Source organism: Filicampus tigris, chromosome 22 (assembly GCF_054856515.1).
Source record: "Filicampus tigris isolate MCC_2025a chromosome 22, RoL_Ftig_1.0, whole genome shotgun sequence".
Lineage (NCBI taxonomy): Eukaryota > Metazoa > Chordata > Actinopteri > Syngnathiformes > Syngnathidae > Filicampus > Filicampus tigris.
In genome coordinates, this window is record NC_141238.1 from 9,677,429 (window position 1) to 9,749,517 (window position 72,089).

Sequence of the window (72,089 nt, forward strand, 5' to 3'; positions counted from 1 at the left end):
CCACCCTTACTCATAATTTTTTTGAAGAAATACCTGGTACATTTTTCTCATTCCTCTATTTCCTTTTCTTTTCTCCTTAATATTACACTTCTACTTTTGATATCTGCTAGAAGTCTTAGTTCATTTTTTACCCTTTTTATTTCCTCATTAAAATTTATGCCCTTTTGTGATAAATTAAAATACCTTTGTAGTCTCGTTTGCAGGCCCAGCATATGTTTCATTTCCTTCCTTCTTTTTTCCTTACCTGCTTTTTTAAAGAAGCTCTGAGATCTTAGCATTATCATTTCCCACCACTGTGCCCTCGATTCGTACAAATCTTGAAGTGTCTGCCAGTCCTTGTACTGCTCCCTGTATTTAGCAACCAAGGTCTCGTCCTCCAGCAGGGAGCGGTTCAGGTTCAACAGTCCTCCTCCAATAGTGACGCCAGAAGGCATTGAACGAGTACAGGACAGTACTAGGTGGTCTGAGAAAAAAACAGGCGTCAATCTAGCATCCGTTGGTGGCCAATCACGTGTAAATATGTAGTCTATGCGAGAGGCTCTGGTGCTATCACTACTGAACCACGTGAAGCCCTCCTCTCTTGGATGCATGGTTTTAAAACAATCGTCTAATTTAAAAACCTGAAACATGTCTTTTAGTGAAACAGATGTTTTGTCCACTTTAAAATCCCCCCCAGCTCCCTTTCTATCCCTTACATTTAAAAGACAATTAAAATCCCCTCCCATAATTAATGGTACACGACCTAGCATGTGGGGCTGCTGGTTTTCTAAAAGCTCATACCTATCATGTTTATCATTAGACCCATAAATATTTAAAAGGTTAAAATCCTGTCCTATAAATGTTAGATGTGCTAACAGTGCTCGTCCACCACCATGCTCCCTTTAACCTCAATTTGGGAATCGTTTATTAAAATGGCCACCCTGTCATTCCGATTTTCATTTGAGCCACTCCATAAAGGTTGGGAGTGGCCACATTTCCTCCCACTGTTTGTAATTTCTTAAAAAAGGTAGACCACATTCTTGGATTAAAAACACATCAGACTTAATAGTTTTTAAAAAGGACAAGAAGTTCTGGGCTCCCATCCTTGATTTCACACTTCTAACATTTATAGTTGAGAATGTGAGAGTCACAGGTACAATTTAAGGTTAAAACACAAAAGGGAGTATCAAAACCATTTGCTAAATTATTTCTTGAGATTGCAGTTCCTCCTTCATCTGTACAGCAGAAAGAGAGTTAGGTTGTTGATCATTTCTCTGAGAAACTTTTGGTGATGGTTTCTCACGCAACCTTAAATTCATGGTATTGCGACTTTTGGACGTTGATTGCAATCTAATATTTAAAAAGGAGAGCTCATTTGGTGAGCTGCAAGGGAAAACTCTGGGCTCCTCCACCTCACTGTCTGAGCTCCAAAGCTTTCCCCTATTCTCTAAAGTCAAAGGGGACTCAGAAGACCTTTCAGATGCAAGCCTTTTGGATTATTTGCACAAGGGATCTGGGTGTCTTCACTGTCAATCTGCTGTGACCTGGCTTCACTTGACTCGCTTGTGGGCAGTTCTTGCAACATGCCACTTTCTTCTGAGCTCCTTGTTGGTGGGTCCGGTATATGCCCCTCCCTTTCCCCTCCTCACCTGTTTCCTCTCCACCAATGACGGGTTTTGGAGGGAGATTTGAATTTTTCTGTAGGCTTTCAATTTGTTTGTTGCCTTCATTTCCGTTAATCTGTCCCATTTCTTTTCCGGCCTTCAATTTGTTGGCAAATGATTTTGGACAATTTCTGTAGAGGTGGTTTGATTCCCCACGGAGATTGCACTTTCTGCCATTGTTACATTCTTCAAACGTATGCCAAATTACTCAACATTTCCCACAAATTATTTTTTCGCATGCCTCTGCCAGGTGCCCGTGCTCACCACACTTGCGGCAGAGCTTGGGTTGACCCTGATAGTGTATGTAGCCTCGATTTTCACCCAAGATTATCATGGATGGGAGATGTTTCAGGCCCTGGAAGCCCTGGGGGTCCTGCCATTGCTGGATGGGTACCCGCCAAGGGCAATTCCAAATGGCGTCCGCATCCCTCACCTTCACAGCCGGACCTTTTACCGTGCAATATCTGCCCAGCCAAAAACAAATGTCATCTGCGTTAACTGAATTGAACATTCTGACAATAACTGTTTTAGCAGCATTATCAGTCAGTTTCTCAACGTTGAACACAGAAAACTGGGGTTTTACATTCTCATACCGGGACCAAAATTCTTGGAGGTTTATAGCGGAATTAAAGCTGACATCAAAACCTTTACTAGATGGTAATGTTATAATGCAGTTTAGCTGATCAGCTTTAAATTTTAAGGTCTGCTGGATGAGCTGCCTGAAGAAGTCCAACCGCGATATCCGCAGGGGTTCTCCATCCATCTCCTTAAAGGTAAAGCACACGCTGTGGTGCCTCCGCATGCCAGCATAAATAGCAGACATGGTGGGAGGACCACATAATACAAGACAACAATATTCTACTTATTTTAGCACTACCACTAATATAAAGACCGTTATTATCAACACAATCATTTGCAAATATATCCCCCTGTGAGCTAGCTCTCTGCTACTACAGACAGTGGAATTCAAAGCCAAAGGGGGTGATAACATTTGTAGACAAAAGGCCAAGAAGCGATAACTTCTGCTTGGTACAGGGGACTACTTCATTCCCGATGGGACGAGCTTCAGTGATGGTGACAAACGTCAAATAGCCATAACAAAAACATTTCCAGTCCAAACAAAAACTACACGCATTTTAGATAATGACGAGGCCAACTGTGTTGTTTGCCAGCCTGCAAATGAAACAAAAGCTGAGCAATTGCTGGGTACTGTGGGTCATGTGGCCCAAAGTGGTCCAATAGGATAGCAGCAATAAATGTAGAGCGGACATGTCTAGTGGACACTAATTTGTTTTTCGCTGAACCCAATAATATGTTTAGGGCTGTACAATAAATTGAAATGTTGACCTAGCGCAATAATGTAATTGTAAGACAGTGCCGTTTTATATATTTTTCTTCTAGGGATAAGGAATCTGTTAATATCAAAATCACGTCAACACCAAATCCAAACCTCAGGGGTTGTGTGCCCCCCCTGTGGCCTCTGCAATGGCAAATACGTTCTTTCCAAGCCACTGGTAATCACGTTGCTTCTGACCAAATATTGTGTGTGCGAAAAGAACATTCAGTTGTTTTTTTATGTCTGGCTGTTCAGAATGCCAAGGGGGAAGTACTGTGAGTAACTTGAAATGTCTTAATGTTTAATCGGTTTCCATGGTCGAAAAAATGAACTTTTTCATGAGTTTTTTCTGTATACATTTTCTGTATATTTTTCATCACTTTCAAATTATTTCTGCCACCACAGCAGGATTTTCTTTACAGAACAATGCCAACATTTTGTCAACGTCTGTCGATAGATGGACGTTTTTGTCATGATGGTGTGACAACATCGGTCACGTTTTCGGGATGGTAGAGGACCCAAATGCAGGGTGGCAGGAGAAGCAAGGGTTACTGAAGAAAATATTTACTAACAAAAACGAGCACAAACAAATCTTGAAAAGTCCAGAACTCTAAGTAGCAAAGAAAACACTAGAAAACCAAAACACAACTCCAGGAGACACAAAATAACATGACAGAGACAATGACCCAACAAGGACAGAATGAAAACTAGGAACTTAAATACAAGCATACTGACGAGACAACGAGAAACACCTGGAAGAGACACACAAGGTAGGAGGGAGCTGATTGGCCAACACTAGGGTGTGGAATGCACACAGGTGGACACAATCATTGACAAAAAAAGTATACAATACCGCTTTCGTCAAACTTTTTTGACAGGTTTGTAGACCGGAAGTAAACACCGCGACGTCATTTTGTAGTCCATAAGCCCCGCTCCTTTTATGACATCATATCCGTTTTAAATCCTGCCCCTTTGCTGTTGCCATGTTGCAGTCCATAAGCCCCACCTCTAACCACGCCCTTTTGTAGTCCATAAGTCCCACACCTAACCATGCGCTTTGATGACGTCATGTTGTAGTCCATAAGCCCCTCCCTAGCCCCGCTTCATTTCCTGTCAGCCATTTTGGCATTTCCTAGTCCAAGCCCCTTTAACACGTCATTTATGATTAACACCCCCTTCCGGTATGCCCAAATATGGACATTATGCTTCCGCCACGTTCAAGACATACAAGGCATGTTTTGAACAATGATGTCACCCCGGGCAAGTCCAGGCCTGTCCTGGCTGCCGCTATCTTTTCCGGCATGCCCAAATATGGATGAAAGAGATCATAATTCCGCCTCAACCAATGTAACAGAGGCACATGTACAGACATGTCCTGGCAGTCGCCATCTTTTCCGGTATGCCCAAATATGGGCATTATGCTTCCGCCTCATTCAAGGCATGTACAGACATGTTTTAAGGCAGCTGCCATCTTTTCCGGCATGCCCAAATATGGGCATTTGATGACCTCATACTTCCGCTTCATTCAAGGCATGTACAGACATGTCCTGGCTGCCGCCATCTTTTCCGTTATGCCCAAATATGGGTATCGTCTAACATCATACTTCTGCCTCGTTCAAGACATGTACAGACATGTTTTGGCTGTCGCCATCTTTTCCGGTATGCCCAAATATGGGTATGGATGACATACACACTTCCGCCTGTAACATGAAACAGGCTGTGGATCAAACACTCATCATCAAGGATTTATTTGGAAAGAAGACAACAGCCACCCACTGAATCATTGGAGTAATACCACGTCATCTTCACATTTGACTATGAAACAATTGAACTACACCTGTACAACATTGTGAATGATTCTTTGTTTTTTTTTAATGATTGAGAATAGCAACCCTTATTGTTCTAATACAGCTTGTTAGGGCATCTTCCATACAATTAAGACAACATAATTCTGAAAAGTCTGAGTGCAAAATACCATGTCATCTACAAATGTACCTATGAAACACCTGAACTACACCTGTACAACATTGTGAATGATTCTTTGTTTTTTTTTAAATTGACTGAGAATCGCAACCCTTAGTGTTCTACGACACTTTGTTAGGACGTTTCCCATACAATTATGAAGTGCCCACTTGATTGAATTCATCTTAGCGCAATACCACGTCATCTACACATGTGCCTATGAAACACCTGAACTACACCTGTACACCATTTAGCATGCTTGGTTCTGTTTTTTTAATGAGAATAGCAACCCTTATTGTTCTAATACAACATGTTAGGACGTTTCCCATACAATCGTGAAGTGCAAACCTGATTGAATTCATCTTAGCGTAATACCACGTCATCTACACATGTACCTATGAAACACCTGAACTACACTTGTACACCATTGTGCATGCTTGGTTATGTTTTTTAATGACTGAGAATAGCAACCCTTATTCTAATACAGCTTGTTAGGGCATCTTTCATACAATCATCAGGTTAGTGTACAATTAATCACATAATTGTGAAAAGTCTAAGCGCAGGCCATTTTCTGGTGTCAGCACAAAACTGTTGCCCCCCACCTGTGCTCGGAGCCTGCATGCCTTTTTAAAATACAGACAGATAGGCCTCACTCAGGTGTCTATGGGCTCCCCAGAATTGTGTGTGCGTATGATAAGTCTTACAACAAGGTGCTTTGTTCATCAGTGGTTATGCTTTTGCTTTCACGTTCTTAATTAGGAAGTTAGCCTTGGAAAATTGTGGGGGTGTAGGCCTATACAGATATTATCTCGTCAGGATGGGTGAGAAAACCAAATATTCCAAATAATAAGAATAAGAATAAGAATAAGAATGCCTTTATTGATCCCACAGTGGGGAAATTTTCATTGTTACAGTAGCAAAGATATAGGTCACACAGGGGCGGCGGCATAATGTGGCCATTAATGTATAACATTGACGGCAAACATTTAGAATCAAACCTATGTAGATATACGCAGTAACATGTGTATATACACATGTGTATACACACCAACCTACATCTACATAAAATATATGAGGAACACTCATTTCGGCCTGTACATAGTACAGAGGAAAAAATACTCTAAGTGACAGTGCTGCAGTGCTGTAGTGAAATGTAAGGAACAGCATTGGATAAAAATAAAACTAGACTAACAGTAGTGGGGAATGTTGAGTATTGCACGGTATTACAGTAGTGGGGAATATTGGGTATTGCACGATACGAGCTCAGGTGCAGGACTGCACAATTGCACTAATGACCGCCAGTTTGTAGAGACTACACAATGTTCTTGTTAAAGAGTCTGACAGCAGCAGGCAAGAAGGAACGGCGGAATCTCTCCTTTGCACAGCGAGGGTGTAACAGTCTGTCACTGAAGGTGCTGTGGAGTGCTGTTAGGGTGCCCTGGAGGGGGTGGTCCGGGTTGCCCAGCATTGATGACAGCTTGGCCAACATCCTCCTGTCCCCCACCGAGTCCACAGAGTCCAGGGAGCAGCCCAGGACAGAGCCGGCCCTCTTGACCAGTTTGTCCAGCCGCTTCTTGTCCCGGGCCGAGACGCCGCCTGCCCAGGTGACCGCTCCCTGGAAGATGACCGATGCAACCACCGAGTCATAAAAGTTCCTGAGGAGTGTCCCCTGAACCCCAAAAGACCTCAGTCTCCTGAGTAGGAAGAGTCTGCTCTGACTCTTCCTATAGAGGGCGTCTGTGTTGTCGCACCAGTCCAGTTTATTGTTCAGATGAACACCCAGGTACTTGTAAGTTGAGACTCTCTCAACATCTGTTCCCCGGATGTTCACTGGTGCAGGTGAAGAGTGCTGGCGCCTACCGAAATCCACCACCATTTCTTTGGATTTCCCCGCATTGATCAGGAGGCGGTTCTGCTGGCACCAGTCCACAAAACCCTGAGTAAGTTCTCTGTACTCCCGATCATCTCCGCCTGTGATGAGGCCGACAATCGCAGAGTCTTCAGAGAACTTCTGCAGGTGACAGGTAGGGGTGTTGTAGTTGAAGTCCGAGGTGTAGAGGGTGAACAGGAAGGGAGCCAAGACAGTTCCCTGTGGGGCCCCCGTGCTGCAGAGGAGCACGTCAGACACACAGTCCTGTGTCCTCACATACTGTGGCCGGTTTGTGAGGTAGTCCTGGATCCATGTGGTGAGGTGGTGCGCCACCCCCGCCCGCTCCAGCTTGTCTCCCAGTAGGGTGGGCTGGATGGTGTTGAAAGCACTGGAGAAATCAAAGAACATGATCCTCACAGTGCTCCCCGCCTTCTCCAGGCGGGAGAGTGAAGTGTGGAGGAGGTAGATGATGGCATCATCCACACTGATGCCAGGCTGGTATGCGAACTGGAGTGGGTCCATTGAGGAGCTCACCAGGGGGCGCAGGTGGACAAGGACCAGTCTCTCCAGGGTCTTCATCAGGTGAGACGTCAGCGCCACCGGTCTGAAGCTGTTGAGCTCCTTCGGGTGGGGGGTCTTTGGCACCGGGACCAGGCAGGATGTTTTCCATAGCTGGGGGACCCTGCCCAGCTTCAGGCTCAGGTTGAACATGTGCTGGACAATTCCACACAGCTGGTCTGCGCAGGATTTGAGGAGCTGGGGGCTGATGCCATCTGGACCCGCTGCCTTCCTCGCCTTCATCTTCTTCAGCTGGTTCCTCACCTGAGATGTTGTGAAGGCCAAGGCTGGACAGGAAGGAGTGGTGGCTATCTGGTGTAGCTGGGAGCTGGAGACTGTGGAGAAAAGAGGGGAGGGGGTGACACGCCCAGCAGGAGGAGTAGGTGGAGACTGCAGCAGGAGAGACGGAGTGGAGGCAGGCATCTGATCGAACCTATTGAAAAAGAGATTTAGCTCATTTGCCCACTGCAGGTCCCCCCCAGTCCGGGTCTTGGGTTGTCCGTGGCCTGAGATGATCTTCAGGCCCCTCCAGACTCCCCTGGCGTTATTCTGCAGCAGCTGCTCCTCCATCCTCTTCCTGTAGGACCTTTTCCCCTCTCTGATCCTCTTCCTCAGCTGGCGCTGCACAGTCCTCCGCTCCTCTATGTTGCCTGACGCAAAAGCCCTCCTCTTCTCCTTCAGGAGAGCTTTTATGTCTGGTGTGATCCAGGGTTTGTTGTTGGAGAAACACCTTACTGTCCTGGTGGGTATGGTGTTCTCCATGCAGAAATTTATATAGTCTGTAACAGTGTCCGTTAGACTACTAATGTCTTCCCCGTGAGCATCGCTGAATACTTCCCACACAGTTGTGCTGAAGCAGTCCTTTAAGGCCTCCTCGGCCTCTCCAGACCATCTCTGAACCGTGCGGGTCACAGCTGGCTGCCTGCGGACCAGAGGTTTGTACACAGACTGGAGAGCCACCAGGTTGTGATCAGCTTTGCCCAGCGGGGGGAGGGGCAGTGATGTGTATGCCTCCTTGGTGTTGGCATAGAAAAGGTCCAGTGTTTTATTGTCTCTGGTGTGGCAGGTGACATACTGTGTGAATGAAGGCAGAGAGGAGGAAGGGGAGGCATGATTGAAGTCACCAGAGATGAGTACCAGGGCATTTGGGTGCTGTGTTTGTAGCCTGCTCACTGCTGCAGTCAAGACATCACAGGCTGTGTCGCTGCTGGCAGCTGGTGGGACGTAGACAGTCACCGCGATCACGTGACTAACCCATGACCTTTCAAATAGTAAATTAAGAGTCAAATGCAGAGAGGTATGAACGATATGAACGGAGCGGCACGAGAAGAAGAAGAATCTCAGTGGAGCACCATCTCAAAGAAACTCAGAGACAAACAGACCATAAAAAATGGACAGTAAGTACATACTTTAAAATACTTCTCCTAGTTTCATGACTAACACAAGTTTATGTCATCTAAATGTGATCTTGTTTTACATTTAACTGAACGCACATGAAAAAAAAAATTCGGAAACCTCTACACATTAATTAATAAATTAATCTGTCGGTGACTTAATGAAAGTGCTCCACACACGATTCACCGCCTCCAGCCAATTTCCAGCAGCCAATCATATTGCTGCTGGGCGTTTCCTGCATGACCTCCACCTCGGGTCTACTCCTGTAACAAAACATTTTCCGCTAAGGCCTTATCTACACGTAGCCGGGTTTTTTTAACAACCGTATCTCCCCCCGCCTGCGTTGGAATACACATGAAAAAAACGCATCCATGCGTAACCGCAGAAGTGCGTTTTCAAACGCACGCCAAGCCTCTGGGTGGCAGTAGTTAGCGAAATACCGTCCATTCAGAAGGAACATCTGTCCTTTGACGTCACTTCTGCGAAACCAAAACACGGCATCAAACTCGTTCGGGAGAACCGACAAGAGGTCAGAATTGTTTTTAAACCTTTCACTGAGAAGCAGTGGTTGGTTGCGGACAAATAAGTAAGCAAAAAGCGCATCGAGAATGGCTACAACTAACGCAGCGTCGTGAGAATCCATGTTGACCCTAAAGAAAACACAAGTCGCGCAAGTGACGTCGGAGCAATTTGTCTCACCGTGACGACGTGAATCTCCGGCTATACCCGTCCAGACGAAAACGCCGATCAGGAGATATCCGGAGATATCTGAAAATCTCCACTGCGGCCGGCGTTTTGCGTTTTCACTGAAAAAACTCCGGGGACGTATGGATGACAGGGCTAACTGCAGACCTATATCCGGCGTTTTCAAAAAACCCGACAACGTGTAGACAGGGCCTTAATCATTCCTTCCTATTTGTGCTAAACGGTCCACAGCCTCCACACGGGACGCCCATGCCTACTAAGGACAACGACATTATTTATTAAGTCTTTGTGTCCCGATTATTTCGTATCGGCACGCGTTGATGCTTCGCGGCCTTGTTATCTTATTTTACCTTAGCTTAGCTTCGCTCGCTAGCCGCTAACAAAGAGAAGCACACGACTCACCGTCAAACAGCGATCAAGAAGTGCGCATTCGTTGCGATTGTCGTGTGGAGATGAGTGCAATGACGACAACAAAGTACGAGGAGGAACTTTGTGGAATAAAAGAAGAGAACGAGCAACACCTTCAACTGTTGGGCGCAGTTTGCACGCAGCCTAGTGTTGTGCTACACGGAGCAGGTTTGTACACTTCACTTCACGTCTTTCTTTCGTTAAAAATATGCAAGTCACATGTGTCTGTATTTCAATGTAATCTTCTTTACCAGTGTATGGTAATGATGGTCAGGTGACGTTGTTAGGGGAAATGCGTACAGGGTTTTTGTTTCTTTATTTTTATTCATTGCCTTTGGCTATCACCTGTACAGCTCTTCTGTACTCAAAGCGCTTCACACAGTTGCCTCATTTACCTACTGATGACGCATCATCAGAAGCAACCGGGATTCAGTATCGAAACCCCCCAGTATAAAATATACAGTTTTTTGGTCACGATGGTGTGACAACATCTTTTTGTTACGGTTATTAGTCATAAATATGCATTCCCCCAACCTGACTTAGTGCCCCACGTGTTGAGAGCAACTATCCATGTTTCCCTTAACTATGGCCGTTTGTATCAACAAAGCTCAGTCACAGCACTGACAAACGGGCCGTTTCAGCAGCCTGCAATTATGTACGTCACTAACCACACACTAATCCGTCCCTTTTTGGTAGTAGTCCCTCACTCAGCGCGAACTCCGCCCTCAGCCGGCATACAATTGAGTCGCTTACAGGACACCATGGAAGCCAGAAAAGCCCGTCGGAGCTGCTCTGTACAAGAGTGCACAAAGGACAACAAACACTTTTTTCTTCTCCCTCCATCCAAGCCACAGAAAGGCTTGTGGTTGAGGTTTATTTCTAAATCGAATTGTGTCCAAAGACCTCCTAAAACGTGTGTTAGTTTGTGGCAAACATTTTGCTGATGACTGTTTCAGCAATTTGGGACAATACAAATGTTGATTCGCTGGACATATTTGGCTTTACCCGGGATCAATACCAACTCTCTCTGTAACTGGAAGTAATCCTGTCCAAGTAAATCTATTTTCGGAGCAATTTCCTTCAGATGTGATATATTGTGGACTTGTTTGAGTCGTTAGCTTCGCGGCTAACAGCCCAACATCGATGCTATCTCGAAGCGCGTGAATATATCACGTGTTGTGAAAGTCTTTACAGTTATAAATGAATGAATGCTATTTGTAATTTAGCTTCATCAATGTCTCTTTCCAATCCTTGACTTGAGCCTTATTTGCTAATGTATTTCCGAATCTCGTGCTGCTGTCGACATTGTTTTTGTCTGTAATCAAAAACTAAGTTGGCATGCTAAAATGTTTAATTACTGACTTTTCCTCCCAGCAATGTATATATTGTAGCAAGTCAATGAAGACAGTTGAGTGATCAACACAGTTTTTATGCTTTTTATATTTGTAGTTCATCTGTTTTATTTGTTTTACTAAATGTGTTGGTAACAGGCCAGCACAACTCAGTCAGTCCAATCATTTGCTCAGCAGTCCCCCATTCAAGTAGCAGTGGTTCAACAGGCCATTGTTCACCCCCTCTCAAGGAGTGTTGCCTGCCAGACGGACATATTATTATAACATTACTTGTGTGGTTGTTAGTAGAGCTGTCCCGACTAGTCGGCATAGTTGATGTGGCTGATGACGTAAATACGTTGGGACGCACAACATACCGTAGACGTCAAGCGTCGATGACGTAAAATACGTCGGCGCGTACGTACGCTCGAGTGTCGATGACGTAAATGCGTCAACGCGTGCATTGTATCGGTTGTAAATATAGCGGGCACAGTAGAAATGGCGGAGGCGCCGGATACCGCTAAAAAAGCGGACAAAAACGTCCAAAGTATGGACATACTTCAAAGAAAGGTTGAGCGAGTTGGTCGTCTGCACCCTCTGTAAAGCTGAGTTGGCGTACCACAGCAGCACATCAGCCATGAACGAACACCTTAAGCAACGTCACTCAGGAGTACTACTGAAAGACGAGAGAAAGCAGAAAGATGGAGTATCCTAAGTCCAGCTAACTAACTAATATCCCTCGGTTTTACTGAAATTGTTGTTGTGTCCGACGTATTAAGGTGCATTGTCAAGTTTGATTTCTCGAAGCAGCAAGTGGCAGTCAAAGTTACGCCGTGTTGTGTTTCAACTTTGTGCATTATGTAGCTAACGTTCGTGGAGCTATTTCACTCCAGTCAAATTGGGTTGGTGCTTGTAGGTAATGTTATATTGGCTCCGCTGCTCTATGTACGTATAAACAGTAACACGCCACATCAGTTATCTGCTCCGGAAAGCTCTCTGTGCACAGGGCGCAGCACAGCATGCAGATCGTATATTATATATAGGATGATGTCCTCCTCCCGCTGCTAAAAAAAAAAAAAAAAAACCTAGAGGAAACACTGGCCTGCTAACCATAGTCCGTGACTGTACTAATGTATAATGTGTGCTTTTTCATTGTTATAATACTTAAGTATGCACTGCTTTATCTGTTTCAGGTTTAAGCAAACTGATGTTATTTATTTTTTAGTCATTTATTTTTGTTAGTTCTTTTACTTGGGCTGTTCACACATGCACGCACACATTTTTTTATCGTTATTAATAGATGAATACCTCATTCATGTTCACACATCATGATGCCTTCCTAAAAGAGATGTCACTGTTCATTCAATTTCAAAAGTTTTTTTTTTTTACTTTAATAAACAAAGAATTTAAATAAGATTTCAGAAGTGTTTTTTGGAATTAATAATCGTCATGGTCTGTAAGTATATAGTTTATGAGGATTGCACCATGCAGCTTTTCAATAAATGTCCAGTCTGCACTAAGAAATGTGATGTGAGGACCCAGCGGCTTGGAACGTATCTATCGGTGAAGCAGTCCTGCCCACATTGCACATTTTGCAGACAGTGGAATAGCCAACCTGTCCTGGGGAGCACGCCGGCTGGGAACATACACTTGTCTCCAGCTGTGTACCTTCATTCAATTTGAAAAGGTAATTTTTTTCCAAAATAAACATATACTTTTAAAGCACTCATAGAGCGCAGACTTCTGCTTAGCAAAACAATCATATTCTTGACTGATTTTCTAGTTTTACTCTCCACAAACAAACACAACCAGCAGCATAACCTCTTTGGTGGACATAATAAAAATGTGAGTGGATTATTTTTACATCAATTTAAATGTATTTTATTTCTTTTCCACACCAACAGGTCTTCAAAGCAATGAACCTCCAGATTATTAAGTATGAAACATTTTGCCGGCATTCCAGATCTTTTATTGAATCGGCAGTTGTTAATCACTGGAAAGTCCAGCAAGATGAGATTCTGCAGCGGCTGTGAGAAGAAGGGAAAGTTATGCTTGGCGGTGACATGAGGGCTGACTCCCCAGGTATTATGTTACTGGAATATTGCAAATATATGAAGACTGGAGACCGACGTTAAAAAGTGCACACTGATTTCAATATTTGAACAAACTATTTTAACAGGTCACTCAGCAAAGTATGGGAGTTATTCCATGATGGATCTTAAGACAAACAGTTGTGGACTTGCAACTGGTCCAGGTGAGATTTTGAAATGTGTTAACCTTGTCGAGTGGATTGACCATTGAAAATCAAAGTCCATTTTGTGTTTTCTCAATTTGTTTTTTCTATGTTGCCAGAGTGATGAGGTTGGTGATAGCTACCATAAGGAGAAAGAGGGCCTTAAGAGTAGCCTGGCACTGATGGAGTCGCGTGGCATCACCATTGACTGCATTGTCACAGATCGTCATCCACAAGTGCAAACGTTTCTAAGGGAGCAAAAGACAACACACTACTATGATGTCTGGCACATGGCAAAAGGTGTTTATATTTTCTGTCTGTTGATAACACCTCATGTTTCCCCTCCTCACAGGTTAAGGGTGTGGGTATCATCCTTGACAGCACTTTATAATTCAAATAAGACATCAATAACGCCACTCACTCAGCCCACTTCCACATTTGCAACATGAACCGTTTCAACAATTATCCCACATCAAACACCACCTAATTCCTTGTGACCAGACATGTCATCTGCCACGTGGATAGATGCAACTCAAATCTCCTTTTTTTCTCTGCCACCGATATCATTACCCAAACTCCATCCTACATGGTAGTGCAAAAAATGGCTTGTTATATTACTAAATGGATTGTCTGTTTTCCTCACTGTAGGAATTGCAGAGAAACTGATCAGCAAGACGAAGGGCTGCGAAAAACTCAAAAAGTGGATGAAGAGCATCAACAACCACATCTACTGGACTGCAGCTTCCTGTACATCTGGTCCGGAGAGAATTTCAAGGTGGAATGCGATTCTGAACCACGTGTGAAACATCCACACACACGAGGATCCTCTTTACCCAATTTGTGAGCATGAAATCCGCTAGACAACGGACAAAAACAAATGGCTCCAAGCAGGTATATTACCAATGCAGACAACTACACAGCTACAGTGAATTCCACCTGAGATCAAATTGTACTATAAAATATATTATTTTCTAAAATGATGTTTCCATGTCGTTCACAGAATAACCAGCTTTTGACAAGTTGGCAAGGTTGCTTTAAAAAAAACAACAAAAAAAACGAACGCTGAAGGATGTTGTAAAACTAAGCCCTCACCTACAAACTTCATCTTTGGAATCTTTTCATTCCTTCATCCTTCGTTTTGCCCCCCAAAATGTTGTCTTTCCCTTCATTGGAATGCTATGCAGGTGAAAAAAAAATTGTATTATAATTTGACACATATAATTCCAATTGTATTCATTATTACTATTATTCACACATTTTCCGAATGCTTCAGGCTATATCTGGCTGCAATGCATTACAATGAAAATGCTGAGCGACCACATGTAGAGACAGTATGAGAGGCCCGATAAGGAAAGGGTTGTTGCCAGCTATGTGTCTAGGTTCAGACGAGGGCACGTTTGAATCCGGTGTACAGGCTGTCGTCCTCTGGAAATTCAGAGCCGATGTGAAGGACCACACATGCTGGAATAACCACCCGAATTGTGCGCCCAAGGAGTCCCCAGCACCAGCTCACAAAAGAACGATATGCCAGATACCTGAAAAGACTACAATAAATTCCTTTTTTCAGTGTGGTCATCGCATTATTAATTTTAATTTCACTAATTTCTGTTACTAATGTCAGATTTTTTTTTTCTCACAATTTTGTTTTTTATTCATAAGACTGTAAATTAAATCCTTCTCAAAACATATCTTACCGGTAAATTGTTCTGTAGTGCAGTGGCCCGTAATCTGCTCTGTAAATCTGCATAGCATTTTGCAACGAGTACACGTTCAGGCAGACAGCCCCCAATCCTGGATGGTCAGCCATACACTGCAATTCTCCTTCAACTTCACAAAGTCTTCTTCTGGTATATAGTAAGTATAATATTGAGGTGTGATACAAATAACAAATTTAATCGTAGTGGAATGATACCATGGAAATTTCCCGACAGCAAATATTTTCTGCTTCTGTTGGCATAGTGGCACACTTCCCAAAGAGGCACCTATCAAAAAGCACAAGGCAGATGAGATGAGAATACCCAGTACTGAATAAGCCACATGGATAAGGCCCAGTGAAATAAGAATAAGAAGGCCTTTATTGATCCCACAGTGGGGAAATTTTCAGTGTTACAGCAGCAAAGATATAGGTCACACAGGGGTGGCGGCATAATGTAGCCATTAATGTATAACATTCACGGCAAACATTCAGGATCAAATCTATGTAAATATACGCAGTAACTATGTGTATATACACACCAACATACATCTACATAAAAAGTATGAGGAACACTCATTTAGCCTGTACATGGTACAGAGGAAAAATACTCTTAAGTGACAGTGCTGCAGTAAAATGTAAGGAACAGCATTGGATAAAAATAAAACTAGACTAACAGTTGTGGGGAATGTTGAGTATTGCGCGATATAAACTCAGGTGCAGGACTGCTCAAATGCACCAATGTCCGCCAGTTTGTAGAGACTTCACAATGTTCTTGTTAAAGAGTCATGATGATGCATTTAAAGAAGCATGAGATAGGGTGAGGGAAAAGTGAGTACATATTGGTTCATGGTCTCCTTGTCTCCATTCTGCAGCTTCATCTGTCAATTTTGCCAAGCAGCCACAAGCCAAAGGTCACATGATGTGCAGAAAAGGGATGCCAGTTTCTCCGCTGCCCCATTTGTCCTACTTAGGAAGTTATTCGAAAGTGGCGACACATTTACAGTCGCAAGGAAAAGTGGTGGTGTAGAACATTTGTTATGAGGATATGAAGAAGACGAGGCCCATAACATTTGTCAGTAAGGATATGTGTTTAGACCACATATGGTAAATGGGCTGTCACTTATATAGCGCTTTTCTACCTTGGGTACTCAAAGCGCTTTACACTGTACCTCATCTACCTAATGATGACGCAGCATCAGGAGCAACTGGGGGTTCAGTATCTTGCTCAAGGATACTTCGACATGGTCACAATGGCCGGGGATCGATCCCACAACCTCCGGATTGGGAAATGATCACTCTACCACTGAGCCATATCGCCCCATGAGCCATGCTGCCCCACATGTGTGTCAAAGTCTGAGTCAAGGCCCGCGAGAAGGTTTTCTATGGCCCCTGCAATGATATTGATTTATCATTAGAACCGGCCCGCAGACCGCAGCAAGCTTGTGTGAGTAGCAGATGTGATCGGGTCATTCTCGCCTGCCGATAACGTCACGCTTTAAAATATATTGTAGCGTCTTGCAAGAACACAGACGTAGTTTAATTATCACATTCTTATTAGTCCAACCGGCTACTTTGGGCAGCAGCCGACGCCAATACAGTACGACAACCGTTCAGTCAAAAAAGAGCAACGGCTCTCCTCTTCATCCTCCGCACGATGCATTCATTAACCTCAGAAACAACACAACTTGGCAAGACACAAATTCACAGATAACCAAATTCGTTACACGGTTTCTGTAATATATTTCTTTGCATCAATGTTTGCCACCCCTGGCTGTTGTTATAACGAAAATTTCCGCTACTTTTGCGAGGATCGTCCTTTGGCCGTCTACGGGCCGACTGAAGACTTCACGTCACTTTTCGTGGCTTTCAGAATCGGATTGTGGTGAAAAGTTATTCGGAGTAAAACACGCTTCATTAAGAAATACTTCATGTGATTGATAAATTTATTGAGTTTCGGTGTAGTGCTGAGATGTCCCACACTGTGAGCAGGCATTGAACACTCCTCGAGAGCTAAGTGTTGATAGCGAGAGACATGGTTTCTTTTGTTTTTCCTCCTTCGACACAGCTAGCTAGTAGTTTGTTCGTGCCAGCAAACTCATTAGTTGCAGATTGCCCGTGTTTCACCACATTTTGTTGTTGTGTGTAAATGTTAAAAGGTGAGTTTAATCATCTAGGTTCGTGTCAGGTAACTGCTGTACATAATAGCCTGGATATGTTCTCGTGAGTGATGTCACGTTTATTAACATTAGTGAGTTATTTCGGCTAGTATGCTTACTATTCTAGTGATGAAACGTGTAAATGTGCATTTTATGTATTGTTTGGCTGTTAAATTTCTTAATACAGTGAATTGTAATGTTTAGGCATATTGTTAACTAATGGATATGCATTGGATAATGTTGCTAGGTTATTCTTTGTCTGTGTTGTTGCAGACCACAATAAATAGATCAAGTGTAATACGGGCCTGTGTTTTCTGACAGGAGCACCCACATTTAAACCTTGCCACTCTAAAATAGTCAGCTGGAAACATCATACCAATCAGATGATCCTCTTCGTTTTATTTCACATTATGTACAGTTCATACAATCTTGCAGCCCGAGTCAACCAGAAAATTGTTTCCAGTTTGGCATGAGAAACGCAAACGTTCCACTGAAGCGGAAGTGACATACGAGCTGCCTCGCAAAAGTAGCAGTAATGTACTGTGTTTTATTTTTTATTTAGTAATTCCGAACATAAAAACACAACATCCAGGGGGGTGACAAACATAGAGGCAAAGAAATATATTACAGAAATATAAAGCGTGACATCATCAGCAGGCGCGAAGGACCCGATCCAATCTGGACATTTTAAAACATTTCAATGAACATCAGTCCGGCCCTCAGCTTGTCGCGTTCTTTTTTAATTGGCCCTCCGTCCATTTGACTTTGACACCCCCGGTTTAGACCATTTGTTAAAGCCTGTATCTATTTTTTCTTTCAGGATTTGTGATGTATGTTTGCAAACATGGGTGCAGAAAGCACTGCCACTACCACTGCTGTGCATGAAGGAAAGCACAGCTGGTTTCACACCTCAGCACCTGCTACACTCGGCTACACTGCAAAAAACACTATCTAAATTTAATAAATAAGTACTTGCCCTTTTTTAATAGTATGGCATATCACTGTATACTTTGCATGTGGTTTGTGTGAGTGGATTATTGATGTTTCTTTATGTTGACTGCTGGCTGTAAAATAAATTGCCCCTTGCGGATAATAAAATTCACCTTGACTTTGTCTTGAGAGTATCCAGACTAAAAACAAGTGAAATTATCTGCCAGTGCAGTAAGATAATTACATTTAGTAAGATTTTTTGAAATAAGAAAATGAAAGAATTTTAGGCTCTACAAACCAAGTAAGAAATAAAAGACAAATCTTAAAACAATATTTATAATTTTACAAGTTCTGCTCTTGCATAGCATATTATTCTCAAAACAAGATCCAAAAGACTTTTCGGCTTGATATTAGATTCTAAGTCTAGGTTAGGTAGCTGATTTTTGCAGTGAGGCCCCATCCACCCTCACCCAGCAGAAGGCCCAGCACCCTTTTACACCTCAAGCCATAATGAACCATCTGACCCCTCTCGAGGCCACACTACAAACCAGAGCTGGGCATACTGCCTATGTGACGGACCGGTCCACCTATCTGCCCATGATGGACGCCCATTTTGCAGGTGATGAATGATAGACTGGAAACTTAAAGAATAGTTGGACTAAGCATAGACGGAAGCCCATTTTTCCCCCCCATCTATGTACCGTATTTTTCGGACTATAAGCCGCGACTTTTTTCCTAGATTTTGAGCCCTGCGGCTTATTGTCCGGTGCGGCTATTCTGTGGATTTTTCTTCCACCGCTCGGGGCGCTCTAACCGGAATGACAGCACAATTCAATACAATACATTTCCGATTGACTGGATGTGACTGCAGGTGGAGGAGTTCAACAGGCGAGGCCGCCTTGGACTAGGTTATTGGTGCTGTAATGCTTTGATTCTATGTTTTCCTAGAGGTCCGTGAAGTGCACATGAATGCGATTGGCTGATGTTACGTCTGTTCTGTTGTTTTGTTGTGAAATGCTATTGTTGATTTAGCACGTCTGATTGAGCACAATGTGTGTTAGATTGGCTGACTTTATTAACATAAAACAAGAAAGGTGCATATGTAGAATGTAGTAGAACAATAGATGGTGGAGTCTGGTGGACATTAGCTGACAAACTGGAACGACAGTCAGCAGTGAAATGAAGATAAGTACTGTTTATTTTCTCTTGGTTCTTCTGTTTTAATCAGCAACGTTTCTGCAGTGTTAAGAGGCACTGTGAGGAAAGAATCTGCTCATGTACATACATGTACATTTACAGTTCATAATCGTTCTATAAATGCAGTAAATATAACCTGGTGGCTCTCCAGTCTGTGCACAAACCTCTGGTCCGCAGGCAGCCAGCTGTGACCCGCAAGGTTCAGAGTTGGTCTGGAGAGGCCGAGGAGGCCTTAAAAGACTGCTTCAGCACAACTGTGTGGGAAGTATTCAGCGATGCTCATGGGGAAGACATTAGTAGTCTAACGGACACTGTTACAGACTATATAAATTTCTGCATGGAGAACACCATACCCACCAGGACAGTAAAGTGTTTCTCCAACAACAAACCCTGGATCACACCAGACATAAAAGCTCTCCTGAAGGAGAAGAGGAGGGCTTTTGCGTCAGGCAACATAGAGGAGCGGAAGACTGTGCAGCGCCAGCTGAGGAGGAGGATCAGAGAGGGGAAAAGGTCCTACAGGAAGAGGATGGAGGAGCAGCTGCTGCAGAATAACGCCAGGGGAGTCTGGAGGGGCCTGAAGATCATCTCAGGCCACGGACAACCCAAGACCCGGACTGGGGGGGACCTGCAGTGGGCAAATGAGCTGAATCTCTTTTTCAATAGGTTCGATCAGATGCCTGCCTCCACTCAGTCTCTCCTGCTGCAGCCTCCACCTACTCCTCCTGCTGGGCGTGTCACCCCCTCCCCCCTTTTCTCCACAGTCTCCAGCTCCCAGCTACACCAGATAGCCACCACTCCCTCCTGCCCAGCCTTGGCCTTCACAACATCTCAGGTGAGGAACCAGCTGAAGAAGATGAAGGCGAGGAAGGCAGCGGGTCCAGATGGCATCAGCCCCCAGCTCCTCAAATCATGCGCAGACCAGCTGTGTGGAATTGTCCAGCACATGTTCAACCTGAGCCTGAAGCTGGGCTGGGTCCCCCAGCTATGGAAAACATCCTGCCTGGTCCCGGTGCCAAAGACCCCCCACCCGAAGGAGCTCAACAGCTTCAGACCAGTGGCGCTGACGTCTCACCTGATGAAGACCCTGGAGAGACTGGTCCTTGTCCACCTGCGCCCCCTGTAGAGCTCCTCAATGGACCCACTCCAGTTCGCATATCAGCCTGGCATCAGTGTGGATGATGCCATCATCTACCTCCTCCACACTTCACTCTCCCACCTGGAGAAGGTGGGGAGCACTGTGAGGATCATGTTCTTTGATTTCTCCAGTGCTTTCAACACCATCCAGCCCACCCTACTAGGAGACAAGCTGGAGCAGGCGGGGGTGGCCCACCACCTCACCACATGGATCCAGGACTACCTCACAAACCGGCCACAGTATGTGAGGACACAGGACTGTGTGTCTGACGTGCTCCTCTGCAGCACGGGGGCCCCACAGGGAACTGTCTTGGCTCCCTTCCTGTTCACCCTCTACACCTCAGACTTCAACTGCAGCACCCCTACCTGTCACCTGCAGAAGTTCTCTGACGACTCTGCGATTGTCGGCCTCATCACAGGCGGAGATGATCGGGAGTACAGAGAACTTACTCAGGGTTTTGTGGACTGGTGCCAGCAGAACCGCCTCCTGATCAATGCAGGGAAATCTAAAGAAATGGTGTTGGATTTCGGTAGGCGCCAGCACTCTTCACCTGCACCAGTGAATATCCGGGGAACAGATGTTGAGAGAGTCTCAACTTACAAGTACCTGGGTGTTCATCTGAACAAGAAACTGGACTGGTGCGACAACACAGACGCCCTCTATAGGAAGAGTCAGAGCAGACTCTTCTTACTCAGGAGAGTGAGGTCTTTTGGGGTTCAGGGGACACTCCTCAGGAACTTTTATGACTCGGTGGTTGCATCGGTCATCTTCCAGGGAGTGGTCACCTGGGCAGGCGGCGTCTCGGCCCGGGACAAGAAGCGGCTGGACAAACTGGTCAGGAGGACGGCTCTGTCCTGGGCGTCTCCCTGGACTCTGTGGACTCTGTGGGGGACAGGAGGATGTTGGCCAAACTGTCATCAATGCTGGCCCACCCCCTCCAGGGCACCCTAACAGCACTCCACAGCACCTTCAATGACAGACTGTTACACCCTCGCTGTGCAAAGGAAAGATTCCGCCGTTCCTTCTTGCCTGCTGCTGTTAAACTCTTTAACAAGAACATTGTGTAGTCTCTACAAACTGGCGGACATTAGTGCAATTGTGCAGTCCTGCACCTGAGCTCACATCGTGCAATACCCAATATTCCCCACTACTGTAATACCGTGCAATACTCAACATTCCCCACTACTGTTAGTCTAGTTTTATTTTTATCCAATGCTGTTCCTTACATTTCACTACAGCACTGCAGCACTGTCACTTTACGAGTATTTTTTCCTCTGTACTATGTACAGGCCAAAATGAGTGTTCCTCATACTTTTTATGTAGATGTATGTTGGTGTGTATATACATGTGTATATACACATGTTACTGCTTATATTTACATATGTTTGATCCCGAATGTTTGCCGTCAATGTTATACATCAATGGCTACATTATGCCGCCGTCCCTGTGTGACCTATATCTTTGCTGCTGTAACAATGAAAATTTCCCCACTGTGGGATCAATAAAGGCATTCTTATCTTATCTTATAAAAGTTTTCAACATAGATAGGTGCGGCTTATATAAATGTGCGGCTTATTTAAGTTTTTCCCCAAAATGTTCTAAAAAATAGAGTGGGTGCGGCTTGTAGCCCCGAAAATACGGTAATTGGCTATTTTTGACATTACAGCTGACCGTCACCTATGTGATTGAAGATGTCTACCTGAAATGGTAAAATGTTCTGTTTTTATTATGTAATCCCTTTTTCATGTTAAATGACTAGTTGTATTGCCCTGTTCACATAGTGTCACTATAGTGTGTGTTCTTGTCTTGTTCCCACAGTGTTCAAAAGTAAATTGTTTGAGAAAGTACTGTATGTCTTCATTGGAAACAAGAATGTGAAACCTTGGCGTCAAATAGCCTTGTGTAGCGCTGTCATAAAGTGTCCAGTAACTGGATTATAACTGCACAATGTCCTATTCATTATTTAAATCAAACATTAAAAAAAAAGACATTCTCTTGCTCAGGAATGCAGTGTTATCCAATTCACACTTAGTTGACTGTAAACCACGTTCCAAATTAAATGTTTGGAGGACATGGGCGGGCATTATTTAGCCTGGGTCCAAATGACAACATGCCTCCTTTTTATTATACACACTAAACATTTTTTAAAGTTGCTTTTCTGAAACGCTTTGGTCATCATATGGTGAAGCTAAAACGTTCACTCTGTTACTAACTCTCAACACGTGGGCTGTATCTAAAAAACTTAGGCGTTTTGGAAACTTCCTGCGTCTTCCTGCCAGAGTGACGTCGCCTTTGAGGTGAGGGGGTGTTCCCGTTCTTAGAATGGGGCGTTTCCGTCAAAAACGGGAACGCCAATTTGTGGCTGCAGCTGGACCATATTGTACTGCATTACAGTCGATGTCACACGAATGGCTCTATACACCTCTGTATATCGAGATGGCAAGGAGGAGGGGTCTAACGTAGGTATGAGAGTTGGAAGGGCTAAATGAAAAACATGCACTAACACAAAAGACAACGATTGCAAACAAAAAAAACAAACAAGGACTGACCAACACTAACACAATACAAGGACTGGCCACGTCACTCGCAGCCAGCCCCGACCACCAGCATCCCAGTCTCTCTTAAACTGATTGCTTGGCGCCACACCTGAAAGTACAGTAATTGACTAAATTGGTTAGGGTGGCTGTACCGGTGACCAAGGCCACCAATCAGGGCAGAGCAGGGGAGAGCACCCACACACACAACTTAAACGGCCCAAAACACAATGTGGGCCGTAACAGACGTTTAAAGCAATAAATATTTGATGGTTAGTAGGTGAGGGCAGCCCTGCCTGCAAGGGCTTCAAAATAAGGCTTTGATGTTCATTTATTATTTAGAAGGCGTTTGCGCCTTGACGGTTCAGAACGGATGGATGGGTGACGTATTCTTGGAAGCTTTCATATTAACTTTTGCTTTTGCAGTGCTTAAATTTGAGTGAGGTTTGTACACCGTCATAGATGCAGTCATCATCTTAAAGGGGCTCGTGTATATACGAGGCCAGTTCCGCTTTTGACGGGGTCACCGCTCAGAAAGGTACGTCAGACCGTGTGCAAGTCTTTCCACAAATAACCAACAAAAATTCATCAGGAAGTGAATTTGCAAATGCCAAACAGTATGTCGTAATCTTAACTTATCTGGCTCTCATAATAAACCATTCTAAATATGAACTATAATAATACCATGTGCATGTGCTTCTTGTCTTGCAGACATCAGTGAATATGTTTATCCTCACATTAAAGAGGAAGAGGAGGACGAAGAGATCCCCCACTTTAAAGAGGAAGAGCAGCAGTCTCCTTTTGTTAAACAGGAGGATGAGCGAACGCGCTCCTGCATAAAAGAGGAAGGAGAAGAGTCCCCCTACATCAAAGACGAGGAGGACCAGGATATCTGCAAGTCGACTCATGTATCTTTGAAGAGTAAAGATGAAGGTCAAAGTGAGGTGAGCAGAGGGGTGGAGCCTCCAAGCAACAGCTCATGTCAACACGTGACAACAGACGGTGATGGGGACCACTGGGGAGGATCACAAGGAGACGGCCTCCGACCTCCACCATCAGAAAGTGATGAGTCGTCATCAAATGGTGATGATGATGAAGAATGTGAAGGTGATATGACATGTAACAATGACAACAAATGCTGTAAATGTTCTAAGTGTGGGGAAACTTCTGCTTTCAAGAGACGCTTAAAACACATGAGAATGCACTCTTTAGAAAAACCTTTCGCCTGCTCAGTTTGTGGCCAAATATTCTCTCAGAAGGGAAGCTTAATAAGTCACACCAGAACACACACTGGTGAGAAACCTTTTACCTGCTCAGTTTGTGGCCAAAGATTCTCTCAGAAGTCAAACTTAAAACAACACATAAGAACACACACTGGTGAGAAACCCTTTGCCTGCTCAGTTTGTGGCCAACGATTCTCTCAGAAGGGACACTTAAAATGTCACACCAGAACACACACTAATGAGAAACCTTTTGCCTGCTCAGTTTGTGGCCAAAGATTCTCTCAGAAGGGGAGCTTAATAAGTCACACCAGAACACACACTGGTGAGAAACCTTTTGCATGCTGGGTTTGTGGCCAAAAATTCTCTCTTAAGTCATTCTTAAAACTACACCTAAGAACCCACACTGGTGAGAAACCTTTTGCATGCTCAGTTTGTGGCCAACGATTCTCCCAGAAGGGACACTTAAGACGTCACACCAGAACACACACTGGTGAGAAACCTTTTGCCTGTTCAGTGTGTGGTCAAACATTCTCTCGGAAGTCAAACTTAAAACAACACATAAGAACACACACCGGTGAGAAACCTTTTGCATGTTCACATTGTGGACAAATGTTCTCTCATAAATTAAGCTTAAAAATACACACAATAACACACACTGGTGAGAAACCTTTTTCCTGCTCAGTTTGTGGCCAACGCTTCTCACGGAAGGTTTCTGTCAAGAAACACAAGTGTGCTGGCGACAACTGCAATAATCAAGAAGTCTTAAATGAAAATGTGAATGTTTAACAGCTAAAGTATGTAACGTGATAATTATTTTCAAAATCTGCATTGTGTTATTCAATGTAGGGATGTTCGATTTTGCCTAACAAGAAAATCCCGATTATTTTCTCTCAAACCCGATTTTCCTATTACGATTACAATTTCTTTGTCAAATAAAAATAATGAAAAATGAAGTACTTTGAATGTCTTTTATTTAAACTTATTTTTTCTTTCTTTGAACTAAAAATGCCAGTTAATTTAATTTAATACACAGAACACTGCTTTGGGATTAACAGCATTTTACTTAAACAATAGATTTCAGATCTGTTCTTAATCAAACCAATAATGAAAGAAGAAAGTGCATATACCATCTGAAACGAAATCATCAACACATGAGAAGGTAGACAGTAGGGATGTGCGCGACTATTCATTTAATCGTTTAACCGTCTACGATTTATTAAACGTTTAGTATTTTACTAGTCGGTTAAACGTTGCATTAAGAATCACGCATCTTGTTCCTCACGCCTCAGTCTCTGTGAACAAGCTGAGCGCCAAGAGAAAGAGAATTGTTTAACCCCAAACCACCCTGCCCGCCCGCACGCACACATAGTAGGGGGCAGGGACACTAGGTTTGAGGAAGAACAGTAAATTCTGAAGATGTCGAAGCTACCACGAAAAACAACGGCACCGTTTGGCAGTATTTTGATGCAGCAGATGACAACAAGGTCGTCTGTAGGCTTTGTAAGCATAAACTAGCTTACAACCACTCTCCCGGAGCGCCGAGAAACCACATCCAAAGCAGGTCGATGGCGGCGGGGCCAGGCAGACGAGCATGAGTGCGTTTGCTCCTGCCAGGCGCTGCGATGCTCACCGCACAGCAAAGATTACCCAACTAATTTGTAAAATGACGCGATATGCTGCCGCTTTCTTTTGTTGAGGGCAAACGGTTCGAAACATTAATGCTGTATATCGAGTCTGAGTACGTGGTGCCAAGTCGCAATACAATAACGCCCCAACTCGAGAGTAGCCATAACCAAATGAAAGAGGAGATGCTACGAGCGTTTGAGCGGGTCAGCTATGTGGCCAATGCCTTTACTACAGATGGATGGACGTCCATAGCCACCAAATCTTACATGACTATAACGTGTATAACGTATGTGGACGAAGGACATTTCCGCAATTGTGTGCGTCAGTCATGTGCCTTGGAGGAAAGACACACAGCTGAAAACTTGGCTGCTCTCCTGCGGAGTGTGATGGGTACGTGGGCACTAGAAAATAAAGTCGTCGCCTGTGTGCATGATAATGCACCTAACATAGCGAATGAGACCCTGCTGGACTGGGAGTCAGTACCATTACTCATTACATTATTCATAATAAATGCCATGCATTGCATTGGCAAATGTATCAGAAATGTATTTCTCTTTCAATTCTTCACTTTTAGTCAGTTGTTGTTACATCAATAGAATTTAAATTAACAAACTGTCCTTAATATTTGGGCTGAAATAGCTCCTACTGTAAACACACAAAACATTTGCATTTTAAACTTTGAATTCAATATGTATTAAATTTCAAGTTTTCTTGCTTATAAACTATTCGCAAATAAAATTTGCGACTAGTCAGCGGGCAAATTAGTCGAAACTCCCACCCCAGATATATATATATATATATATATATATATATATATATATATATATATATATATATATATATATATATATACCCTTTTTCGATATCTTGCACTGCATTGATATTTTCACTTTAACTTTGTTGTACAACAATTAGTAATGATTTAATAACAATTACTATGATTAATAATAGTAATACATGAGGCAGCGGTCGTGGTATAAGCGGAAGTGACGCAACCGCTGCCGCAAATCGCGCTTGCTCTTAAAAAAAATCGCGCTTTCTTGCTCTTTTTTATTTTTTACCTGAGCACACGCGGCACTGCATCTTCCTGAATTTGTATCAAATGTACTCAAAAGACCCAACACAGACGCCTATCGCTACTTTTGTTGACTTAATATCTTATGTTAAATCTCCGTCTACGCTGTAAATCGTCTCAGGGCCTGGCCTGGCCTGGCCTAGCATATCTTAGCTTGGCTTAGCTTGCAATCCGCTAACAAAGAGGACGTGTTTGGAATCCACACATCGCTCAGCAGAAATCCAGCGTGAGCTTGAAGTGCAGTGATTGTTGAGTGAAAATGTGCTCAAGAACGACAGCAGAATACGAGGAAGAACTTTGTGGAGCAAAAGAGGACAACGACTCTGTTTTCAAGATGTCCCCTGTTGGCTCACGCAGAGCAGGTTTGTTCACTTCAAGTTCTAACTCTCGATTGTGAAGAGTCGCCCACGCAAAGACGGTCGGCCATCTTAGATCGCGGTTAAAATATGTTTGTAATGTCTACACACAGCGGCACGGTGGTCAACTGGTTAGCACATCCGCCTCACGGTTCAGAGGTCGTGGGTTCGATCCCGGCTCTGGCCTCCCTGTGTGGAGTTTGCATGTTCTCCCCGTGCCTGCGTGGGTTTTCTCCGGGTACTCCGGTTTCCTCCCACATTCCAAAAACATGCATGGCAGGTTGATTGATCACTCTAAATTGCCCCTAGGTGTGATTGTGAGTGCGGATGTTTGTTTGTCTCTGTGTGCCCTGCGATTGGCTGGCAACCAATTCAGGGTGTCCCCCGCCTACTGCCCAAAGACAGCTGGGATAGGCTCCAGCACGCCCGCGACCCTTGTGAGGATAAGCGGTATCGATAATGGATGGATGGATGGATGTCTACACACAATCTGTTCTATCTTTGTAATGATTTTCTGGCACAAACTTCAGAGCAAACTTAATGTCTGTGTGCGTGTGTGTGTTTTAGTCGAATAAAACGGTGTTTTTCAAATTGTGTGCCGCGGCACAGCAGTGTAGCGGCGACATGAAGACACGGACTCATCTTCACCTCCACACGCTGGGTGAACAGTAAGGAGCTAATGTTGTTGTGCTAGCACCTTTTGTTTTAACGGCCTGAAGCTAGTTGTTGCTAAACTTCCGGTGTCCCAATCCTACCTTTAGCCGGTGAGGGAAGCGGGGGTCTCCAATCTGCCTGCTGCTGCAAGCCGCCGTCTCTCTCCCTCCTGAGACTCGAGTTTAGCGTCGCTAAATGTCCGAAATACAACCAGTCGGGGTTCGTGTGCGCATTCATGTAGGATTTATCACAATTGTCTCTCATGTCATTATCAATTTGAGGGGTGAGAACCTGAATTTGATCTAGAGAAACTATCAGCAGCTTCTTCAGAAAATGCTGAGTTACATAAGTTCGGGTAGAACATACTTATTTATTTGGCTATTAAAATTGGATCGGTTGCATTCTTCCTTGTTTATCAATAAACATCTGATAAGATAAGATAAGAAGGCCTTTATTGATCCCACAGTGGGGAAATTTTCAGTGTTACAGCAGCAAAGATATAGATCACACAGGGACGGCTGCATAATGTAGCCATTAATGTATAACATTCACGGCAAACATTCAGGATCAAACCTATGTAAATATACGCAGTAACCATGTGTATATACACATGTATATACACACCAACATACATCTACATAAAAAGTATGAGGAACACTCATTTTGGCCTGTACATAGTACAGAGGAAAAAATACTCTAAGTGACAGTGCTGCAGTGCTGCAGTGAAATGTAAGGAACAGCATTGGATAAAAATGAAACTAGACTAACAGTAGTGGGGAATGTTGAGTATTGCACGATTTAAGCTCAGGTGCAGGACTGCACAATTGCACTAATGTCCGCCATTTTGTAGAGACTACACAATGTTCTTGTTAAAGAGTCTGACAGCAGCAGGCAAGAAGGAGCGGCGGAATCTCTCCTTTGCACAGCGAGGGTGTAACAATCTGTCACTGAAGGAGCTGTGGAGTGCTGTTAGGGTGCCCTGGAGGAGGTGGTCCGGGTTGTCCAGCATTGATGACAGCTTGGCCAACATCCTCCTGTCTCCCACCGAGTCCACAGAGTCCAGGGAGCAGCCCAGGAATTGCAATTGCAAGGTGGAATGCGATTCTGAACCACGTGCGAAACATCCACACACACGAGGATCCTCTTTACCCAATTTGTGAGCATGAAACCCGCAAGACAACGGACAAAAACAAATGGCTCCAAGCAGGTATATTACCAATGCAGACAACTACACAGCTACAGTGAATTCCACCTGAGATCAAATTGTACTATAAAATATATTATTTTCTAAAATGATGTTTCTATGTCGTTCACAGAATCACCAGCTTTTGACAAGTTGGCAAGGTTGCTTAAAAAAAACAAAAAAAACCCGAACATTTTAGGATGTTGTAAAATTAGGCCCTCACCTTCAAACTTCATCTTTGGAATCTTTTAATTCCGTCATCCTTCGTTTTGCCCCCTAAACTGTTGTCTTTCCCTTCATTGTAATGCTATGCAGGTAAAAAAAAATGTGTATCATAATTTGACACTTATTGTATTACAATTGTATGAATGCATTACAATGAAAATGCTGAGCGATCACAGGTAGAGACAGTATGAGAGGCCCGACAAGGAGAAGGTTGTTGCCATCTATATGTCCAGGTTCAGACGAGGGCCCGTTTGAATCCGGTGAACAGGCTGTCGTCCTCTGGAAATTCAGAGCCGATGTGAAGTACCACACATGCTGGAATAACCACCCTGATTGTGCGCCCAAGGAGTCCCCAGCACCAGCTCACAAAAGAACGATATGCCAGATACCTGAAAAGACTACAATAAATTCCTTTTTTCAGTGTGGTCATCGCATTATTAATTTTAATTTCACTAATTTCTGTTACTAATGTCAGATTTTTTTTCTCACAATTTTGTTGTTTATTCATAAGACTGTAAATGAAATCCTTCTCAAAACATATTTTACTGGTAAATTGTTCTGTAGTGCAGTGGCCTGTAATCTGCTCTGTAAATCTGCATAGCATTTTGCAATGAGTATACATTCAGGCAGACAGGGTCCAATCCTGGATGGTCAACCATACACTGCAACTCTCCTTCAACTTCACAAAGTCTTCTTCTGGTATTTTTGAATACTAAGTATAATATTGAGGTGTGATACAAATAACAAATTTAATCGTAGTGGAATGATACCATGGAAATTTCCCGACAGCAAATATTCTGTGCTTCTGTTGGCATAGTGGCACACTTCCCACAGAGGCACCTATCAAAAAGCACAAAGCAGATGAGATGAGATTACCCGGTATTGAATAGGCCACATGGATAAGACCCAGTGAAATTTGCCATTTTCATAAGAATAAGAATAAGAAGGCCTTTATTGATCCCACCGTGGGGAAATTTTCAGTGTTACAGCAGCAAAGATATAGGTCACACGGGGACGGCGGCATAATGTAGACAATGTGTAACATTCACGGCAAACATTCAGGATCAAACCTATGTAAATATACGCAGTAACTATGTGAAAATACACCTGTATATTTTTTGAACTAACAACTCAACAGCCTACAATTGGCCACCTTTCTTTTGTAAATGCACCCATTACCTGCCAGATTAGCAGTACTCAGACACACCGTCCCCAGCTAGCTCCCTACCATTTTACAACTCAATAGAGTATTCATGAGGGATTTGCCACTGAAACATATGTTGCCCAGGAGAAGCCTCGGTACAGTGCAAGTCTGCACACCAAACATAGGGTGATGTTATAAACAGCATAAGTAAGTTGAGAATTATTTTTCAAAAAATAATGGCGAAACAGTCAACAGGCCTCACCTGTCTTTTTTTCTTAATAGTCTGCAGGTTAGGCCTAACAGAAAATGTGAAGGGATACCCACACAGTTTTATAACACAGAATGCCTATTCTCATGTACTGTCAGGCAATTGTAAAACTCTGTGATATGATGTGAAATCCTATTTCTTCTGTAGTCAATATTCAAGTGGCCTTGTGCCAAACATTCCCAAGAGACTCAGATTTTGCCCCAAACAAACAACAAAAATAGTCACTGCCATTTTTTAGTTTAGTTTATAGTTAAAAAAAAAAAATTGAAAATATTTTAAATTTTCATTATGGTTTTATTTTTTATTTATTTTAAATTGTTTTATTGGTTAACAAAATGGAATACAAAAAACATATAAAGATAGCTGGAGTATGTAAAAGTGCGGTATAGTGTGTGTGTCAGGGGTGGAGTTATGGGTGGGCTTGGGAGTGCGCAGGCCCGCTCAGATTGACAGACTGTCCACACAGTGAGATTCATGAAAAAAAATATGCTTTTAAATTTTTTGTAAATTATTATTTAATTTTTTTTAAATTTGCGTTTCGTTGTTTTTTATTGTATTGAATATTAAGAATGGCATAATCGTGGTTGTCTAAGGAATATCTGAACTTCATATTATTCAGTTTGTCATTTTATTTGAATATACGATGTGTTGGGACAGGAAGATTGTGCTCAGTGCGGGAAATATTCAGGCCCAGCCTGATTTTTCCATATATATATATATATATATATATATATATATATATATATATATATATATATATATATATATATATATATATATATATATATATATACAATTTCCTGTAAAATGTACATACAGCAGTTGCTTGCTTTACATCAAATCCCATTCAATTTCACTGAATAACATCAGATGAAAGGAATTAAATAATACAACCCTCCTTATCCGTGTTGGCATTAACAGCATTTAGGTGAACAGCGTTAACTCACAACATTAACTTTAGATTAACAGGCATGTCACTTAACGATGTAACACACTTACGATTACTAAAGACGTTCAGTTTCGCTTCGTCCTTAAAACTTCGCCAGAAGATTACAAAGGCTTTGCCTTTACACCAAAAAGGTTACATAACAATGGCAGGGACCATTGTTTGTTGTGCGGTCCTCAGTCATGGTTTCAAAAGTACAATGCATACATGTCCAGAATTTTGCCCAGCACATTCATGGTGGAAGTGGGAACAAACCTAAATTAAAAAGTAGTGTTTAGAATTGTGGAAAATTAATATATTTTTGTGTCATCGTGCTTTTTAGATATGAATTGAATGAATAATACACCAACAGCAGTCTGCAAAGTGGTGTCAGTGACAATCACTCTGATTGGCTGCCAGCCAAGAAACGCAAATCAGTGCATGAGATATACAAATTTGTAAAATGGTATACAATTTATTTCCGTTCTTTTGACCAAGCAATATTGTATTTTTAACTGTATTGCATTCGTTCAAGTATAACAATATTTCACTGTTTAAAATACAGTAATATATCAATTGTACAAGGAAATATGGTCCTATTCACATATATTGTGGCAGTTAACTCTCCAACTTAAAGATATTGTTGATCTCGTTTGTGCACAAAGAATTTCTCTGGCACAGGTAACCTATCTTGACATTATAATCCAAGAATATTTGGAATCAAGGAAGTGTTTGTTCCCGGAGTGTAAATTAAAACCAAAGCATCACTATTTGCGACACTATCCGACACTGATTTTGAAGTTTGGCCCCCTGATACGACTGTGGACGATGCGCTTCGAAAGTAAGCACAGCTACTTTAAGAGATGTGCTAGGCATCTGAAAAACTTTAAAAATGTCTGCCTCACTTTGTCTGAGAGACATCAGATGTTTCAGGCTTATGTTTCAGTGGGGTCTGGAAGCAGTCAGCCTTTGCATGTCAAAGACAGCTGTACATTTTACCCCAACCTTTACAGCGAGACAATTAAACAAGCGTTGAGCGAGTTTAGCTTCTCAGAGAAAAACACTAGTGTTTCTACAGAAATAATTTCTGGTAAAAGTCAAACAAAAACTCACGGCAGTTTAAATGTAATCAAGTATAAAAGCTGTCTACTTTTTATCTGTGTCCCATTCATTTTTCTTTTGGTGGTTTTAGTTTTAACAGTAAACATTACAGATGAAAATCTTGGTTTGACATTGTCAGTTTGACTGTGTATGTCCATATTTACCAGTAATACTCATTTAATGAAGACTTTCGTCAAATAATTCAATGATAGTAAGTAGATGTTTATTTCACAACAAAACATCGTAAAAAAATACTACAAATTATATTGCATGAAACAGAACATTTTAATAAAATAAGCAGAATAATTCAGTAAAATCACTGACTTTCAATGAGGCTTTTACTGTTTAATAATGTATTGCGTCTGTTTTTTTCATTGAAATTGAACTGGGATTAGATGTATATAAGCAACTGCTGCATGTAAATTATACGGGGAAAATGGCTTGAATAAAAGGCATAGTTGTGTTAATTTAGCTGCAAAATTGTGTTGAATTTACCAGTTTATCATGTCAATTTTTGGAGAGGATTACAGTTTTATCCTATAAAATTTACAGGTTGTTCTGTAATGTGTTGTACAGTCTGCTGTATTTTTTACAGTATTATTCCGGCAACCACAGCTGCCGTTTTTTTCCCGTAAAAACGTTTTTTATTTTTTTACGGTGCACGTGCGCGGCGGAATTAATGTGTGATCGCGGCCCGCGTGCGCGGCAGCATTAATGTGTGATCGGGGCCCGGCTTTTACAAAGAACCCGTGACACACTCTCAAAATCAAACCTAAGATTGCACAAAATCGCAATCAACAGAAAGGAAGTTTTGGAAGCTTTCCCATCTCTAAATTTCTGCATGGAGAACACCATACCCACTAGGACAGTAAGGTGTTTCTCCAACAACAAACCCTGGATCACACCAGACGTTACAGCTCTCCTGAAGGAGAAGACGAGGGCTTTTGCGTCAGCCAACAAAGAGGTGTGGTAGATTGTGCAGCGCCAGCTGAGGAGGAGGATCAGAGAGGGGAAAAGGTCCTAGAGGAAGAGGATGGAGGAGCAGCTGCTGTAAAATAATTCCAGGAGAGTCTGGAGGGGCCTGAAGACCATCTCAGGCCACGGACAACCCAAGACGCGGACTGGTGAGGACCTGCAGTGGGCAAATGAGCTGAACCTCTTTTTCAATAGGTTCGATCAGATGCCTGCCTCCACTCAGGCTGCTGCATCCTCCACCTATTCCTCCTGCTGGGTGTATCACCCCCGCCCCTCTTTTCTCCACAGTCTGCAGCTCCCAGCTACACCAGACAGCCACCACCCCCTCCTGCCCAGCCTTGGCCTTCACAACATCTCAGGTGAAGAACCAGCTGAAGAAGATGAAGGCGAGGAAGGCAGCGGGTCCAGATGGCATCAGCCCCCAGCTCCTCAAATCCTGCGCAGACCAGCTGTGTGGAATTGTCCAGCACATGTTCAACCTGAGCCTGAAGCTGGGCAGGGTCCCCCAGCTATGGAAAACATCCTGCCTGGTCCCGGTGCCCAAGACCCCCCACCCGAAGGAGCACAACAGCTTCAGACCAGTGGCGCTGACATCTCACCTGATGAAGACCCTGGAGGGACTGGTCCTTGTCCACCCGCGCCCCCTGGTGAGCTCCTCAATGGACCCACTCCAGTTCGCATACCAGCCTGGCATCAGTGTGGATGAAGCCATCATCTACCTCCTCCACACTTCACTCTCCCACCTGGAGAAGGCGGGGAGCACTGTGAGGATCATGTTCTTTGATTTCTCCAGTGCTTTCAACACCATCCAGCCCACCCTATTGGGATACTAGCTAGAGCGGGCGGGGGTGGCCCACCACCTCACCACATGGATCCAGGACTACCTCACAAACCGGCCACAGTATGTGAGGATACAGGACTGTGTGTCTGACGTGCTTCTCTGTAGCATGGGGGCCCCACAGGGAACTGTCTTGGCACCCTTCCTGTTCACCCTCTACACCTCGGACTTCAACTACAGCACCCCTACCTGTCACCTGCAGAAGTTCTCTGACGACTCTGCGATTGTCGGCCTCATCACAGGCGGAGATGATCGGGAGTACAGAGAACTTACTCAGGGTTTTGTGGACTGGTGCTAGCAGAACCGCCTCCTGATCAATGCGGGGATATCCAAAGAAATGGTGGTGGATTTCGGTAGGCGCCAGCACTCTTCACCTGCACCAGTGAATATCCGGGGAACAGATGTTGAGAGAGTCTCAACTTACAAGTACCTGGGTGTTCATCTGAACAATAAACTGGACTGGAGGGACAACACAGACGCCCTCTATAGGAAGAGTCAGAGCAGACTCTTCCTACTCAGGAGACCGAGGTCTTTTGGGGTTCAGGGGACACTCCTCAGGAACCTTTATGACTCGGTGGTTGCATCGGTCATCTTCCAGGGAGTGGTCACCTGGGCAGGTGGCGTCTCGGCCCGGGACAAGAAGCGGCTGGACAAACTGGTCAGGAGGGCCGGCTCTGTCCTGCGCTGCTCCCTGGACTCTGTGGACTCGGTGGGGGACAGGAGGATGTTGACGAAGCTGTCATCAATGCTGGACAACCCGGACCACCCCCTCCAGGGCACCCTAACAGCACTCCACAGCTCCTTCAGTGACAGACTGTTACACCCTCGCTGTGCAAAGGAGAGATTCCGCCGCTCCTTCTTGCCTGCTACTGTCAGACTCTTTAACAAGAACATTGTGTAGTCTCTACAAACTGGCGGACATTAGTGCAATTGTGCAGTCCTGCACCTGAGCTCATATCGTGCAATACCCAACATTCCCCACTACTGTAATACCGTAGTTTTATTTTTATCCAATGCTGTTCCTTACATTTCACTACAGTACTGCAGCACTGTCACTTACCTAGAGTATTTTTCCTCTGTACTATGTACAGGCTAAAATGAGTGTTCCTCATACTTTTTATGTAGATGTGTGTTGCGGTGTATATACATGTGTGTATACACGTTACTGCGTATATTTACAGAGGGTTGATCCTGAATGTTTGCCGTTAATGTTATACATTAATGGCTACATTATGCCGCCGTCCCTGTGTGACCTATATCTTTGCTGCTGTAACACTGAAAATTTCCCCACTGTGGGATAAATAAAGGCCTTCTTATCTTATCTTATCCTTGACGATGCCAACATAATAATCTCTCGAACTTTCAACATTACACACGTTAGGAATCACGAATGGGACAATAATTCATTCCAAACACTTTTGTTTCAAATGTTTGCCAGTGAGTGAGAACGAAGTCGAATCTGGATCACTGCAGAAAGCCGAGGTGACAGCGTAACTAGCAAGTGAAGTGAGCTACCGACACACAGCATGGAGTTATTCATGGGGCGAGCTTGTGCCAAGTTATGCAGTTTTCACGAACGCCACCTCGATAAAAGTTCAATGCAACTATTGTTCACTAAGTCGGCATATTGTGCAACATGGCAAGTAATAACTATTACTCAATTTTACGAACACAAAGGGCAAATAGAGTAAACAAACTCACTGCGGAGCACCAGTTGCATTGGGAGACATTGTACAACCTCTTTTTCCGCGTCGGGAGTCACTTGACCAGCGGAGCTAAACCTGATTGGTTGGACGTTGGATGACTGAACACCGGAATCGATTGCTTCTCCTCAAATACCCAGATTGTGCATCTGAATTTTTATGACAGCGCATTTTTTGACGGCGAATTTTTATGACGGCGAATTTTTTGACGGCGAATTTTTATGACAGCGAATTTTCTGCAGGCGAATTTTTGCAATTGAATTATTTTTGCTGGCGAATATTTTGCTGCTGAATTTTTTTTGCATACTAATTTTTTTACATGTTGAATTTCAGCGCTAAAAAAATTCAGCGTTAGAATTTCGCATTCAAACTCCGATGGCACAGATTTACTTCCATAGCCGAGCAAGAAAACGAAAGTAAACTGCAGTCATGAAAGCTAACTTGATCAGATAAGAAAAAGAGGAGAAAGTGCTTGAAAGGAAATGTCAGTTTACCCTTCCTCCTTTGTGCTCGATGTGCAGGGAGCGACGAAAAAACACGGCTCGCCTAAATGTTTGAAATTTGAATAAACTCCCCCAAACGCACATGACCAGCCCAACCGCGGATAGTGGGCACACCTCAGTTAACCATCGCAATAAACAAGTGTCTCGCGGGAGGAGTGTTTTCTTTTGGCTGACCCATTTCGAATCCCGACGGAAGCGTAAATAAATGTCACTTAGCGGCCTAAATTGTTCAAAGCGTGATTATTAAGCATTCTAAATTCGGTTTGATAAGAAATTTAAAGCGTTTAATGTGCAGTTGTGCAGTGCAGTTTTCTTTTACATCTGATATTTTGTAATATTGTTACCATCTTGTCATGAAAGCACATTTGTCAATCTATTGTTAGGATGCTCTTGCACATATGATTGTTATTTTTATAAAGGTATCAACATTGCTGTTGTGTTGACAGTGCCTCGATTGAGGTATCGATGAAGCAGCGGTCACGACGTAGGCGGAAGTGACGTAAAGTCTGCCGCGACTAGTGATGGGCATAACAGTTCTTTTAAGTGAATAAAATCATTAGAATCAGTTCATCAAAAAGAATCGCTCAAACCGGACTTTCAAAAAAAAAAAAAATAAAAAAACACACAAATAAACACTCAAATATATAAAAACATCATCATAACCATTATAATCATGGTTATAATAACGGTGATAAATACTAACAACAACAATAATCGCAGTAGACACTATGCCTACATATATAAATATTTGTTATTTTGGAGGACATAAAACACGGCCGTCACGCGCCCGGTGTATTTTTGTTTTCATGCGTTACGAAGTGCAGGCTTGTCAAATGAAGCGGATGTCTGGTTAAACGTTCTGTTGCGCTGAAATAAAAACAAGAGTTAATAAAACACTCGAGCACCAAACAAGATTTGAAATAAAAGTACAACTTAATGGCAAACCAACATTATGATGATCGCACCACATTATAGTTGCAGTAGACAGAGAGGATAATAATATCTAAGTGCACATATGTGTATTGTAATAAATGTTTTCAAATAAAGTTGTACCATGTCCACAACAACGTCATCTCCCAGCTGCAGCAGACCGGGGCGCCTCATCACGATCTGGCGAGGAACTTTAAGTTTGTCAGAGCTCTTATTTGTTTTCATGCGCTTGCCCCCGGTACTTGGATGGGCTTAACATTAGCCGTTAGCTTGGAGAAACGGATGCCAAAGAAAGCCTGGCCCCGCGAACACGAAAGGAGTGGTGTTGATGAGTGGTTCCTTCCTTGGCGAATCGCGAATCATTCTTAGCAAAACTCAGTTCACTCACTGACTGCATGCAGTTCTCGTTCGAGTGAACGAGAAATGGCAGCGATACGTTCACTCACTGAATCGTTGTTGAACGGGAAATGACATCACTGATTCCTTCGTGAAGGCCAATAGCGTGGCAGTATGTTCAGTAAATCCCGTTTACATCTGACGTTGGCTGCTGATTGGCCGATCGCGAAGATTGACCACATGCGCGTGGCTGAGCTCAAATGAACTGAGAAAAGAACGAATCCCTTCAGGAAGTGATCCATTCACTCACGTTCACTGAAAAGATTCGTTCTTTTTGAACGAATCGTTCGCGAACGACCCAACACTAGCCTCGACCACTACAGCTAGCTACCGCAAATTGCCCTTGGTCTTACTTGGCTCAATATGTGTTCGAACGAACCACGACCTCCACACAGGACGTCCATCGCTACTTTAAAGGACGACGACATCATTGATTAATTAAGTCTTTGTGTCAGGATGAACTCCTTTCGGCCCCTGTTGATGCTTCTCGGCCAAGTTGGCCTAGCTTGGTTTAGCTCGCTAGCCGCTAACAAAGAGAAGTACACGACAGATCGTCAAGCAGAAATAAAGTACGAATTAGTTGGGATTGTCGTGTGAGAATGTGTGCAATGACGACAACAAAATACGAGGAGGAACTTTGTGGAATAAAAGACGAGAACGAGCAACAACTTCAACTGCTGGGCGAAGTCTGCAAGCAGACTAGTGTTGTGCTACACGGAGCAGGTTTATACACTTCTTACTCTCACTTGATTTGTAAAGAACGACTTTCTGTCGTTAAAAATCTACACGTCACGTGTGTGTTTGTATTTCAATGTAATCTTTACGAGTGTATGGTAATCAGAGGTGGGTAGAGTAGCCAAAAATTGTACTCAAGCAAAAGTACTGTTACTTCAGAATAATATGACTCAAGTAGAAGTAAATAGTCGTCATCCATATAATTACTTGAGTGAAAGTAAAAAAGTACTTGGTGAAAAAACTACTCATGTACTGAGTGACTAGCAATGTCTAATTTATTTTTTGTTTTTTAAAACCAATCATTCAACTAGACGAAAATACAAAATAATCATCTTCAGGCAAATCAAAGTCCATGCAATCAATAAAATGAATTACATTCGATTAAAGAATATCTTAAAATAATCTTAAGTTAAATTGAAGTACTTTAATAAACAATAAAATAATAATGGTATAAATAAAAGAAATTAAGCACAAGTCGCACAAAATTTCAGCCCCTGTACTTTCAGCAAGCATCTTACTAACAGGTAAACAAACTTGCTCAAGTAAATGTAACGGAGTAAATCTAACTCATTACTACCCACCTCTGATGGTAATGATGGTCAGGTGAAGTTGTTTGGGTAAAATGCGTTCAAGGTTTTTGCCTCTTTATTTTTATTCATTGCCTTTTATGTGCAGGTCTGCTGAACATTTGTTCATGCCAAATGAACTCAGCACAGCAGAGCTGGGCACTTGACTTTTTGCCGGTCTGTCCCCTCTGCGTGACCTGGGTACCCTTCCGGCCTCGTCCCTCCGTCCTTATTCAGAGAAATTATCGTCCTCTGACCCCGTCCTTTTAAAGCGGTTCCCTCCTTACGTCCGCCTACACCCAGCAAAAAAAAAAAAAATCAGTGCATGACGCTGCAGGAGAGATGATAACGTTAGAGGTTTATTTAAAGTGGAAGTCAACCCCTAAAATATTTTTTTCAAGAATATATTCCCAGCAGGCCCACTAGTTAAAACACGGCATTCTGATTAATTTTGCATTTGTGGAATATAAGTTAAGCAGCAAAATGCACTTGTTTTTAGCCATCGCCGGGGGCGGCCATTTTGTCTTCTGTCGACTGAAAATGACATCACAATGACCAATCACAGCTGACCTGTTTTCTGAATCTGAGCCGTGATTGGTCGTTGTGAGTAGTTGTGATGTCATTTTCAGTGGACAGAGGACAAAATGGCCGCCCCAGAGATGGCTAAAAACGAGTGCATTAACACTTACTTGTTTTTTTTTTTCAAGCAAAGAAGCAGTGGGCGCTGGTTCCAGCCTATGTAGCTCTGCTGACTTCCACATTTCCTCATTCTCATATAAATAAGTCACGGAGAGGTTAATCCTTTTGATATGTTGAAGTGGGCATTAGTAGAGATGTCCACATAAATTTTGGTGCCAATTGATCACCTTGTTAGGACGTTATAAGCAATGAAAGTACAATGATTTCCAATGGGGGGTTTGTAATCGGTTCATGCCGTGACTCCGGCCGAACAAGGATAGAACGGTAGGGGGCGCGGCCATTCTGCTCATTAACAAGGGGCGTTATTCATAGAGTCACTTATTTCCTAATTTCTCCCAAATTTATTGATAAAATAGAAAATGACAACTCTTTTCATTTTCCTGATCAAAAAATATATAAAATGAACTTGTTAGTGAAAACGTGGCCATCCGGCCCCACCATCCTTTAAGCTCATCCCAGTGTCCCTTTAAAGTGGAAGTCAACCCAAACGGCTGACCTGTTTTCTGAATATGAGCCGTGATTGGTCGTTGTGAGCACTTGTGATGTCATTTTCAGTCGACAGAGGACAAAATGGCCGCCCCAGAGATGGCTAAAAACGAGTGCATTAACACTTATTCCACAAACGCAATATTTGAATGCCCTGTTTCAACTAGTGGGCTTGCATAGAACATATTCTTGAAAAAAAAATGTTTGTGTTGACTTCCGCTTTTAATGCTCATTAGCTGGCTAAGAAGTGAGCGAGGGGAGAGTTCTAATGTAACTGCTTTACAGGAAGTCATCGAATTACGACTTACTTACGCGATCTACGAAGTTTCGACTTTACGACGCCCGTGCCTCCTCCGCCGTTCTGTCCCCGGCACCATCGTGACTACGTTTACATGCACTCAATATTCGGATTAGGGTCAAAATTCTGATTTCTGAAACATTATGAATAACTCGTTTACGTGATTAAGCGGAAAGAGTTGCCCCGGCATTAGAACAACCCACCGTGTACAGCGACACATGGCGCCAAGACTCAAATAGACCTAATTTCCGCTCGTTACTTTCAACTGTCAGTAAAACACTTGATATTCATGTCACTCACCACAGGAATGAAGCAGCCGGTTTCCTCCTCGCTCCAAAAATCTGCTTTTGTGCTGCGTCTCTGTGCTTGTTTATCTCTGCTTGTGTATTTGCGGTGGGTTGCGCTCCAAACAACGCACACTTCCGCATACAAGCACTTCCAGTACTACAAAGACCAGCTTTCCTTGCAATTGAGCATGCACAGAGCGTCTCGATCGTGCAGTATCTTTTGCCTTTTTCACCCTCCTCTCGTCTTTCTCCATCCACCTCTCAGCAGCAATGTGAGGTACAGCATTAAGATGCTTCTTATTTTGATTAGAGCTGTTAAACAATTAAAAAGTTTCATCAGGTTAATCACATCTTAAAATGTAATTAATCGCATTTAATTGCAATTACTATCTCCAAAATATGCTATATTTTTCTGTAAATTATTGTTGGAATGGAAAGATAAAAGACAAGACGGATATATACATTCAACACACTGTAAATGTACTGTGTTTATTATAACTAGGCTGTCCCGACTAGTCGAAATAGTCGACGTCACCGATGACGTAAATACGTCGGCCCGCACAACATACCATCGAGGGTCAATGACGTAAATGCATCAACACGTGCATACTGTCAGTTGTAAACAAGTGCCCACAGCAGAAAAGAAGGAGCAGCAGAAATGGCGGAGTTTCCGGATCCTGTCTGTGTTCCGGGCGGGGAAGAGGAGAGCGCTACTACGAATCAGCTAAAAAAGCAGACAAAGTCCAAAGTATGGACATATTTCAACAAAAAGTCAAACGAGTTGGTCGTCTGTAACCGAGTTGGCGTACCACATTAGTGATGAATGAACACCTGAAGGGCCGTCACCCAGGTGCTGCTGGAAGACGACAGAATGCAAAAAGGATCATAAGTCCATCTAACTAACTACTAATATGACCCGGTTTTACTAAAGTTGCTGTTAAGTGCAACATATTAACGTGCATCGTGAGGTTTCATTTCTCAAATCAGCGGGTTGCAGTCAAAATCACACAATGTTGTGATTCAGCTTTGTGCATTATGGGGCTAACATTTGCGGAGCTATTTCACTCCAGTCAAACTGCGTTGGTGCTTGTAGGTAACGTTCCTGATTCCGTTGCTTTATGTATCCAGAAACAATAACGTGACATCTGTGTATATATCTACTCCGCTCTCGGTTTCACCGTCTCTATGCAGACTCTGGGCGCAGCACAGCATGCACCTCGTATTTAAGATATGTCCTGCTCCCGCTGCTTTAAAAAAAAAAAAAAATAGAAGAAACCCTGGCCTGCTTACATGTCCGTGACTGCACTAATATATAATGTGTGCCTTTTCAAAATCATTGTAATATTTCAGTATGGCATCTTCTTCATCAAAAATAGTTGATAGATTAATCGGGAGAAAAATAATTGTTTGGGACAGCCCTAATGCCATGTGCATTTGTGTTTTTGTGTCTTTCAGACATCAGTGAATATGTTTATCCTCATATTAAAGAGGAAGAGGAGGACGAAGAGATCCCCCACTTTAAAGAAGACGACAAGCAACATTCCCGTTATGTTAAACAGGAGGATGAGCGAGAGCAACCCTGCATAAAAGAGGAGGGAGAAGAGCCCCCCTACATCAAAGACGAGGAGGAGCAGGATATCTGCAAGTTGTCATCGACTAATGTATCTTTGAAGAGTAAAGATGAAGGTCAAAGTGAGGTGAGCAGAGGGGCGGAGCCTCCAAGCAGCAGCTCACGTCAACACGTGACAACAGAAGGTGATGGGGACCACTGGGGAGGATCACAAGTAGACGGCCTCCGACCTCCACTATCTGATACTGATGAGACATCATCAAATGGTGAGAATGATGATGAAGAATGTGAAGGTGATATGACATGTAACAATGACAACAAATGCTGGAAATGTTCTGCGTGTGGGAAAACCTGTGCTTTCAAAGGACGTTTAAAACACATGAGAATACACTCTGAAGAGAAACCTTTTTCCTGCTCAGTTTGTGGCCAAAGATTCTCTCGGAAGGAACACTTAATAGGTCACACCCGAACACATACTGGTGAGAAACCTTTTGCATGTTCACATTGTGGCCAAAGATTCTCTCAGAAGGGAAGCTTAATAAGTCACACCAGAACACACACTGGTGAGAAACCTTTTGCATGTTCACATTGTGGACAAAGATTCTCTCGTAATTCATTCTTAAAACTACACATAAGAACACACACGGGTGAGAAACCTTTTGCTTGTTCAGATTGTGGCCAAATGTTCTCTCGAAAGTCCACCTTAAAAGACCACGTAAGAACACACACTGGTGAGAAACCTTTTGCCTGTTCAGTTTGTGGCCAAACATTCTCTCATAAGTTAAGCTTAATAAGTCACACCAGAACCCACACTGGTGAGAAACATTTTGCCTGTTCAGTTTGTGGCCAAAGATTCTCTCGCAAGGGAAACTTAATAAGTCACACCAGAACACATACTAATGAGAAACCTTTTGCCTGCTCAGTTTGTGGCCAAAGATTCTCTCAGAAGTCAACCTTAAAACAACACATAAGAACACACACTGGTGAGAAACCTTTTGCCTGCTCAGTTTGTGACCAAAGATTCTCTCAGAAGGGAAGCCTAATAAGTCACACCAGAACCCACACTGGTGAGAAACCTTTTGCCTGCTCAGTTTGTGGCCAATACTTCTCATGGAAAGTTTCTGTCAAGAGACACAAGTGTGCTGGTGACAACTGCAATAATCAAGAAGTCTTAAATGAAAATGTTAATGTTTAACAGCTAAAGCAGGGGTGCTCAATATGTAGATCGCGATCTACCCGTTAATCGGAAAGGTAGTATTGGTAGATCGCATGACATTTGTAATGGCAGCCATCTGTATTTTGAAATACGATGCCTTAATTTTGAAAATGTCATCCCGGAAGTTGCGTCTCACAGAATCTCCGTCTGCTTTTCGCAAAGACTTGGCAGCATTCACCATGCGTGTTGCTTACTTTTTCCTCGTTGTTTTGCCAAAGCAGAGTGAATATACTAAATGAATACAACAAGTTTGTTGAAGCATCACATTTTTGACAGTGATGATTATCACTGGGAGAAAACTGCTGTTGGTTGAAAGCAGCCCAAAGTGGTCATTCTGCATTGTCTATCGTGATTAGCTTTGCGCTAAGCAAAGCTATCTTTGTCATAAATGTAATATGTTGTTTTATGTTGTATGTCTAAACTTTTAGTTCTACCAACTGTGTTGGCGTTTTGCGGCGTATTGCTGACGAATAAACATCTCTAAAAGGAACTCGAGTCTCACATTCAATCAATGGGCGGCATACTGTAACAAAAAAAAAAATACATGTTCATAGTTATGTTGTGTTGTGCAACATTGGCTCATGCGGTTATGCAAGGTACATCAGCATACATTGTAAATAAAAAATGTTGAATATATTTGAAAATAAATGTGTTTTGCACTTTTGTAGTGGGTAGGACCTACCCACTACAAATATGCAAAACTTACTCTACCCGAAAGGTAGATCATTTTGACTTGGTCATTTTATTAGTAGTTCGCATGCTGAAAAAGTGTGAGCACCCCTGAGCTAAAGTATTTAACGTGATCATTATTTACAAAATCTGCAACGTTTTATTCAATGTAACATTTTTTCTCTTCTCCTTGTCTCTGTACCTACCAAAATCCTGTTGTTTTTTTTACCACTGTTTTTACCGATTACCACTGTTGGTCCGTTTTTAAGCAATGTATGTGCTATGTACAATGTTTTTGTGATTTCCATATGAAGTAACTTCTTGATTGATACATGGACTGTGAACAAACTTTGGCTTTTAATAGGAAGGTGGGAAAGTGTACATACAATTTATACAAGTAATCAAACTGTTTTTTTTTTTTTTCAATGAAATAGGCTGTTTATGTTGATTTCGGAATTTGTTGAAGCTATTCAGTGTAACCCGAGTTCCTTTTATATTGTTTCTATTTTCATATATTTTTGTTCTTCTAAATTGTTTGCTTGATAAAAGTTGATTTATGGAAGTGTGTTCCATATGATCATTTTTTAGTTTACAATGCATTAATTCTTTTTGTTAGTCAAAGGCCTTTTGTCTTCTTTTTTTACGTGATCATTTCTCAATGGACAGTGATTGTGAAATCAGCGTTTGTCCAGTTATCCAGGAAAAATTAAGGAAACTGAACATATGATTCTAGTTTGCATTATATTAAATGAAATATTCAATGATTAAACCAAACAAGCACATATTGTCCATTGTTTTATTCTACTTCAAAGGAAATATGAGCATGAACTTTCAAATACATTTTGACCGATGACTCCATCCTACGTCACATAATTCACTGATTTACAGAGGTCCACTTTTACGAGACTTCACGTCCACCGCACGAACTACTTATTCGTGCGCACGAAATAGTTACAGCGTGCGCACGAAGTAGTGAAAGCGTGCGCACAAAGGAGCCGTGGCTCTTGCGGGTCAGTTTATAATGAAAATCGAACGCACCTTTCAAAGTTGAAAGGTCTAGGGAAAGCTACACAATTGACAAGAGCAGCTTGATCGAATTTTACTTTAGGCTCGGGATGAGTTACATTGACATCATGAAAAGCCAGGCTTTGCAAGGAATCATTATCACCGAGAGACATTTGAATAGACTGCTGAGAGCCAGGTTGCTTTCCCGGCGGAAGTACGACTTGCACGCCGGGATCGATTTCATTGCTCAGCAACTGCAAGGCTCCGGAAGGGATCACGGTTACCGGTGGATGTATACGAAATGTAAACAACATAATATTTGTATCTGAAAAGAAGTCAGAATCATCCTCTCTCTACTGGACCCCGTCAGTTCACAACTTCGTCTGACCCGTCGGCTAAGAAGGAGGGTGGCACATCGATTCATACGACAAATTTAAGCCGTATGGGATATGCATTAACGGCTGCATTGACGCATTCTCGCGTTATGTCATTTGGCTGCGGGCAGCTCTGACCAACAGTGACCCCAAAGTTACTGTGGGGTACATTGTGGAAGCAGTGGAACGCTGTGGCGGCGTCCCCAAACTAGTACGAACAGACATGGACACAGAGAACGTCGTGGCGAGAGACGTTCAACTGTATATAAGGAGAAATGACGATGACAGAGCTGCGGAGAGAAGTTATATTGTAGGGGCAAGTACTGCAAACCAGAGAATTGAGAGCTGGTGGGGAGTGATGAGAAAAGAAGGAATCGAACACTGGATCACTCTTCTCGGAGAACTGAAGGATGAAGGGTTCTTCACTGGGGATTTTGTTGACAAAGCCCTGTCACAGTTCTGTTTCATGCCAATCATTCAGGTAAGCGGCCTATACCGCTTTACCCGAGGGGTCACCAACCTTTTTCAAATTGAGAGATACTTCCTGGCTACTGATTAATGGGAAGAGCTGCCAGTTTGATACACGCTTCTTAAATAATACATTTTCTCAGATTACCCATAATATTATTGTTGAATTACCCTTAATAATAATAATATTGATTTAAAAAAAATCATATTCACTTATGTGAACTGAAGACACAGTAAAAGTGGTTTGGGGGGGTAATCTGATTTTGCCCGATGCCTGCCATTTGTTCTTCTTCACCAGGCAGAGAATAAAGGGGACTATATTTCACTCACTATAATCACATTTTTTAACAATGCACTGCATACCAAAGCTAAGTCTTTTTCATGTTTCTTCAACAGGAGTTATTGAACGACAATCAGAGGGGTGTTTGGAATGCTCACCGTATAAGGCCCTCCAAGAACATCAACGTTCCCAGTGGGATACCTGATGTCATGTACGTGGCCCCTCACATTTGGGGTGCAGAAGACTGTCTTGTTCCACTGACGGAAGATCTGACCATGTGTAAAGATAGCTGTACATTTTAAAATTCGGTCCCATGTGATGTGGATCTGTTTGATTTATGCACAATATTAATGGGGGAATCAAACTGGGAGTTTCCATGTACCATGTCCCAAGCACTTGACTTGTACTTGAATCTGAGGGACACAGTTCGTTCACAGGTATTTGAAATAATTGAAATAGTAATCAGATGATGTGATACAGTAGATAGCAATTCTAATCATGGGATATGTTTTTACAGTATATGAAATGATCAGAAACTAACCTGTTACTGTCAAGTCCTAAAAGTCATACAAAAAAATAGATCCCTTGCTCTCAAAGACAGCAACCACATATACTGGCAATGGCTCATAAATCTATAATGAAACATAAAAAAAATACTCAAGACCAAGTAGGCCACTGTATGGTGTACACTTTATGCTTTTATTCTCAATGTTTTTTTCTGAGCCTTTTTAGGTAACAGTGTAAGATTTTATCGATCCAATGTTTGCTCAAGAACTGTATTCTATTACAAATCTCACAACATTTTCAATAGTAGAAACTGTACAACCAAAGTGACATGTAGAATAACTCTGGTTGCTCTCCTAATCAATGATCAAATGTAAAGATGTACTCTGTTTATAATCAAGAAATAAAAAGAAAATGAATGTCAACATTTTGTACAAACTTGGCTTGTCAAACAGTTAACAACACACCACTTTACAAACAGGTGAAATAAAATGCCCCAGAAAAAAAAGAAGGCACAAAAGTATGAGTGGCCTTTATGGACATTTTTCTGGACACACACACACAAATCATATACATTTCATAGACATTACTGAAATTCTGACATTTCTGATACACTCACACACAGCACTGAAATGGGTATTTAAGTATATGAAAGCATGTGCTGATGATTTCAGTCGTGTGTAAGGGATTGTTTAAATGTGTGGTGTAACGTCTCAGTGTGGAGTATCGTGAGCGTTTTCAGTACTGTGTGTGTGAGAGCTTTTTAGTAATGTGTGAGAAGATTTCAATCGTGCGTGCTTCATTAGTGTGCATTTCACTTGTGTGAGTGAAAGGTCATCGAGAATGTCCCCAACAGCTCTGCATACAACAGGATACATAGGAGCTGTTACATCCAGTTCTTGTTTGTACGACTATCTACACCACATCCATTACCCACGTTGAGCTTGTGAGAATGCTGTTAAATTCACTGCAAAAATCTGGATAGTTGTAGTAACCAATGGGTAGCTTCAGTACACATCCACATGTGTAAGACTGTGGACGGCGGAGGAAATCAGTGGTTTCTATAAAGTCAATGATTATGGGTTTGTCCACGAGGTCTGAACCAGTACAGAACCGCAGGAAACGCTGAAGACTGTTGCAATCAATTTCCCTGATGTATTTTTTCAGGTAACAAGAACCTGTAAACTGGGCTGGTGTCATCTCCTCAGGAAAGCTTAGAAGCTCCTTCACTGTTTTTGCATTTGTTTTTTTTGTGTGCAATGAAATGATGTAGACCTTCTGGTGGTAGTAAATTAGCTAGAGAACCCATAACAGGACGCCAGCACTTAATTACCTACATTGGTGCCTGAATAATTTCCTTGTGTACTATTTGTGTCAAAATAGAGAGCAATGTGTCCATGCTTTCATTCATGTGCATCAAGTACATCCAGCATTAAATCTGTGTCCACTGAATTAAAGACCTCCGAAGCCCTCTGCAGAATAGATCTTTCTTCATGTGATACATCCAGCAAAAGTGAATTCTCGAAACTCCTGCTTGTCAAGCCATACAGCACCTCTTCCAGAAATGGTATTGCAAGTTTCACCGGGAAGTAACTAGCTTGTTTCCACCCAAAAACAAACACTCTAGCTATAGCCTGCCATTCTTCATACTGAAAGTCATGCCTGATGAATGGGACTTTAACTACAACTCCCATTGTACAACTGTCATAGAAGTCCGTCCAGAATTCTGTCAGACAGTCTCGCAAAACACCACTTCCTTCTCCCTGTTCAAGCTCTCCATTTGGTAAACGCATTTTGATGTTAATGTCAGATGCAATCATTTCTAGGTCTTTCAAGGCACTGATTAGGTCAGTGAGACAGTGTCCTCTTTTTACAATCAGTGTTACAGTACAAGAGGTTTGTGTTAATTGGGATTCAGAAACCTCTTGGACTGGAACATCTCCCTCCCCTATGGGCACTGGAGTAGACAGTGACTGATCTATTGTTTGATATTGTGCATCATCCTCTTTTTCAGGAAAAAGTATTTCTAAATTTGCTTGATTCAGCATCCAGCCTGTCCTGACCCCTTAAAACAACAACTCCTTCAGAATCTTCACCTTCACCCAGCATTGGCGAACTGTCCCATGGTAATGTGTCGTTAAATTCCAGATATCCACTTGTGGAAGCGCCATCATCAATTCTGTGGTGGTTTGGAAATTCTAAAATTCCTTTTCCCAGCAACAGCTTGTGGCTTGATTCTGGTCATTTTCAGAGAGATCTACAACTGTGGGCTGGCTTACTGTGTGATCACTGTCCACATCTCTTTAGGGCTGCTGTTCTGTCATCTTTTTGGTGCACAGATAAAGTCTCAGAATTCGAACCTTGCTTTGGTTATACAGCTCGTCCACTGTATTGGACACATCAACGGGCATCTGTGAGCTCTCAATATGAGTTGAATAGTCTGAAAGACTTTTGGTTATTTTGAATGGCCTTCAGGAAAAAAAAAAGATTTTCAGCCATAACTTTGATACTTGCCACAGTTTCATTTTTGTCAACAGAAAGATGCCTGGTTCCACCACTAACAGACTTCACCTGTTTGTACCTTTCCCCTTGTTCATCAAAATCCATCCATCCAACCTCAATGCGTCGCACTGTCTGTTTGGCATTGGTATTTAGAACAACAACAACACCTTCAGCAAAATAATTCTTTCGGAATTAGTGCTGAACGGACCGCAGCCATCACAAAGGACATCCATCACTACTTTAAAGGACGGCGACATCATTTGTTAAGTCCTTGTGTCCTGATTAACTCGTCTCGACGCGCATTGATGCTTCTCGGCCTAGTTAGCTTAGCTTAGCTCGCTAGCCGCGAACAAAGAGAAGCACACAAGACGAGACATCATCAAGCAGAGATAGAGTGCGAATTTGTTGGGATTATCCTGTGATAATGTGTGCAAGAACAACACCAAAGTACAAAGTGGAATTTTGTGGAGTAAAAGAAGAGAGCGAGCAATATATTCAACTGCGTGGCGAAGTTTGCAAGCAGCCTCGTGTTGTGCTCCACAGAGCAGGTTTGTATACTTCTTATTGCATTCCAGGTTTATGCCTGTAGTTTCATTTCATGTATTTATTTGGCAGTGGTTATTTTGCTTTGACCGATGTTACGGTTCAACTGGTTTCCAGATTAACTGGCTCCCAGTTACAGCTGTGACCATTTGGGGAATGTCAGTCTGGTAATTTTGTGTTTCCTGTCTGCAGATTCGTCACACGCTACATCAAAATTGTTCAACTGCATAATTCTAAAATAATCGTGTGAAACAAAACGTCTCGTTTACGGCTTCCCATGGGCTGTAAGAAATTGTAACAAAGTTAGAGAGTGGTATTTGAACCCTGTGACACAAAGCACTGTTGGTGCCACACACTCACCACTTAAAGGGACACTTGGGTGAGCTTGACATTGACACCTATATAATAGGTTTGCATGTAAAGAGAACATCAGTACCAAAGTGTCCCCCCCTAAAGACTCTGTAGTGATTTAAGGCCTTTTTTTATGTTTAGGTTTACGACAAATTTCCCTGCCCCAAAAAGGGGCGTGGCTTATGCTATGTTTTCGGTCTCAGCGGTCTACGTCACGCGAGGAAGACATGCATGGTAATATTGCTCGCTTTGTCAGTTCTGTTGTCTAAAACGGTGACCGATCACCACCAAAATGCAAATGCACTTTACTACTCTGGTCCACTTCAACCTGTGAAAGTATAAAAGTGTTCTGCACAATAGTTTGGATTTATTGACATAAAACGTGACCTCATCATGATCACCTCCACAAAATCAAAAATACCGTGGCGATTGCTCCTCCACTTTCACAAGCTGAAGCGGACAAGAGCATGAATGCGCACAAGAACCCCGACTGGTTACTGACTGGACATTTAGCGACGCTAAACTCGTATCTCAGGAGGGAGAGGGACGGCGGCTTGCAGCAGCAGCAGGCAGATTGGAGTTTTACGACCCTCTCTTCCCTCCCCGGCTAAAGGTAGGATAATGGGACGGCTAAAAGCAACAACTAGCTTCAGGCCGTTAAAACAAAAGGCGTTAGCACAACAACATTAGCTCCTTACTGTCCGACCAGCGTGTGGAGGTGAAGATGAGCCTGTGTCTTCACGTCGCCTCGCAAGTAGTCGCGTGCGGTGTCCCTGCTTGCTTGCTTGCAGCCGCTACCTTCTGCTTGAGTAAAGCGGCGTGAGAGTGACGAAAGCCCTCATTGAACAAGCACCAATGTTCAGCGAACAAAAAGGTCCAGCGAGGCTGACTGCACAGCCGAGTGTGGCCGCATCGGAATGTGCCATTTCGGCTATTACCTTCCAAATTGGACGGCGCGTTGTAAGTCAAAAAAATGGGGCCATTCCTCAGCCCAAATAAATGTGCACATCTCATTTCAACTTCAGTCTCTGAAAATATCCTGACTGGTGTTTAATGCCTCGCCCGTCCTAACCGTGATCAGCAAAGAAGCAGTGGGTTTTTTTTAAGCAAAGAAGCAGTGTGCGCTGGTTCCAGCCTATGTACCTCTGCTGACTTCCACATTTCCTCATTCTCATATAAATCAGCCATGGAGAGGTTAATCCTTATGTTGAAGTGGGCATTAGTAGGGATGTCCACATAAATTTTGGTGCCAATTAATCGTCGTTTTTTGACGTTATAAGCAATGAAAGTACAATGATTTCCAATGGAGAGTTTGGAATCGGTTCATCCCGTGACTCTGTCAACGTTCTGTCCAAGTGAATTCACATCTGACTTTAATGTACATTTCTCTACTTTATGTATTATTTTTTAAATACTATTTGCAGAGCTGGGCATATCGCCTATGTGACGGGCGGACCTGGATTTTTAGTAATATGTGGACGTGAGTGTGCAAAAGCAATATATGGAATTATACAACTTGGACGAAGCGGTGCCTGGGAACTCAAAAAAGTTTGCGTTTTATTTTAGGGTAATGTCAAAAAGTGGGAACCGGGTCAAAATGGCTGACCTAGACAAAGCACATTATGTTTAAGAAGGACTTTATTTAGTCTTCATATTGACCAGTTTATTTGACTTTTTTCATAGTTCTGTTTACTGAAGTATTAGATGTTAAAATAAAATTACCATAGTTCAATGTTTTTTCCCCCGGTTTCAATAGTTAAAACAAAAAGGACAAAAAAGAACCAAAAATGTAATATATATCAATATCAACCAATACTATACTTATATCGTAGGGGTGTTTACCATCTTTTGTCTCGCCACCCCCCTCTCCCGCGTGCAACAGTCAATAGCGCCCGTCCGTAAGCTCGCGCTAATAATAAAAAACGATCAGAAACGGTACGCAAGGTGGACCCAACCGAACATGGCACACCAAAACGTATTAATCCACCCACGTATACCGATACACCCCTATTATATCGTGATTAGTGTTGCCACGGGATACCAGTACAAGGGCTGCTCAATTATGAAAGAAATATTAATCACAATTATTTTGGTAATAATTGAAATAACGATTATTCAAACGTTTATTTATTTTTTGCTACAAAACAAGAACAAGTTTAAAAATGTAAAACATTTAAAAGACAAAATTCTTTGAAACGCTATAATAATTTAAGTTTGTTTTGGACCCAACAACATTTATTTAATTATTTTTCAAAAAAATTTAGTATGAGTATGGTTTCCTTGTATAAACAAACAAGTTAACTTGCTATGCACTTATAAATTGCCAAAGTAATAAACTGCAATTTTGACTGAATAACAGACATGCTATTCATTTTGTTTTTAAAGTAATATTTACACATAGTAAACAAAGTTAAAGTAATTTGCTTCTGATAAATTATAAATGTAATATGCTGATTGGGTCAAACTAGTGTTGACTGTTACAAACTAGTAATTTATACAATACTTCTAAATTACAGTAGGCCATATATAAACTGTATTACAATATAATGACCAATAATATGTTTGCAAATTGCATTTGAAGCAATTTGAAACATAAATGAACACAAAAAAATTTGACTTCATATAATAGACTACACAAGAAATTTAACTTAAGTCACAGTAATAATGTTTAGCATGGTTTCTATTTTTGTGCTAGTAAAAGTAGTGTATATTTGCATAAGATATGTTATTCAAAATAAATCCCTTGTGCCGATTGCGGACGACGCCAAATCTAACTCTGTGTTTTCTTGCTTTGGTGTGTCATAACATCATCGTAAACCAAACGATGGTTGAATAGATTCGTGTTGCTGGTGGATGCAGAGACAACTTGCACTTTATACGTCTTTGCTCGCCGTCTTCCACGGCAAACCCAAAATGTAATCAAATACGCGATTTCGACTTGCCTTGCTTGTTTACAAGTCGTTCCTGTGGCGGGTCTTGTGACATTTTTAGGTCTGTTACTCTGTTAAAATAAATAGTTTCAAACTATACTGTATGCTCGTTCTTTGTGATAAATATAGAAATATCTCGCAGTAAATTCCTTTGTGTGTCTGTAGAAGCTGCTGTCCGCACTCGGCTGAGCACGTTAAACGTAGAACTGCGGGGATTTCTACACTGCCAAACGAGGTATGATGTGCATGAGGTGAGATTTTTTTTTGGTGTCACGAAGTTGTGTGTCTCTTTTGACATGGCTAAATCCAGAGCTGGGCACTTGACCATTTTTTGCCGGTCCGGCCGCGACCCTTCACCCTTGACTTGGGTACCCTTCCAGCCGCGACACCCCGGCCATATTCATAAACATTGTCTAATTTACAATTTGAACCCGCTGTGGACACGCTTCAAATGCGCCAGTAGTACTTAGACAACGTGCGTGTGCTTCCTTGCATTGCGAGCCCCGGGGTTGGATTTGTCGTATTGTATAATTATTTGGGTCCAACAGATGGCCAGAAGTCGTAGTCAAGTTACTTATTTATTTTCCACACTTACCCTCTTTCCCGGCCTTCAAAATAAAGGCATACCAGCAAACTACTATACACAGCTGGTTTGCTGTGGCGTATTTCCGGAACTAGGGAATACGCCAGAGAAGTGCATGAACTCCACCTTGATGTGGCAGCGTCATCCTTGAGTCAGTGCTACACGCAGCTTGTATATACTCAAAAGTTAAAAAATAAATAAATAAATAATAATGATAATGATAATAAATAAAAAAAAGCTTGAATATACTCGTGGACACAAGTTGTATCGAAACAAGTCGGGGGGTGTCGCTTCAAAAAGACAGCGACAACAATGGATATCGCGCCTGCTACAACCATAAAGGGACCGAGATGACTAGACGATGCATTTAATTTTATTGCGAAAACGATCTGGAAGGTGGCGGCCAAGGTTGGACAATACCACAATCCCTATAACATCAGTTGTCGCTCGCCGACGTGGGAGTAGAAAGAAGCCTAAAAAGAAGCATTTCACCGAGTAGGCTGAGATTAAATTTGGCCACCACGTGACCATGTTAAACGCATGAGGGCCGATTAGTGTGACGGACTAAAATCCACTTCCGGCCATGCTTAGTCCAGCCATTTTTAAAAAAAATTTCAGCCGCCAGTTAAACTGTTAATACAATATGTCAAATATCTCTTTGACAAGTGAACATTCACTAGACTATCCCAATCACTGAGTTTTATCCAAATACAATACACCATTTCACAATAAAAGTCTTTGAAATCTATATATGCGACTGCCATTACATCAGATTTCACTGTGACATCCACTATTTTCCCCGTTATCACTCAACTTTATGGGAGGGACACCACTAATCCCGGGGTATCACTCAGGATGTTTTAATAAAGTCTGATGTAGCCTTTTCAAAATAAAAGACCTTTGAATTCTGTAAGTGGGATTATCTGTAATATCACTCAGATGTGATTCATACCTGTACAATTTTCAAAGGAATTATATTTTGAAATGCCAAATCAGATTTCAATCAAATAAGATGCTATCCTGGCATAGTCTCTCTTTGCTTTTTATAATAGTTACAACAGAAATATGCAGTGACATTGTAATTTGGAGATATAGATCGAAAAGCGGTTGAATCTACTACTATGCTTGTTAAAGCGGAAGTCAACCCAAACATTTTTTTCAAGAATATGTTATATGCAGGCCCACTAGTTTGAACAAGACATTCTGATTAATATTACGTTTGTGGAACAGTTAAAACACCTGTTTTTAGCCATCTCTGGGAGTGGCCATTTTGTCACTTCGGTTGACTTAAAATTACATCACAATTTCTCAGGGCTCAGGTAACGACAAATCATAGCTCACCTGTTTTCTGAAGCTGAGCTATGATTGGTCGCTATCTGAGCCCTGAGCATCTGTGATGTCATTTTCAGTCGACAGAAGTGACAAAATGGCCGCCCCCTGAGATGGCTACAAAGGGGTGGATTTTGCTGCTTAACTCATATTCCACAAAAGCAATATTCATCGGAATGCCGTGTTTCAACTAGTGGGCCTGCTGGGAACATATTCTTGAAAAAAATATATTTAGGTAGATTTCTCTTGAAGGCTGCTTGTTAATTATATTCTCATGTAGTTTTAGGGGCACCCATGGACACGCGTCTGCGAGAATTCCTAGTGGAACGCAAACTTGAATATGTGATCCAGACACTTGAAGATGAAAAATTAAGCCGCTGCAGCTGCTGTCTTTGCTTTTCAAGTGTGTGTGTTGTGTAAGGAGTAAGGAGTAAGGAGTAGGTAAAATTTTCTTGAGAGCAATCTGACAGCAGAGTAGATATGCTCGATCCACAAAATCAGATCGGCCCTGTGTGTTTTTGTTTTTTTTCAACATGATTTTTAGACTTTTATCCCATGTGATCTAATCAAATACATTTAAGTGTTTACTAGACAATTTTAAATGAATGAATAAATTAATTAATTAATGATTAATTATTAGTCATCTCAAATTGGAAAAATATCTGCATCATTCACAGAAGTAAATTTTGCCAAAAGTACATACAATCTAAAAAGTAAGGATGATATCGCTACATGTTTATAACTATATTCTTAATTTGATTTAAATATCCATTGGCATTCTAGAATGTTTGTATGTATGTATGAATGAATTTACTTATTCACCTGGATAATCATTTGTTTTTTTCCGATTGATGAAACTGTCATTTCATGAATGACAGTGACCTGGCAAAGTACATCCCCAAAGTCGGAGATAGAGTCTCAACTGTGGCCTTCTGCAGACAAGCAGCACTGTCACAAAAATCACCATCTAGGAAAGAATGCATATTTTTGAGGCTAAGACAAAAATTGTCTGGAGCTGAGGTGATGCCTCAAAAAAAGAGATCTAAGTTGGTCTAATGGGTTTTTTTGGCGGTTGGCAAGAAACTTACAGGTGCATTACCGTCATCTACTGGTAAGGAGTGTGAACCAGGTATGGTATGCCCCTAAACTAATACCGCAGGAAAGTGAAAATTTTAATACCCAAAGCTGGGCACTTGACCATTTTTTGCCGGTCCGGCCGCGACCCTCCACCCTTGACTTGGGTACCCTTCCGGCCGCGACCCTCCAGCCATATTCATAAACATTCTCGGCCCCCGCCCCGTTCCGGCCCCCAACTCAAAAAAAAAAAAAAGAAAAAAAAAAGTGTCCGTGATTGATGTCGCTGCGGGAGAGACGCTAACGGCAGAGGCTTTTTAGGGATCATTAGCTGGCTAATTTACTATTCAAACCCGCTGTGGAAACGCTTAAAACACGCTTCAAAATGCGCCACACAGTACTGTAGCGTCTCCCAATGATACGCCATCAGTTGTAGTTCAATGAACACGTTTTTATTAATTCAACCGGCTACTGTTGGCCGCAGCCGACGCCAACACAAGTACAACAACCATTCAATCCACCCAGTCACACACTCTCTCTCCTTCGTCCTCTGCTCCTCCTCTCTCGCCCGCACCCCCTCCCATCCAGCAAGCCGCGCGACGCGTTCAACAGGCTCGGAAACAACATAACTCTGCAAAACACGAATTCAACCACAACAAAGATAACTCAGTTCGTTACAGTACTTTACTACTTACCAAACTGCACATGCTGCACTTCCATTGCAAGCCCCGGGGTTGTTTTATTTTGTATTGTATAATTATTTGGGCCCAGACCGCCAGGAATGACAGTCAACAAGTTATTTATTTATTTTCCACTTCCCCTCCTTCCCGGCCTTCAAAATAAAAGCGTACCAGCAAACCCCTATACACAGCAAGTTTGCTATGTCGTATTTCCGGAAGTAGTGAACGCCAGAAGAAGTGCATGAACTCCACCTTGATGTGCCAACGTCAGTTGAGTTGAGTTAGCAATATACTCGTGGACACAAGTTGTTTTGCATTTAATGCATTTAATTTTATTGAGAAAACGATCTGGAAGGTGGCGGCTAAGGTGGAACGTGGGTGAGTAGCTTGCTTATGCTTACTTTGCAGCAAGTAGCTGCGTGGTGCATCCGTCTCTGTGTGGGAAACTGTCATCGCAACATGTGAGACAGCAACGTGCGCTCAAAGCGTGTTTGTATTTCCTCATTGTCACGTCATGTAACCCGCGCCTCCCACCTGCAACTGGGGCATACCATTACAAAGAGGGGCCGGGGGGAGGGGCAATGCCGCAATCCCTATAACAGCAGTTGTCGCTTGCGCCGACGTGGGAGTAGAAAGAAGCCTAAAAATAAGCCTTTCACCAAATAGGCTGAGATGAATTTTGGCCACCTCGCGAGCGCGTCACACGCACGAGGGCCGATAGTGGGCCGGACTAAAATACACCTCCGGCCATGCTTAGTTAAGCCATTTTTTAAAATTTGACGGACGGACTGCCCAGCCCTGTTAATACCTAACCAATAACAATAACATCAACAGTAAATAAATTAACACCCAACTAACCTAACAATCCCAATTAAATGTCCTCAAATTCTTCTTACCAATCCTGTAGCCTTTAAATAACTATATAGAAGCTGGCAACCTTCCCTATTATTCAGCATTTTAACCAAATCCAGTTTCAGTTTGCTACTGTCCAATACACTGATCAAATGTCTTCTTCCCTCGTTGTAGTTTGCACAGTGCAAAATTACATGTTCTACAGTTTCTTCCTCTCCACATTGACAGTTCCCCGACTCATGCTTCCCTGTTTTGAAAAGTGAACTATTCAAACCTGTATGCCCAAATCTAATCTTAGATACCACCACTTCCTGCAACCTATTTCCCACCTTCCAACGCTTTTCAGCAACCCTCCTGTTGAATCTATAAAACCACCTTCCTCTGCTCTCTGTATCCCACTGCCGCAGCCATCTCTCCATCAATTTCTGTGTAACTATCCCTTTCATTTCCACCTTCCTAACCCCAAAATTAATATCTATATCAGACCTCAATGATGCCCGTTTTGCAATCCTATCCACTTTCTCATTCCCCTTAACACCAACATGTGCTGGGACCCAAAGTAACACAACTATCAACCCCATCATATATAACCTATACAATATTTGTTGTGTTTCCAGTACCACATCTGGTACGAGTGACCAACCTGTAAACTCTTTACCACTGAACTAGAATCTGAGCATAAAAGTGTACGTAATGGCCTGTTCTCCTAAACCCATTGTACTGCCATCAATACAGCTACCATCCCCCTGTAAAAACTGAAACCTCACCTCTAATCCTCACCTCTACCCATTTCTATTCGGAATTCCGGTATATACAACGCCACTCCTACTCTATCTTGTTTGTCCTTAGAAGCATCAGTATATATTTTAAGATAATTAGCATAACTGGATATATAATTATCTATTCTACCTGCATCACAATACCCCTCCCCATTTTCTACTCTCCTATTTAACAAAGTTAAGTCCATTTATAAGTCCCGTAGCTCAGGAAGTATCCATGGTGGAACCACTGAATGTGGAGCTGCCGTACTTATAACATATCGCTCTAAGCCTATATCCTTAGCTTCCTGACTCACAATCCACCCAAAGCATCTCAATCCCTTCTTTCCTTTCTCCGAACAAGGTTCCAACACCTTTTTGACGCGGTGATCCTGGGATCGTCCCTTCAAGCCGGCCCAATATCCGAATGACGACAGCTCCCTACGAATTTCCAATGGCATACACCCCAATTCCACTGCCTAGTGCTGCCTTGGAAGTTGTTGGAAATGCACCCATACAGATCCTCAATGCCTGGTTTTGGACTACGTCCAACTTCTTTAAAACTGTTCTAGCCGCTGACCGATACACTATGCAGCCATAATCTATAGTAGACCGAATTAATCCACAATATACACGCCTTAATGCCTCTCTATCTGCTCCCCAATCTCTGCCGACTAGACATCTCATCACATTATTAACCTTTTTACATTTATCAATCACCTTCTGGACATGTATAGCCCACGTTAATTTTTCATCAAACCATAACCCTAAATGCTTATATTGTTTTACTCTCTCTATAATTTCCCCATATAATGTCAGTCGTACTCCACAATTTCTTTTCCGTAAAAACATACTGTTTTTGTTTTCTCCACAGAAAATTTTAAATCCCATTTGTATGTCCATTCTTCCACTCCCTTAATAGATTCTTGCAATTTTGTAATTACAAACGCCAAATCTTTTCCTCTTCTCCAAATCGCCCCATCATCTGCAAACAACGACATACCTATCACCCTCTCCATCCCCAAAACACATCATTTATCATTATCAAACATAATAGAGGACTAATGATACTACCTTGAGGAGTTCCATTATCAATACCACATACACTTGAGTATTTCTCTCCAACTCTAACTTCAATCTTTCTACCTAGTAAAAATTCATCAATCCATCAAAAACCCTTCCTCTGAACCCCAATCTTCTCAATTTAATCAATGAACCTTCACTCCACATGATGTGATAAGACTTCTCTATACACTTGTGCCTTTCGTATTTCATGCTCCAAGCACACCACTGGATCTAAACTGTTCCTACCCCTTCTAAAACCACTTCGATAATCACTTAGATAACCGTTCTTTTCACAAAAGTACATTAGCCCATCATTTATCATCCTTTCCATAACTTTACACAAAGTAGATGTTAATGCTATTGGCCTATAATTCCCTGGTTTTGTCGGATCCTTACCAGGGTTCCTGATAGGAATTATCACCGCCTCTTTCCACCTCTACTGCAGGTGTCCCTCCATGCACACTCTATTATAAAAAACGACCAAAATATCCTTCGACATATTACTTAACCGCTTTATTGTCTGATAACAAATTTTATCTTTACCTGGCCCAGTCATTTTGACTTTTGACAATGCCCTACTCAGTTCCGCTGTTGTGAAATGCGTGTTAAGAAGGTCATTAGGCTCGTCCACCTCCAGCAGAAACTCTTTATATTTTGTACTCGTTGCTTCCCTTCCCTTTTTTCCTTCTTCACTAATATTATTGTAACCATGAACTTTAACAAAATGTTCAACAAACATCTCCGCTTTTTCGTCATCTCTTATCGCCAAAGTTTCTCCATCCTCTAATACCGGATCACCATAACTTCTCTTCACACCATTCATTCGTCTTATCACCGTCCATATTTTATACACAGTAGTCTCCCTTCCCACTGAGTTGCAAAAAGATTTCCAATACTGCCTCTTAGCTTTCCTTACTGTTCTTCTCACCACTGCTTGTCTATATTTATACTCCAACAAGTTTTGTAAACTGATTCCTCTTCAATTCTCTAAAAGCTTTATTTCTAAACTTGATCACACTCTTGCAGTCCTTTGTCCACCAAGGAACTGTCTTAGTCCCTCGTCCACTTCCCGACTTCCGGATGGACACCCTCGCATCTTCGAGAATGCTCCGACACACCCCGTGATTCAAACTCTCAACATCGTCATTCATATCAATCTTCAGCAAAGCTTTCTCACACCTATCTTGGTATTTGTCCCAATCCGCACTATTAAACCTCCACCTATCAACTCCATTCTCACTTTTGTTCAGATCCACGAACACTTCAACACATACCGGAAAGTGGTCACTGCCTATCGTAGTTCTGGTCAGTGCGTCCCACTCACACAAACCACCCAACACATCCGAAACCACTGTGACATCAATTGCAGACACCGACCCAGTCCTCACATTTATCCTCGTCCCTCTCCCATCATTCATACAAACCAAGTTTTTCATGTCCAATATCTCTTCCACTACCACCCTACTATCATCATTAAAACTGTCCCACAAAGTACTGTGTGCATTAAAATCACCACACCAAACCAACTTACCTTTCATACACGTGATAATTTCCCCGAAAGAATGAACTGTAAGCTTTTTACACTGATTATAATAATTTATTATTGTAATAGCACCTTCTTTTTTCAACACTTCAATAACTATATACTCCAACTCTATCCCTTTCCCCAAGATCCAATATTGCACCCCGTGTTTCACAAATGTTGCACACCCACCTCCTCTTCCCCCCCATCCCTCCTAACACTTTCATATCCATACAACACATAATCTAAACTAGGTTTAAGCCAGGTTTCTTGTACGCAAATAACATCAGGTGGCCTTGCTAGTCCTTTAATAAATCCTTTAAACAGATTTCCACCACCTTTTTCCGTACCTCGCAGACTCAGTGTGTAAACAAGCACGTGGAACACGCATGCCCTGGTCACGCCCACCAAAATCCGCATGTTTCATCCTCGTCTGTCAGTGACCTTCCTATTGGAGCCTGTAATTCTACAAGGTGGAATTCCTTGAAAAAGTGTTTTGATACAGTATTAGGGCGTCCAGAGGATGTTTGTTTTTCAAGCTCATGTTCGGGGCTCTTTAAATCAGGTCGCCAACTGGTCTCCAGGCCTGCCAGATCCGGTGTGACGTTCAAAAACCATTGAGAGATACTGAGACTACTTGTCTCTTTCTTGCTCTTCTAATTCATCTTCTTGTTCTGTCGTTCCTTTCATATTTTGACACGATACAATACAATACAATTTTATTTATATAGCGCATTTCATAACAGCTAGAGCTGTAACAAAGCACTTTACAAACAATACAATAAATAGAACAAGAACAATAAAAGGCTGTGCTACATGAATGAATAAATATAGACATAAATAATATATAAATATAATCAAAATATCATTAATGAAGCCAATAAATTGACATAAAACACTATATACAATTGACACTGGAAAAGAGCCGAAAATTTCAGGTCTGATCAAAAGCCCAAGAAAAGAAATGTGTCTTCAACCGGGTTTTAAAAATGGACTGAGAGGGGGCTTGCCGAACAACCAATGGGAGGTCATTCCAGAGGGAAGGACCAGCAGTAGAAAAGGCTCGATCCCCTCGGAGGCTCCTCTTGGTCCTTGGCACCTCGAGCAGCGCCTGGTCCGCAGACCCGAGGCTGCAGGAAGGTGCGTAGGAGTGGAGGAGCTCAGAGAGGTACGCCGGGGCCAGGCCATTTAATGACTTATAGACAAATAAGAGAATCTTAAATTGAACCCTAAAATGCACTGGGAGCCAGTGAAGGGAGGCCAGAATTGGTGTTATGTGCTCCATCCTCTGAGCTCCAGTTAGTAGGCGGGCAGCAGAATTTTGGACCAACTGGAGACGTTTGAGGGAGGACTGGCTGACTCCGAAATAAAAGTGCATTGCAGTAATCTAGCCGAGATGTAACAAAGGCAAGGATGACCATTTCTAAGTGCTGATGGGAAAGGAGGGGCTTTACCTTAGCCAGCTGTCTAAGGTTAAAGAAGCTCGACTTTACAACAGCGCTGATTTGCTGGTCCAATTTAAGATCACTGTCCATTTTAAAACCCAGGTTTGAGACTGTTGGCTTTAGATATGAATCCAGGGGCCCCAGGACAACAGGGTGGGATGGAGACGAGCCGCTGGGACCGAACACCATAACTTCTGTTTTCTTTTCGTTGAAATTCAGTGACATCCAATCTTTGATGTCCTCTGGGCAGGACAAAAGTGGTCTTGAGGAAGCCTCTTTTTTGCTTAGCGGGATATAGATTTGACAAGTCGTGCGCATAGCAGTGGAAGGAAATGCTGTGTTTTCTAAGGATGGAACCCAGGAGCAGCAAATACAGTGAGAACAGCAATGGCCCCAATATAGAACCCTGTGGAACACCATACGATAGAGGGGCAGAGTGGGACTCAAAGGAACCTAGGCTAACAGAAAAAGTCCTGCTACCCAAATAGGATCTAAACCACTCTAGAGCGCATCCACGAATGCCCACTTGGTGTTGCAAGCGAGTCAAAAGAATACCGTGGTCTACCGTATCAAAAGCTGCAGTCAAATCCAACAAAACGAGACATACGTCCAAGTGTCCTCCAGTGTCATTTGCCAGGAGAATGTCATTGAAAACACGTAGCAGGGCTGACTCTGTGCTATGCATCTTCTTGAAGCCTGACTGGAAACCTTCCATGACATTGTGTTTATCCAAGTATGATCTTAGCTGTGAGTGCACCACTTTACTTTTTCCAGAATTTTAGACATAAAAGGCAGCTTGGAAATGGGTCTAAAATTTGATAGCACGGCTTGATCAAGGCCAGTTTTTTTCAGCAGGGGTTGCACTACAGCATGCTTAGTTGAGCAAGTGGAAGAAGTGATTTTATTGAGGATTGTGGAAAAGGGCTATGATTTCATAAGCAGTTTCTTCTCACTCCTTTCCCATTCTGTACATTTAAAAACACAACCAAAAAGCACAACGTTCACAAATGTTACAGGCATAGACAACTGATTGACTGATTTCATTTACGCTTGATATAAACTCTTCCCAAAAAAATCACCATCACTATGACTGTCACCGACAAAATTGGCTTTGTATCTTTAAAAGATCTTTGCAAAACTCAATATATCATATTTTATTCATAATCATTTACATGTTTACAGCTTAGCACAAGGAGTCAGTTCATTCTGTTTCTTAAGATTCAAGGATCGCTGGTATTCTCACCGGCACTTGTGTTTCTCAACATATTGTTTAGTGGAGAAACTTTTTGCACACACACTGCAACTGAACAGTTTCTTCCCATTGTGTGTTCTTGTGTGCTGTTAAAGATTATTTATTTGAGGAACCTTTACCACAAACTGTGCAGGAAAAATGTTTTTCTCCACTGTGTGTTCTTGTGTGTCGTGTTAAATGTGACTTTACAGAGAAGCTTTTGCCACAAACTGTGCAGGAAAAAGGTTTTTCTCCACTGTGTGTTCTTGTGTGTTGTGTTAACGTCGACTTTTGAGAGAAGCTGTTCCCACAAACTGAGCAGGAAAATGGTTTTTCTCCACTGTGTGTTCTTGTGTGTTGTGTTAAAGTTGACTTTTGAGAGAAGCTGTTGCCACAAACTGAGCAGGAAAAGGGTTTTTCTCCACTGTGTAATCTTGTGTGTTTTGCTAAATTTGACTTGTCAGAGAAGCTTTTGCCACAAACTGAGCAGGAAAAGTTTTCTCCACTGTGTGTTCTTGTGTGTCGTTTTAAATGTGACTTTTGAAAGAAGCTTTTGCCACAAACTGAGCAGGAAAAAGGTTTTTTTCCACTGTGTGTTCTTGTGTGTACTTTGAAAGACCACTTTAAACTTAATGTTTTCCCACATTCCCAGGATTTGTCACGAGTGTGACATGCCCTATCACCTTTAGCTTGTTCATCATCATCATTAGTGTCAAGAGAGTGTGATGATGTGTCGTCACTATGTGCTTGTGATGGTCCCCAGTAGTCACTTTCTGTTGTCGTACGTTGACTTGAGCTTCTGCTTGAAGGGTCCGACCCTCTGTCATCCTCAATTTCACCCTTGTCTTCATCTTCACTCTTTAAAGGGACAAAGGGCAGTGGTGACTTGTTGATATCCGCCTCTTCCTCTTCCTCCTCCTTTTTGATGTGAGTGATGTCTGGCTCCTTTTGCTCAGGACAAAGATATTTTTCTCCGACGTCTGCAGGACACAAACAGACAAACACGAATTTGGTTTGGTCAAGTCAAATCTCACTTTGATGTTGTGTAATATTGTTTCTACAGTGCTACCTTGACTTGTGCCCGGCGCGCGCATGCGTCCGATACCTACTTGGATTGGACCATCAGATTTTTTTTTTTTTTAAAGACAGCTGGCTACTCAAACCCGCACATGAATTGATTTGATCTATGGACACCCTGCTATGTGATATGAAATTATCATTTCTGTTGTTCTGTTGGTTGACTGGAGGTTCCGCCTCTCTGTCGTCCTCACTCTCACCCTTGTCTTGATCTTCACTCTTTGAAGGGACAAAGTGCAGTGGTGACGTGATCTCTACCCCCTCCTCCTCCTCCTCTTTGATGTGAGTGAAGTCTGGCTGCTTTTGCTCAGGACGAAGATATTTTTCACCGACGTCTGCAGGACACAAAAAGACAAACACACATTCGGTTTGGTCAAGTCAAACCTCAGGAGGTGTCTTTGATGTTGTGTATTATCGTTTCTACATTGCTACCTTGACTTGTGCCTGCCACGCACTGAGCAATGCGTCCGATCCATACTTGGACCCAACCATCAAAAAAAACAAAAAAAACACAGCTGGCTACTCAACCCCGCACATGGATTGACTTCATCTATGGACACCCTGCGATGTAATATGAAATTAAAATTTCTCTTGGTCTCTGGTAAAACAAGATATTTGCATTCCAAATTATTGAAGAAATTAGTTTTCTTTCTGATTTTTAAAAATAGTGCATGCCAAGGGTCACCAACTCCAGTCTTCAACTGCCAATAGTCCTTTGTTGAATTTGCAGCATTAGGTTACATGCAAAAAAAAAAGTTTTTTTTGTCGTTTCGGTTAACATTCAGTTTACACGATTGTAGTCCGCATCATTCAAAACTAGGCTTGTCAAAAATATCGATACTTCGGTACTTACTAGATACTAAACATTTTGAACGGATACAATATTAGCTTGCTGTGGCATCAATATTACCGATACCAAATCACTGACTTCGATACCAACAGCGCTGTGCCAACGTCTGCTCCTAATGGTCTGCGGCTCCCGCACACACTGCCGAAGGCTGCCCCGTGCGCCCCTCCTTCCCTGCTCTGCCGAGTGCAGACTGCTCGTCGACTCTCTAGTTAGCCGCGCACATGAGCTACAAACAAAGTACGACCGATTTAAAAAAAAAAAAAAAAAAGCGTGCTCCCCAGGCTCTTGCAGCCGAAGCTGTGTCGCAATAGCACGGAAGCTCGCCCCCACTCGGGCTGCCGTGGTCCTTTCGGTCAGCCCCTCCGCTCACTTCGTACCGGCTGGCAAGCGCTGGCAAGCGCGGGCCGCGGCTTCTCTGAATGTGCGCCCGGCCCTTCCCACGGATCTCCCCAGCAGCCGCCGCAGTGGCAGCGGTCGCCCATCGCGGGGTCGCTGATCCTGCTTGGGCCGGCCCGGCCCGGCTGGCTCATTCGGCCAACGCCGAGCCATAGAATGACGCGTGGCGGCTCATGACCCAAAGTCAGAATCAGCTAAGTATGTCTAATGGCAACATTGAACAGACAAGTTAAAAACTCAAATGCACATATTCAGCTAATATTTGGTTTATAGCATACGCAGCTGCAGCATATACAGAAACACTGTACATACATATGCATCATATGTTTACATAGACTGCTTAGATTAAATAGACTTCCTTGCTTGCCCATAAAATGCAGCGTTGTGTTTGTCATATATATTTTCTTTCTAAAGCAAGACAAGGTTAGCCAAGTGTTCAGTAGCATGTTTTCAGTAACAGCTGCATTATTGTATTGTCTTGAGCTTCTCAAAAATAAAGCTCTTAAATAATACTAGATAATAATGCAAAAAAATGTATTAAAATACTGATTCAAAACAGCCCTTTGAGTAATCCATGGTAAAGTTCACAAATAGTAAAAAGTTCATGAAATTGAAGAACAGAGAAGTTCATGTGATTTGTCCCAAAATAAATCCTTCTATTTTTTTTGTTAAGAGTCGGAATTGTGAATCGTTAGGAATCAGAATCGAATCACAACATCGGAACCGGAATCGTCCGAATTCAAACGATGCCCAACCCTACCTGCTACTGTTCTGGATAGCCAATAACTGAAAGTATTTTAATTTATTTTATTTTTACTATTATTATTATCTGTGACTTGTTGGTTTGCCTTAATAGATAAACATACGGGTCTAGATACTCAGACAATTTACAGATTTTGTTGTCAATTTATGTTACTGTAAGTGGTGGGTGTTATTCTTTTTCACTTCCTCAAACAACTTGAAAATGATGTGCCATTGGTGTTGTACAGTATTATTATTTCTTTGCACTAGTTCAGACAATTTACAGATATATATATATATATATATATATATATATATATATATTTGTGTTTTGTTCTTTGCACTACTTATTTCTTTGTTTTGCACTACCCGAGGCTCAGACAACTTAAAATGTGTCATTGGTTCCAGAAATTGACTGTACAGAGGGTTGTTGAAGTTAAATACTGAAGTTGTACTATTTTTTACACTACCTCTTAAAAAAACTATTGTATTAATGATAATTTAAGTTTTTGGCGATAAAAAAGTTTTACAGTAAAAAAAAAAAAAAAAAGCCCGTTCTTTAATTTGTTTCGTGTGGTATCGAAATGGTATCGAGTATCGATACTGAACTGGGTATCGGTATCGAAGTGGAAATTCTAGTATCGTGACAAGCCTATTCAAAACTAGCCTGAATTCCCGAGGCATGTTGTACAAACTACGGTGCCTTATTAGTATGACGTCAGGATACACCCATGAATACGTCACAAGTCTACATATAACAGTGATGAATGAGTGGGAAAATGCACTTTTCAGTTAGTTGCAGCTTTGTTATTCAACTTTATTCTTAATACAGTGCCCAATGTATGAGAATGGGTGTTGTCATGACTACATCTTTTTTCTCTCTCTCGTTGGGTGACACTTCAGTCACACAAATCACATCCATCCATCCATTATCTATACCGCTTATCCTCACAAGCATCGCGGGGCTCCAGCCTATATCCCAGCTGTCTTCGGGCAGTAGGCGGGGGACACCCTGAATTGGTTGCCAGCCAATCACAGGGTACACAAAGACAAACATCTGCACTCACAATCACACCTAGGGGCAATTTAGAGAGTCCAATCAACTTACCATGCATGTTTTTGGAATGTGGGAGGAAACCGGAGAACCCGGAGAAAACCCACGCAGGCTCGGGGAGAACATGCAAGCTCCACATAGGGAGGCCGGAGCCGGGATCGAACCCACGACCTCTGAACTGTGAGGCGGACGTGCTAACTAATCGACCACCGTGCCGCCCATAAATCACATATCGAATAAATTTATTTCCCATTGTGATTGCTGTAGTAGTTGGCAGTGGTACACCAGTGCTTACAGCAGCTCAAAATATCATTTTATATATCATATCATTATGGAATAATAGGAGACATTTAAATTATATACATATTCCCAAAAATCAATGTAAATCTAGACATAATTTTTACTTAAATATTGCCATAGAATATCGTTATGGTTTGAAGAAGCTGTATTAAGCAATTTAAAATATAAACAAGAGCTGTTGTTCACAAACGCTGTCTATCCATAATTGTTCTGTGAAGCAAGTACATATTTCAGATATTTTTTGTAGAATATCATCAAATTATCGTTATCAAATTCTGGAAAAATATTAGTATTTGTTTTAGCCCATATCGCCCACCCCTACAGCTGACTATCATTACCATACACTAGTAGACAAGATGACATTGAAATACAACCACATGATGCATATTTTTATCGATAGAAAGTCGTTCTTTCCAGAGCAAATGAAGTGTACAAACCTGCTCCGTGTAGCACAAAACGAGGGTGCTTGCTAACTCCGCCCAGCAGTTGAAGATGTTGCTCGTTCTCGTCATTTATTCCACAAAGTTCCTCCTCGTATTTTGTTGTCGTCACTGCACACATTCTCACACGGCAATCCCAACAAATTCTTACTCTATCTCTGCTTCTCTTTGTTAGCGGCTAGCGAGCTAAGCTAAATAAGCTAACTGGGCCGAGAAGCATCAACGGGCAACGAAGAGAGTTTATCCGGACACAATAATGTCCTTTGAAGTAGTGATGGACGTTCTGTGCGGAGCCTGCGGTCCGTTCGACAGTAGCTGTGTCCAAATTCACAGGCTGGGTCCTAGTTCGAAGCCTTCGAAGGCTCCTCCTCATGTAGCCTCCGTGTACCGCCAAGCCTGTGGCGAATTTGGACAAGAACTATTGCAGTCCGGTAAAGTTAGCAACAGATTCGGCCCATTCGGAGTTGTCGGTCCAATAACGTAATAACGAAGCATTATTAAATCACAAACAATGCTTCTATCTGTCCAACCATAGAAGTCCGTGTACTAATCAATTGGCTGCGTCCTCTAATGTCCAATATGGCGTCCACATGACGTCACTTCCGGCGCGACAAGACCGTGATACAGTGATCCCTCATTTCTTTTTCTTTTTTTTCCGTTGTATGTGCCAGATGTTTTTTTCCCACGTTTTCAAACATTTTTATAATTGAACAACACAATACGACATACAAAAATGGCAACAACTGAACATGTTTTCAACATTACTTAACATAATTGCCAAGGGAGCAGTAGTTACATAATATATAATCAAAACAACACAAAAGGCAGAAGAAATTAAAAAAATAAAATAAAAAAATACAAGTGCATATGTATAAGTATGAATTATATGTACATAAGTCTTAAAACAAAAATAAAAAGGGCATACAGTAATAAAGACATTCAACTCAACACAGGGGGAAATTCCTTTGAGATGTGATGTATTATTTGTATCTTTGGTCTTTTAATTAACTTAAATGACTTAATGTAAATACCAAATTCGTTCATAAAATTCTGAAAAATAGGGTTTGATTTTTGATATTTTTTCTTGTGGATAAAGAATTTTGCTATACATAGAATTGTATTTGTAGAGATTTCCTCATTCTTGTTTAGAAGAGTAAGACCAAATGTAATATGATTTCTTGATAATGACGTTGGGAACAATGGGATTCTAGGAGTGATCCAAAGGTGTACATCCTTCCAGAATTCTTGTGTTATTGGACAAGCGAAAAACATATGGTCAGTGGTTTCAATGTCATTGTTACAGAAAGAGCACATATTGGCTTCAATATTAAAACGTGATCTTAGTAATTCTTTCGATGGGTAAATCCATCCATCCATCCATTATCGATACCGCTTATCCTCACAAGGGTCGCGGGGCGTGCTGGAGCCTAACCCAGCTGTCTTTGGGCAGTAGGCGGGGGACACCCTGAATTGGTTGCCAGCCAATCGCAGGGCACACAGAGACAAACACCCGCACTCACAATCACACCTAGCGGCAATTTTAGAGTGATCAATTAACCTGCCATGCATGTTTTTGGAATCTGGGAGGAAACCGGAGTACCCGGAGAAAACCCACACAGGCATGGGGAGAACATGCAAGCTCCACACAGGGAGGCCGGAGCTGGGATCGAACCCACGACCTCTTAACTGTGAGGCGGACGTGCTAACCAGTCGACCACCGTGCCGCCCCGTTGGGTAAATATTATTCATAATTTTAAAATGTATTTCCATAATTTTGGGGGGTATTGGAAGATTCAAATAGATAGTTCTTAACTTGTTTACTGTTGCCACATCAAATTCCCTATGAATACCGTTTTTGTTTTGTTTTTCCAGAAATATAATTTTTGTAAGACACTGTCTTATGAAATTATTATTACATTTTCTATCTGATCGAGAGCCCTTGCAATAGGGGTGGGGGCAGCTGGGGGTTTATTTGTTGATATTTCATTATTTCCAGGTTGGGCAAGTTATTTCCAAAATGTAATATGTTACAGATTACTAGTTACTTGCATGCGAAAGTAATACGTTTCTTTACAATATTACTCTATTTGTAGAGTAATGCGTTACTCAAGGTTAAGGTACTTTTAAGTTACTTTTTAAAAAATCTGGGATTAATTTATTTAAAAATGATTTCAAGGCCTGCCCTGCGACTGGCTGGCGACCAGTTCAGGGTGTAGTCTGCCTTCGCCCATTGACGGCTGGGATAGGCTCCAGCAACTCCCCGCGACCCTGTATAGGATAAGCGGTTTGGAAGATGACATGATGACATGATTTCAAGGCCTTAAAAGGAAAATGCAAAATTTGCTGCCATACTCTAGCTGGTAAATTTAACTTGTGATCATATTTAACTACCGTATTGGCCCGAATATAAGACGGTGTTTTTTGCATTGAAATAAGACTGAAAAGTGGGCGTCGTTTTACGTTTGAGGTCTAGATTATACCCATACACGATGCTTGATGGCGCCAGATATCATTGAAGTGAATGCTGAACTTGACTCCGCAGGCCAAAGCAACCCCTGTCACGTGAGGATGACGTACTAAGGGAGGGGCCAGAGGATGGGATTAAGGCCAGCGACACTGAGCACAGCGAGGCAGATAATTGTTTGTGAGGAGTAATGTTCTGTCATGATAGATCTCAGCTACTATCAAGTTAAACCAGTTTGCATTATTTTATTGCAATGTTTTTTTCTTATTCAGATTTGTTTCAAGACTACAGTTACAGTTAGACTTCAATTTGATGGTTAATGCAGTTATTGCAATTTTGTTGTTTGATCACAATAGATTGGTTTATTTACATTTAAAAAACCAGAAGCCATTCATTTACGAATGTGATTGCACTTTAGTTTACATATTTAAATGTTCAGATATTAAGATTTGAATGAGGCAAAATAACATGCCCTTTCTCTCAAATATATTGTTACAATCATTTGTTTCAGATGTACTGTAATTATTT

The 72,089-nt window shown here is 42.2% G+C and overlaps 3 protein-coding genes and 1 pseudogene across 4 annotated transcripts; 3 read left to right on the forward strand and 1 right to left on the reverse strand.

Annotated features, from left to right (window-relative positions):
* Window positions 1–9,115: 9,115 nt before the first annotated feature.
* Window positions 9,116–15,012, forward strand: LOC147126938 (uncharacterized; annotated as a pseudogene). The gene is made up of 7 exons (XR_015084872.1): window positions 9,116–10,045; window positions 12,719–12,888; window positions 13,113–13,290; window positions 13,388–13,462; window positions 13,561–13,741; window positions 14,090–14,332; window positions 14,442–15,012. The product of XR_015084872.1 is annotated as an uncharacterized LOC147126938 (transcript).
* Window positions 15,013–23,766: 8,754 nt separating this feature from the next.
* LOC147126939 (uncharacterized) lies at window positions 23,767–25,271 on the forward strand (the record flags this gene model as incomplete). The annotated part of the gene is made up of 1 exon (XM_086023078.1): window positions 23,767–25,271. A coding segment is annotated over one exon (1,335 nt), but the record flags the coding sequence as incomplete, so codon positions are not given.
* Window positions 25,272–38,508: 13,237 nt separating this feature from the next.
* On the forward strand, window positions 38,509–47,766 carry LOC147126940 (uncharacterized). The gene is made up of 3 exons (XM_086022187.1): window positions 38,509–38,940; window positions 42,744–43,124; window positions 46,987–47,766. Exons 1-3 carry the CDS (start codon window positions 38,817–38,819, stop codon window positions 47,073–47,075), a joined length of 594 nt encoding a protein of 197 aa, XP_085878313.1. The 5' UTR covers window positions 38,509–38,816; the 3' UTR covers window positions 47,076–47,766.
* Window positions 47,767–63,891: 16,125 nt separating this feature from the next.
* On the reverse strand, window positions 63,892–69,724 carry LOC147126941 (uncharacterized). Its single transcript, XM_086022169.1, has 3 exons — window positions 69,095–69,724; window positions 65,517–65,651; window positions 63,892–65,219 (listed from the first exon to the last, which is right to left on the reverse strand). The coding sequence occupies exons 1-3, from the start codon at window positions 69,216–69,218 to the stop codon at window positions 64,357–64,359; spliced, it is 1,122 nt and encodes a 373-aa protein (XP_085878295.1). The 5' UTR covers window positions 69,219–69,724; the 3' UTR covers window positions 63,892–64,356.
* Window positions 69,725–72,089: the final 2,365 nt, after the last annotated feature.

What these genes read in the sequence shown, in the direction of transcription:
- LOC147126940 (XM_086022187.1), top strand. Translation starts at nt 38,817, where the DNA reads ATGTGTGCAATGACGACAACAAAATACGAGGAGGAACTTTGTGGAATA. An exon ending in TGTTGTGCTACACGGAGCAG is followed by an intron (nt 38,941 to 42,743) that starts GTTTATACACTT and finishes TGTGTCTTTCAG; the next exon opens with ACATCAGTGAATATGTTTAT. An exon ending in TGATGAGACATCATCAAATG is followed by an intron (nt 43,125 to 46,986) that starts GTGAGAATGATG and finishes TTTCTTCAACAG; the next exon opens with GAGTTATTGAACGACAATCA.
- LOC147126941 (XM_086022169.1), bottom strand. Translation starts at nt 69,218, where the DNA reads ATGTGTGCAGTGACGACAACAAAATACGAGGAGGAACTTTGTGGAATA. An exon ending in TTTTGTGCTACACGGAGCAG is followed by an intron (nt 65,652 to 69,094) that starts GTTTGTACACTT and finishes TGTGTCCTGCAG; the next exon opens with ACGTCGGTGAAAAATATCTT. An exon ending in GAGTGAAGATCAAGACAAGG is followed by an intron (nt 65,220 to 65,516) that starts GTGAGAGTGAGG and finishes TGTGTCCTGCAG; the next exon opens with ACGTCGGAGAAAAATATCTT.